The 72,089-nt window shown below is 36.3% G+C and overlaps 1 non-coding gene across 1 annotated transcript; it reads right to left on the reverse strand.

Annotated features, from left to right (window-relative positions):
* Positions 1-26,796: 26,796 nt before the first annotated feature.
* On the reverse strand, positions 26,797-26,907 carry LOC142538140 (small nucleolar RNA R71). The gene has a single exon (XR_012818679.1). It is a non-coding gene; the product is annotated as a small nucleolar RNA R71 (small nucleolar RNA).
* Between the last annotated feature and the right edge of the window lie 45,182 nt (positions 26,908-72,089).

Raw genomic sequence — 72,089 nt, forward strand, 5'->3', positions numbered from 1 at the left:
ACTTGGCTCTTGAATGGTTGACCCTCTACAAGCTTTCCTTGATCTTGGACTCCTTCCTTCAAATTAGGTCCACCACCAACAATCTAAATCCACCTTACACTTGCACTAGAAAATGTAAGGTATTTTTCTTTGAGAAGGGTGTGCTATACTCAACAATGGAAGAAGCAAAGTGAAGGAGAATTTTTTATCAAAATTTCGGCCATGAGCATGTGTAGGAGAGAAAGAGAAAATTTTCTTGGTTGTGTAAAAAATAAAGTGTAAAATTGCATGTGCATGCCATGCCATTAACACAAAAGTTGTCTCCAACCTTTCACCTTCCAAGCAAGCAATTTGTTTGAACTTGTAACTATTACAAGGTCCATGGACTTTTATTTAAATATCTCAAACACATTTGAGACTATTTAAATTTTACTTGAATTTACTCAAGCCCACTATTTGAATAATGATTTCTAATTGGGCTTTACAAGGCCCAATGTTATTTAATTAGTTCAACGCTTGAATTAATTTAATTATTTGGACTCTACTAGGCCCAATAGTGTTTAATTAATTCAACACTTGAATTAATTTAATTTAGTCCATAATAATGTTTATGAAAATCACAATTTTCAAATTCATATTTATTTGGTCAACTTTTAATTTAGGAACAAATCCTCAAATTAAAAGTCACAATCCCCTTATAGAAGTCATACTTCTAATTTTCGTTGTTCTTATAAACTCCTTTATAAGCCGTTCAACACATTGAACTAATTTTACTTCTCAACGGGATCTAGAAAGTTAGCACTTGTATGACCCTCAATGGTTCATTGATACAACTAGCAGTGGGTTCACATCTCTATGTGATTCGGGACTAAACATGTCCTTACATGAGCATACCTCAATTGCTCCATTCTTAATTGTCAACTCCTTGATAATAAGAACATCGGAACTCAACCAATCATGTTAAACGCCTAGCAGCATCGCTTACATGATTCCCTAGGTATCAAATGATAGTGCCTGCAAGAACCATTCAATTATTGTTAGCGTACAGTACGGTCCCTTCATCTCATATATCCCGACCTATTCGACAACTATTGGTATATCAAGAGCTGTCAAAGAATCGATAATATGTATCATGCCGTAGTTGCATCGATGGTGACCACCATACTCTGATCAGAGATTTCATACTACACACAATAGGATATCCATACCCGAAGGTAAGCGGTGAATCCCCGACTACAATGCATCGACTCCTACATGTTTCGACAAAACACTCAACCTTGCCACCTGATGACCCCATATGAGTTGGTAAACAAGTCAAAGTGCAATGCTAGCATATAGAGTCTAATGTTGTCCCGAGTCATAAGGACTAATGGTGTACAACAATAAACTAGGACGTTTCCACTCGATAAATGAGAACCACTTGGAAAGTCCTTTATGGAGGGTTGTTCAGTGCACTCTACAAGGAGCACCTATATGCATCCTCGGACACCACAATGTCCCCTACCAATAAAACATGGTACTCACATCGCAAATACTAGTCTCAAACTCGACTGGCCTTTATCCTTCTTAGCGGCGGCTGAACCGACTAAGAACTGTTTAGAATATACAGTTTTCCAAATATGAGTTTCAAGATACTCATCATATGAGCATCTCATATTATTTCTACTATTTGTATATTCAAGAACTTTATCTATGCTAATAGCATGGGTATACAGATAAAGATGTGTCAAAACAATAATTTAAAAAATTTTTAAAATAAAGATTGTTTATACATAGAGTTTCAACGTGAACCCTAGGCCAACACTTGGCTCAACGGGCACCTACTCTAACAAACTCCCACTTGCACTAGAGCAAACTACCCAAATGCTTCAAACCCATTGATTCGCGATGCTTCTTGAATAATGGTCCAGGTAAAGGCTTAGTTAGCGGATCAGCAGCATTATCTGCGGAGCCGACTTTGTCAATCGACACTTCTCTTCTTCCCACAATCTCTCGGAAGATGCGGTACTTTTTCAATACATGTTTGGATTTTTTATGAGACCGTGGCTCCTTTTCTTGAGCTATAGCTCCCGTGTTGTCACAAAACACCGGGACATGAGCAACTCCATTAGGAATGATGCCCAACTCTTGGACAAAATTTCTTATCCAAACAGCCTCCTTTGTTGCAGCTGATGCAGTAATCTCAGTGGTGGAATCCGCAGTACTGTCTTGCTTGGAACTCTTCCTAGAGACAGCAGCACCATTGAGCATGAATACGAACCTAGAGGCTGACTTCGAGTTATCGATATCGCTTTGGAAGCAAGAGTCGGTATAGCCTTCCAATTTCAGTTCTCCACCCCCATAGACAAAGAACAGCTTATTGGTCCTTCTCAAATACTTGAGAATGTATTTCACAGCTTTCCAGTGTGGCACGGTTCGATTGATATCTACTCACTACACTTAGTACAAAAGTCACATCAGGATGTGTAGATATCATCTCATACATGATGCTACCAATTGCAGATGCATAAAGAATGCGTTTCTTTCGCCGCTATCTCTGCATCAGTCTTGGGAGACATAGACTTGGATAGGGATACACCATGACACATTGGTAGATGTCCTCTCTTGGACTCATCTATCGAGAACCGCTTAACGATGGTATCAATGTATGTGGACTGGGTGAGACCAAGCAATCTTCTCGATCTATCTCTATAGATTTGTATTCCAAATACAAAAGATAATTCACCCAAGTCCTGCATCAAGAACTTACTCTCTAACCATATTTTAGTTGATTGCAACATCCCTACATCATTCCCAATGATTAGAATGTCATCAACATAAAGCAACAGGAATGTCACAGTACTCCCACGGACCTTCTTATACACACAAGGTTCCTCAGGATTTTTAGTAAAACCAAACTCTTTGATTGTACTGTCAAATCTGAGGTTCCAACTCCTAGATCCCTGCTTTAGACCATAAATAGATCTTTGAAGTTTGCATACCATATACTCACTGATAGGATCGGTTAATAGGTAGAAAAGTGTTTAGAAGGGAATGTTGAATAAACACTCACGATTTTTATAACCTTTTCGAATGAAGTATCAGTTTTGAGATAAACTGAAACTTAGGAATGTTGTCAGTCGATGACAATCAGTTTAACGGAATATAGTTGCGGAAATAAACTGACTGAAAGATAGAATAAATGACTGAAGTAATAACACGAAGATTTATGGATGTTCAGAGATTGGATAACTCCTACGTCACCAATTCTATCACAAGGATAGGATATGCACTAAAAGACTTTGATCAATACAAAACTTGTACAGACCCACTTCAGTTTGGACTTAACACTGCCAAAACTGAAACTCTTAGTTTAACAACAATTTTCACAGTTCATCGACTGGACTTAGCACAACTGATCTAGCTTAGTTAAAATAAATAATACTATGATTTGTGCTTAGCAAGCTCGAAAAGTAGCCTCAAATGCTACGAATAATTCTGATAAGTGCTAGCTTTTAAATATCAAAATTAGAGTAATAAATTCAGCAGGGTAGCAACAAGCTTGAGAGAATAGATGAATCATATCAGCAAAAGTTGTTTCTCAACTGCTCTTCTCGCCTATTTATAGGCTTCCTTCCAACGGTAACATTAAATATAATTTGAATCTGTATATCCGTTGATTGCCACGTCAATATACTTCTGACATTCGTACGCTGTAGACTCTGAAATTCGGCGTTCCACTACGAGTAACAGTCTGCTTTGTACTATTGTTGATTTAATGTCCTTTTCAACTGATGACGTGTTCAGCTGAAGGATCAGCTGATAAGCACTCGCTGGTAAGCTCATGACTGAATATATTAACTGATCAGTTTCCAGCTGATCAGTCAGTTGTCTTCCAAAGTTCAGTTCTGCTCAACTGATCAGTCAGTTCAGTTGGCTTCAGTTGGCTTCGATAATCTGTGCATTATTCTTCAGTTATGCAACTGTCAGTTCGTAATCAGTTAGTTAGTTTGTTAAACCACCGAAATTAAGTTTTCAACAATTTCCCCCTTTTTGGTGTTTGACAAAACTTGTAAGATATGAACTGATCAACTGAACTAAGGATAAAATTCGATTTTATTGTAGATAAAATAACTCTCTGATGTACAGATTAGTACAAAGAATAAAGAATCAGGAACTAATCTAAGTACAAATTCGTACAAAGAATAAAGAGTCTTCAGATCTTTAACCATTAACTAAAGTCAGTCAGTTGATCTTTATATCTTCTTTTTCCCTTTGTCTTCTTCTGTCTCTCGAATAATTTTCCCCTTTTTGTCAAGAACATCATTTCTTTGTTAATATACAAACATCTGCTGCTATATCTGATACGGCATTCATCACAATATTCTGCAGCATATCAATTTTTTAGTGACTTTACTCTCCAGAAAGTCAAAACGTCTGCCGACTAAAGCTTGAGTTTGGAAGTGGGATTCCGTCGACAGTCTGCCTTTCTTTATTTCTTCCATCTTGAGTTATAGAGAAGTCACACTTCGATTGAGTAGATTCAATATGTTCGTAGTAAACTCATTGGTCGAGTTGAGCTTCAAAGTGTGTGCAAGCTGAGTAGACTGTATTGTAGAAATAGCATTCATCATACTGACTAGGTTCGACTGAACGGTTTGAAGTTCTTCAAATAGGGCATCAGTGGCTGAAATTCTAGAAGACATGGCTCCAAAATTTTCAGGAATCTGTTCCTTTTCTGTTTGAGTAAATACAACCATCGTACCGTCAGTTGGTTCTGATTCATGCGCAGCTATTTCTGAAATATCTTCAGTTGGAGGGTCCTGGGAGGAGACGAGACAGTTAGAAGAGCAGAAGTATTAGAAGGTTCTTCGATCGGTTCAACAACTGGATCTTCAGTTGGTTGGTGAACAGGCTCTTCAGTTGAAACTGCTTCAGTTGTAACTGCATTCAGCTGAGCCTCTTTATTTTGTTCGAAAAATGCTTGTTCAGTCATAACAACTGACTGAACTAGCTCTTCAATCTCTTCAAAAATAGCCTTCACGGCTGATTCTTCAAAATTGACAGCTTGAACAGCTGGTTCTTCAGTCATAACCACATCTTCGACTGATCTTGAATTGTCCAGCTAAATATCTGAGGTTACTGATTTGATGACCTCATCGAGATTGGCCATAGATAATTCAACTTCAGAATATGGCGTTGGATCAGAAGCTGATGATTGATGTGCTGAAGATGAAGATTGTTGAGCAACTGATGTGGAGGGTTCAGTTTCCTGTAGATTAGCTTCAGCAGCTGAACTTTTGGATGGATCTTGAACTGACTGTTCAGCCGGCTCTTCTGCACTTGATAAATCTTGTGAAGCTGCGGGAATGATCAGTTCCTGATCCATTTCCCAATTTTTGATTTGCATCTGCAAAAAGAGAAGATCCGAGTCCAGTTGATTATGAACAGCTGTATCATTGAATGCTGTTGGACTTGTAGGATCAAAATTATGTCGCAACTCAGCAACTGTCTTTTGAAGCTTCTTGGCTCTCAACTGATCGAAGAAATAACTCTTGCGTTCCAGAGTCTGAAAGATTGTGGAAGCTTTAACTACTCTCAGAACAATAGCCTCCAGATCAATATACTTCTTCAGTTTAGACTTCGACTGAAGCTGTTTAGCAAAGACCTCAGTTCTGAATCTCACCCACGCATCATAGGTCTTGAGTTTGTTTGCTGCAAATTCATTGATCTCTTGCCAGATGAGAACAATGTGCGTTTGAATCGCATTAGTTGGTCTGGGTTCTTCTTGCATCTTCCCTTTGCCCTTGGAGTCAGTTAGGACATGGGGAATGCTCAACCCTGTTGTTGTTGCGTCGATCTTCTCTCTAATCACTATTCCCTTATGTCTAGGAGGAGGTAGGGAAGAGTACCCAGAAATAGTAATCAATGGAGCCTTAACTCCTGCAAGCTTCTTCTTGTCACCAGATTCGGTGACTTTATTCTTTGGTAGGATTGCAGATAGAGGCAACTGGTCCTCAGTTGAGGGTTCAGTTGGGACTGCTTTCAGTGGTATTGCCTTGATAGGCTGTTGGGCTCCTGAATGCAACAATCTTTCAGTTCGGATGGTCCCAACTGCAGCAACTTGCTTGGTCCTCAAGGTCCTTGGCTTTTTGACGATCTTGGGAGATGGAGTCCTCTCAGAATCAGTTTCACTGAAAATCAGTTTGCGCTTGATTGTCTTCTTCTGAGTCTCCTTACGAGCCTTTTTGACTGACTTGGGTTCTCTTTCTATCCCAATCTCCTTTTTTACTTCAATAAACTTCTCAGGAGTCATGTCCAGTTTTTACTTGGGAGGCTGGACATTCTTGGAATTGAAAATCTTCAGTTTTGATGATTTCTCAGAATCATCAGTTATCACTCCTTTCAATTTCAGCACATGGCTGAGCTGTACAGCAAAACCTTTTGACTGCTTGGAAGAATGAAATATGTTTCTCAGGATGTTGAATATGATGTTTTTCCAGTTCATCTTCTGGCCAGCCATGATAGCACTCATGGCCTGAAACTTTTCCAAAGTCAGTGCAGCAAAGGATCCAGCATTTGCCAAAAGTCCCTTCGCTACAATATCAGCCAGCAGTTGTACCTCTGGCTTCAGTTCCTTCTTTGGATTGGAAACCTTGATTTTCTGACCATCAGCAGAAAGGGTAGATTGCATCCTTTCAATATCGGATGCCTTCACTTCAGATAAATTGACTAGCCACTCAGAAGGCATTTGGAAAAGATTGCAGAAGAACTCTTCATCGATGATCATCAACTGACCATTTACAGAAGTCGCTATACTGCCGTCTTGTGTAACACAGCCACTGGTGTAGATCTCCTGAATTTCTTTGTTGTAAATTTCTTGAGAAGATAATCCCAAGAATGGTTTCAATCCAGCTACTTCCAGTTTCAGAAAGACATTTTTGACTTCTTCGTCTTTCACAGTGAAGATAGAATCAAAATCAATCACCATAGCGTTCATCATATGAGCAGGAATTTGATTGGCCATTTGAGTAGCTTGAAATCTACAAAACAAATTTGCTTGAATAGAATTTTGCTCTGGATGATTGAATGTGCGCATAAAAGAAAAACTGAAATGAATCGGGGTATTGTACATAGGTAAGTGACTGTTCAAATTATTGGACACGTGTCAGTTCAGGAAGTTTTGAATTAAAAACGTGTGTACGTGTGGTAAAAACGTGTGTAAAGTATTAATGGATTACGTGGGTCCACGTTTCAAAATACTATTCATTGAAAGACAACATTTAATGCTTCGACAAACAGTCACATCATTTAATATAGAATATTATTCGATTTATCAGTTAACATAAAGGAGAAGATCAGTTAGATCAGCAACTGAATGACCAGTTGAGAACTTAGTTAGTTCAGTTGAGGACCAACTGACTATTGTCTTCTCAGTTAAATTTTCAAATCGACATTCCCCCTTAATAAATGCATGTAATTAAAAGTAAAGGTAATAGAAACTCACTCTGTATGAGTCAAAAGGCGGTATAGTTGACTTGAGTCTCTTCTTCTTCTTCAATATTAAATGAGACCTGTCTATAAGTAAGATGAAAACAATGTTAGATAATAACAATTCCATAGGTCGAGTGTGTCTGGTTCGTCCAGTGAGTCTGGTTCAATCATTTCAGATGCTTGCAGCAGCAATCATCACATTTTGACACAAAGGGCATGAGAACTGGAAGAGGTGAAGAAAGATATCGAAGAGTTTGTTTGGTTGAAGGTGATGTCTTCTTGGATTAAAGTTCACGAACTTCTATCTATTCGGAGACACGATCCAGTTCCTTCTGCTCATCAAAGAGCTGTAGCCAGAAATTATTTCAGGCGTTTTAATATCCGACACGTTTCTCAGCTTGTCAATGATATAGTTTTGTGGCATGTGATGCTGTGGAAAGAATGGCATCAGCTTGAGAAGGTCTCTAATTTTGAATTTGTCAGAGAATTCCATAGCCAAGAACTTGTAAATTGGTTAAATGATTGGCAAGAAGCTATAGGGAGGCAACTGAGTAATGTTGTATGGATTCGATTTCAAGCTTAATAAAATCCTGTTTTGCATCATTATTGTCTCTTTACTTTCTTCAAGAACTCCACTTACATGAGTTGATAAATAATTAACCAACTGAATACAATAATTGATTAATTAATAACTGATATCAGTTAACATATAGTTAAAGAAATGAACATATGAACTGATGAGTGAGTTAACTGAAATCACGTGAAAATCATTTAAATAATAAATGACAGACTGAATAAACAACAACTGACAAAACGACAATAAAACGGATTAAGATAAATCAATTAAACCAAGTATATTGTGAAAGTGAGAAAACTTAGTCTCAACCAATGGTTTGGTGAAGATGTCAGCGGCTTGTTGTTCAGTTGACACATATTCCAATCTGATGGCTTTCTTCAGAGCATGATCTCTGATGAAGTGATGTCTGACATCAATGTGCTTGGTCCTTGAGTGAAGAACTGGATTATAAGTTATTGTAATCGTGCTCGTATTGTCACAAAATATGGGAGATTCTTTGGCATCAACTCCATAATCTTTCAGTTGTTGCTGAATCCAGAGCAGTTGGGCACAACAGCTTCCAGCAGCAAGGTATTCTGCTTCAGTTGTGGAAGTGGCTATGGATGTTTGCTTCTTGCTGAACCAAGAGATCAGTCTGTCTCCTAGAAACTGACATGATCCACTGGTGCTTTTTTGATATAGCTTACATCCTGCATAATCTACATCTGAATATCCAACTAAATTGAAAGAAGAGTCTTTAGCGCACCATAATTCCACATTTTTAGTGCCTTTTAAATATTTTAAAATTCTTTTGGCAACTATAAAATGCGATTGCTTAGGATTTTCTTAGAATCTAGCATACATGCAAACAACAAACACAATATCAGGACGACTAGCAGTTAGGTACAATAATGAACCTATTAAACCTCTGTAAAGTGACGTCTCAACTGATATTCCCCCTTGATCATTGTCCAGTTTAAATGATGAGCTCATGGAAGTGCTTGCAGCTGAATATGTTTTAATGCCAAATTTCTTGAGCAATTCCTTCGTGTATTTAGTCTGATTGATAAAGATACCAGTTTCCAGTTGTTTCACTTGCAGACCAAGGAAAAATGTCAGTTCACCCATCATGCTCATCTCAAATTTGCCTTGCATTAGCTTAGCAAATTTCTCACATAATTTGGGGTTAGTTGACCCAAATATGATATCATAAACATAAATTTGCACAAGTAAAATATGGTCATTTTTAGAAAATTTGAACAAGGTCTTGTTGTCAGCTGATCCAACAATAAAGTAATGATGAGTTAAGAATTTTTAGAGTGTCTCATACCAAGCTCTTGGAGCTTGTTTAAGACCATATAAAGCTTTGTTTAAGTGATAGACATGATCAGGAAAAGAGTGATTGATAAAACCTGGAGGTTGTTCAACATACACTCTTCTCGCAACTGACCATTCAGAAATGCGCTTTTTACATTCATTTGATAAACCTTGAAGTTCTTGAATGATGCATAGGCAAGGAACATTCTGATTGCTTCAAGTCTTGTAACTGGTGCATACGTTTCATCATAGTCAATTCCTTCTTCCTGCCTATATCCTTGTGCTACCAATCTTGCTTTGTTGCGTGCAACTGAACCATCTTCGTTCAGTTTATTTCTGAATACCCATTTTGTACCTATAATTGTTTTACAAACTGGTCTTGGAAATAAGTCCCAGACATTGTTATGTGTAAACTGATTTAGCTCCTCCTGCATTGCAGTTAACCAGTTCGGATCAGCAAGAGCCTCATCAGGTTTTTTTTTCCAGTTGTGAGACAAAAGTAGAATGAATAAACAAATTAAGCATTTGATTTCTTGTTCCTATCGGGTCAGATGGATTACCTATCACCAATTCTGGTGGATGTGATTTCTTCCATCTGAGCTCATTATGTGTTGCTTCCATATCAGCAACTGCTTCTGTTAGCAACTGAATGTTTTCAGTTTCAATTGGAGCTATTTCAGTTGGTAAAATTCTTCAACATTTAAAGAATTTTTAATAAAAATTCTATATGCTTTGATTAGTGAAGAATATCCAAGAAATATTCCCTCTGCAGATTTAGCATCAAAGGCTTTTAAATTATTTTTACCATTATCAAGAATATAACATCTGCAGCCAAATATTTTGGAATAAGAGACCACACTTTTTCTTCCATGCCAGATCTCGTATGGTGTTTTCATATGATTCTTATTAATCATTGATCTGTTCTGAGTGTAACACGCAGTGTTTACTGCTTCAGCCCAAAACCTTTGAGAGATACCAGAATCAGCAAGCATTGTTCTAGCAGCTTCTTTGAGGGTCCGATTTCTTCTCTCAGCTACACCATTTTGCTGAGGTGTTCTACCTGGTGAGAGCTCATGATTCATTCCAGTATTTTCTAGATTAGTTGAAAGATTTTTATTGATGAATTCAGTCCCTCTATCAGACTTTATTCGATCAATCCCAACTGATTTTTCATTTAAAAGTCTTTTGAAGAGCTTAATCAGTTGTGCAGCAGTATGGTCTTTTGCATTTGAGAAAAATTACCCAAGTAAATCTTGAAAAGTCATCCACAAATACTAGAGTGTATTTCATTCCCCCTAAGCTAATGACTGATATTGGACCAAAACGATCCATGTGCAAAAGTTCTAAGCATCGCGAAGATGATTTACAACCTCGGTTTTTGAATGAAGATCTTACTTGTTTTCCAAACTGACATGCTGAACAGATTCTATCTTTTGAAAAATCTATTTTGGGAAAACCAGTTACATGATCATGGTTACTCAGATGGGCAATAGGTTTAAAGTTTAAGTGGTTTAATCTCTTATGCCACAACCAGTTTTTAGAATATTTGGAAGCAATAAAACAAACATGTCCAAAAGGTTGTTCAGTCCAACTAACTTTGTAAGTATTACCACAACGATTTTCAGTTAGTATGACCTCATCAGTTGAGTCTTTAACTGAACATGTGTGTTTGTCAAACTGAACTCAGAAATTATTGTCGCATAACTGACTGATGTTAATCAAGTTATACTTCAAATTCTCAACAAGTAAAACATCTTTAATTGTAAAGTTACCATGGATAAACTTACCCTTACCCACAGTTTTACCTTTGGAGTTGTCTCCAAAACTGATGTTTGATCCACTATACTTGATCGGTTGAGATAGCAAATTTGCATCTCCTGTCATATGTCGCGAACAACTGTCTAGATATCAAGTTGATTCTTTTGTTGTACCTGTTATCTGCAATCACACACAGTATATAATCTTGGTACCCATATTTATTTGGGTCCTAATCTGATTAGTCCTTTAGTAACCCAGACTTGAATCAGTCTAACTGATTTCCCAGTTGATGTGTTCCAAATGGTTTTTCTCGAATTTTTAGCAGTATGTGTGTGATGTGAGGATGAAACAGTATGAATTATTTCCTTTTTCAACTGACTGTTCTTTTGATACCGTTTTTGAATTGGCTTACAGTCGTGATAATTGTAATAACCATTCCTTGAGTACTGATATTTGTAACTGAATCGTTTAGGAGACCAGTTTCTTGTATCAGTTGAACTCTCTGAGCTATATCCAATACCATATCGTTTGCCTTTGTTCTTACTTTCAGTCGATTGAACAGTTGGTTTACTTGGTTCTGAATGTTCATTTACCATGGTTGATTTTACAAAGGTAATGTATTTTCCTTTGTTATTATTCAACATTGGCTGAGTATCACTTGCAGTGTTTTCAACATGACTGTTAAAACCTAAACCAGTTTTATCAGCAGCTGATTTCTGAGCATTCTGCATTTCAGTTAATGTAACTGAGGACTTGTTCCAAGCTTGAATCAGTTGGGTATTTTTTGAAATCTCAGTTTTTAACTGACATATCAAAGCTTGGTTCTCGATCAATTCGGAATTTTGCTTCGTAATCTCCCATTTTAAATTCAACACTTCAACTGACTTATCAGTTTCAGTTTTATTATCATTGGGATCATTTTGCTCAGCTTTGACCTTCTCAAATGATCGAGCAAGTTTATGATACTCATTTGCCATGTCATGCAATGTGGTAATGAGTTTCTCATTTGCTGAATCCAGTTCAGCATCATCTGCCATCAAGCACTTGACTTCCTCTTCATCATCACTTGAGCTTCTTGGGCTTTCTGATTCTGACTCATCACTGTCAGTGCACACTTTGATTTGCTCTCTTCAGCCAAGAGCACTTCATGCTTCTTTTTGGATGATCTCCTGTCATCCTTAGTCCTTCTCCTGTGCTCATAGGGCTTCTTTGCTTTTTCACTTGATCCTCGACTGTCCTTCTTTAGCTTAGGACAGTCTGCTATGAAATGACCTGATTTTCCACAGTTGTAGCAAACATAAGATTCTTCTTTGGATTGGTTCTTCTGGTATTGCTTTTGGAAGTTTCCTTGATTCTTTCTCATAAACCTTCCAAATTTTTTGACAAACAATGACATGGCATCATTGCTAAGTGATCAACAGATCTGTCAGTTGAACTAGTTGGTTCCTGTCTGACAGCAGTTAAAGCCGTTGTGGTAGCTTGTGTAGAAGGTTCTCCTTATCTGGTATGTAGTTCAAATTCATATGCCTTTAGATCAGCAAATAGATCATGTAGTTCAACTTTGTTAAGATCTTTTGATTCATGCATAGCCATGGTCTTGACGTCCCACTCTTTGGGAAGACCTCTTACCACCTTCAGTGCCACTTCTTTATTTGAGTACACTTTTCCAAGTGCATTCAGTTCATTGATGATGCAGCTGACTCTTTCATCATACTCGTGCATAAACTCTCCTAGTTTCATCTTGATATTACTAAATTTTTGAACAACAACTAATAGCTTGTTCTCCTTGGTTTGTTCATTTCCTTAACACAGCTGAATAAGTTTTTCCCATATCTCTTTGACCGTTTTGCATATTTTGATTTTGCTGAACGTGACTTTGTCTAGTGTTTTTTATAAGATGTCCTTGGCCACATTATCCAAGTTTGCTTTTCTTTTGTCCTCAGTTGTCCATTCATCTCTGGGCTTTTCTATTCGATGAGGTGCCCCGTCAGTGATGGCAACTGCAGTGTTTGCTTTTAGAATCTTCATTGGACCATCAGTGATGACATACCACATGTCATCATCTTGTGAAGCTAAGTGAGCCTGCATTCTTATTTTCCATTCATCAAAGTCTTCTCCAATATCTTGTTGAATGAAGAAATGTTGATCAGTTGTAAGTAAGAATATTCTGAGACAAGATTCAACCGCTCTGAAGAATCTTGCCAGTCGATGACAATCATTTTAACTGAATATAGTTGCGGAAATAAACTGATTGAAAGATAGAATAAATGACTGAATTAATAACACGAAGATTTATGGATGTTCAGAGATTTAATAAATCCTACGTCACCCATTCTATCACAAGGATAGGATATGCACTAAAAGACTTTGATCAATACAAAACTTGTACAGACCCACTTCGGTTTGGACTTAACACTGCCAAAACTGAAACTCTTAGTTCAACAACAATTTTCACAGTTCTTCGACTAGACTTTGATCTAGCTTAGATCAAATAAATAATACTATGTTTGTGCTTAGTAAGCTCGAAAAGTAGCCTCAAATGCTACAAATAATACTGATAAGTGCGAGCTTTTAAATCACAAAATGAAAGTAATAAAATCAGCAGGGTAACAGCAAGTTTGAGAGAATAGATGAATCGTATCAGCAAAAGTTGTTTCTCAACTGCTCTTCTCGCCTATTTATAGGCTTCCTTCCAATGGTAACATTAAATATAATTTGAATCTTTATATCCGTTGATTTCCACGTCAATATACTTCTGATATTCGTATGCTGTAGACTCTGAAATGCGGCGTTCCACTACGAGTCACAGTCTACTTTGTACTATTGTCGGTTGAATGTACTTTTCAACTGATGACGTGTTCAGCTCATAAGCACTCGCTAGTAAGCTCATAACTGAATATATTAACTGATCAGTTTCCAGCTGATGAGTCAGTTGTCTTCCAAAGTCCAGTTCTGCTCAACCAATCAGCCAGTTCAGTTGTCAATGAATCACATCCATGGTTAGGCTCATCATGGCCCTCTTCAAGAAGCAGACCATACCTCATAGGTGGTCTCGAGACTTTCTCGGATATTCTAGGATCTTGTATCTCATCTCTTGCCTCTTCGGGTGTGGGTTCTACAATTGTGGGTGTTTCACGAACCTCTTCGAGTAATTATCTCCCTTTTTCTATCCAATAGAAATTTCTTTTTCAAAAAGGTTGCATTCCTAGAAACAAACACATTTGTTTATTGGGGATAATAGAAATAATATTCAACTGAATTCCTTGGATATCCCACAAAGTAACATAAAATGGATCGACTATCCAATTTATCTTCCACTGCCTGCTTCACATAAGTAGAGCATCCCCATATTCTAAGATAAGAATATTTTGGAGGCTTACCCATCCATATCTCATATGTTGTCTTATCAACTGCCTTTGAATGGACATTGTTCAACAACTGAAACGTCTGCTTATTCATTTTCTTAAAAAGTACTAGAAATTTTTTTTTAAAACCTCACATAGCATCGGCCGAATTGCGTACACAAGCATAAAATATTTTTGACATCATTTTAAAATAAATCAACCAACTAACATTTGACAAATATAGTCCATATTATAACCTCTCAAAAACCACTCATAAATAAAACGTCGTAAAAATATCTTTAACATAACTCAAAATCATAAATCATAACTAGTGCGGAAAACTAGCGTCGGTCCTCGGGTTATGTGCACCTTCAGTCCAGTCAAGTCAACCATCAAGACCTCCATTATCATATTCATAATCACCTGCATCATTCATACCTAGTGAGTCTAAAGACTCAACACGTCATATCCTTGATAACAAGTAATACGTAATACAGTTAACATATAACAGTGAAAAATACTTGTACTTAAAATATCATTTTCATGAAGATGCATAAACATAAACATTTTGGTAAAAATTTTCATGATGCATAAAACTTTTAAATAAAAACATTTTCATAATCTTATGCATAAACATTTTCATATAAACATAAACATATTCATATTCATGTCCTCATATTCATATTCATATTCATGTTCGTGTTTGTTGAATTCAGATAGTTGATTGTGACTTTCATATACGTGTTGGGCGATGAATCCATCTACATGTAACCACAGTACTGGGCGGCGGGGACACCAGCGACACTGTCACCCGTCAACTGGGCCTTGGCCTTACGTATTAACATATCATCATATACATATACATATCCGTATCGAAGGAAATGCGATCGTCGGGCTCCCACTGGGACCATAACCCTCACGATATCTCCAACATATCATCGTGTTAGTCACAATCCTTTCACATCCTTCAACATGTTATCATCACTTAATAAAAATCATGCATATAACATTTTTCTTTTTAAACCAAGCATGCAACATGTCTTTTAATTTCCATATTAAATCATAAAACTTCCTTAGACATTTAAAAATCATAATTTAACCATGAACATTTCATAAACATTTAAAAATAATCATAATATCATAAAAACAACATTTAGGGCACTGCCATGACATTTACTAATTTTTGGTGTAAAAAGACTGTTTTACCCCTGGACTTGAAAATTTACGTTTTTGACTTTTTTTCTTGATTTCTTGACTCTAAAATGTCACAAATAATTATTTAAGCTTACGTGAATTTTCTCATATTTTTATTTGGCTTAAATCGAAGATTTTATATTTATTATTTAAATATAACAAATTAATGCGTTTTATTCCCGAATTAAACCAAACCTTAATATAAAATTCTCAAATTAAAAACTTAGACTTATAATAATTATTTAAGCTTAAACCTAATTTTCCATAATTTTATAAAGCTTAACTAGACGTTTCAATTAACTCGTTAATTAGCGTTTCGTGCGGCGATTAAATCTCGAATAAATCTAAAACTCGTTATTTTGATCCCAAATTTCTAACATAACATTTGTAAGATTTATTCTACCCTTCAAAGTCATGAGCCACCCCCGTGGACCCATTGATCAATTTTTCCTTCTTAAATTTTCGTTTTTGACCCTTAATCGAACGCACCGAGCCATCTCCTAATTTACTCGAGCTACGCCCGAGCCACCTTGAGCCAAAACCTAGCCAACCCATCTAGGAATCCTACTGACCAAGCCCAGCCCAAAGAACATGAGCCTAACCCGCTCAAAAACTTGCTGAAAGTCGACCCAAAATCTGTATGTGTGTGTGCGTGAGACTCCTTGTGCTTCTAGGACTCCTATCCAACTTAGGACACCTCCAGCCAAGCCACCACCGAGCCCACGTGACCCTGACCATCCCTGGACCACGCCAAGCCCCTACCAAGCATAGCCCAGCCAATTAAACTCATGCATGAACCACCCGAAGTGAACAGAAGCTGCACATAAGGTTGCCACTCACGCTACAAGACTCCTAGCCACCCTAGGACTCCTCTAGCGTCTTAACCAGCGATCACCTCGGTCCTTCACCAACCCTGGACCATGCCCAGACCCAGCCTAAGCCTAGCCCAGCCCCTGAACCCAAGCAACGAACCCCTTGAAACAAGAACAAGCTGCGCGCCTTCATCCCATACGTTGCTGCTATCACCTTGCGTGGAGGCTTCTACCCAGCCACCACCTAGCCCAGCCATTCCTACCCCTCTCTGGACCGTCCTTGGCCACCGTCCAGACCACCTAACCCATCCCTCTCTCAAGCTTCCCTCTGCAAGCTCTCGGCCAAACAGGAACAAGCTACGGAAAGAGTCCTATCAACCGAGGACTCTCCTCCAGCCCTGCTACCCGAGTTCTAGCCCTGCTAGGGCCTCTCCTAGGACCTAACCGTGTCTCATACGCACCCTACTCAAGACCTGGACGAGCTCCAAGTGACCATGCATGGCAACAAAGCCTCAAGACCGGTTACAAGCCAACACACCTACGGTTCTTGTTCTGAAATAAACCCACGGTTGTCCAGCTTGTTTCCCTTAAATTTTGTCATGTTTTTACTACAGTTTATTCATATAACAACCCATAAACCTTACCTAATCATGGCAGCCCCTTCACACATGCTTAACATAATTTTGAATCAAAATTCATGAATTTATTACATGTATGTGCAATATTCCAAAAATAATCATAATAAATTCATGCTTTTCATGCACACGGTATTTAAAATGATAATACGATGTGATAGATGAGAAAAAGAGATGTATGGCGTGCCTTTGCGTTTTAAACGCACGATAAAAAAATGTTGACGACGAAGAACGGAGTGAAACCTTTGGCTTGATTTTCTTTGCAACTTATGAATTTTCCTTGATGAATATTAGGTGTGTTCCGTGTAGAATTTGCTGGAGAGAGTTTGTAATTGTAGGGGAAGGTGGGGCATGTGTTTTAGGGATTATTGGGTGGGTTATGGGGTTTAATTGTATAATATATAGTTTAATTAAACACTAATCAAGCCTTGGCCCAATAAGAGATTAATTAGGTCCATTAGTACTTAATTAAAATATTAAAAATAATTTAATTTAAATAAGTTTGTGAATTTATTAGCCGGGTTGCCAAAAAGCTCGTATTTTAGTTGAAAAACCAACACCGATAAAACTTACGTCCCGGCGTATAAAATCACCTCAAAATCCTTTATTTTTAAAAATAATAAAAAACATCGACCATATATTAAATAATTATTTAATAAAAATATTTTTCTGCCCTCGGTCTCTGTTCCTCGATCGTCACTTGAATATTCCTAAAAATACAATTTTTATGCAACAATGTAGAAAAATATATTTTAAACATGTAAATATGCACAACATAATTAATTCATGCAATTAAAACATTTAATTAAAATACAGGAGACTTTAATAATTCAAATGCATGTGGTTCGCGTGGACCTTTAAATTTTCGAGGCGTTACAATTTTCCCCCCTTAAATTGAATTTCGTCCTCGAAATTCGCTTATCCTAAATAACCCAAAGTTTAGACTTAGTTCTAGTATCCCAAAAATCCACGCATCCACTGCGCTACTCTGATAATACTTAAATTCTAGAAGGTCCTTACGTCTCCTTGATCCCAATTATATTTTTCCTTTTAAATCCTTATTTGCGACTCGCAACTTAAAAAGACCCATAATGACTTAGTGTTGTTACTATTATAACCTCGAATTTCAACTTTTCTTAAAATTCCCAATATAAAAATATGGCTGACCATACTTATCGTATATTACTTTTCTTATTTTATACCCAAAATATTCATCAACTTATCATATTTAAACCTTAAAATCCCCAACGCATCCGCTAACGCTTAGATTTTTCAAGCTTAGTATTTGATTCATCCTTAAAAACCCTTGATTAACATTCCTTATAACACTATATCCAAGATATCCCAAGTTTCCAAATATTCTTAAAAAGTCTAAATCCTCAAAATTCTTCTCATTTAACCCATTCAATTATCGCTTACTGCTAAACTAGTCCCCAAGTTCCTTAGAAATTGCAAAATAAATTCTTAATTTCCTCAAAAATTATCTTAATTGGTTCTTGATTTCAAAAATCCTACGATTAACCCATAAGTTCTTGGCATTCTTAATTTCCTGCTACGAGTTTCCCATAACATAATTTCAAAAATTTTAAGCTTATTTTCCCAAAATCAATTTCTAAAACAAATCTTACCTTTCATCAAAACTTAAAATCCCAATTTATACATTTTCTTGCTCTCAAGTCGTTGCAAATCCTTAAATCATTATTCCTTACGTCTAATTCCCAAAAATTAATTCGACTAGTGACCTTGAATCATAAATATTTTCTTTAAAAATATATGTGTCCCATAAAGCATTCATAATATTCACAATTAACCTATAGCCCAAAAAGTAAAACGTCAATACTAAAATCCAAAAATCAACAAAGTCCAATTCCACCACAAAACCAACATGCGTTAAAATCAAATAATTTCTTATTTCATATCATATCATGTATAAAAATTCCAGAGCATATAAAACATTTATCATCATAAAGCTATTAAACATGTGACGTAAACATATAAGCCATGTACTTATGCAAGTAACATAATAAAATCATATAAAGCATGTAAACTTACAAATTGAGGCTTGACGACTGATCTTTCCGGCGCTGATGGTGGCACAACCCTTTACAGAACCATTGCTCTGATACCAACTGAAACGTCTGCTTATTCGTTTTCTTAAAAAGCACTAGAAATTTTTTTTTTAAAACCTCACATAGCATCGGCCGAATTGCATACACAAGCATAAAATATTTTTGACATCATTTTAAAATAAATCAACCAACTAACATTTGAAAAATATAGTACATACTATAACCTCTCAAAAACCACTCATAAATAAAACGTCGTAAAAATATCTTTAACATAACTCAAAATCATAAATCATAACTAGTGCGGAAAACTAGCGTCGGTCCTCGGGTTATGTGCACCTTCAGTCCAGTCAAGTCTACCATCAAGACCTCCATTATCATATTCATAATCACCTGCATCAATCACACCTAGTGAGTCTAAAGACTCAACACGTCATATCATTGAGAACAAGTAATACGTAATACAGTTAACATATAACAGTGAAAAATACTTGTACTTAAAATATCATTTTCATGAAGATGCATAAATATTAACATTTTCGTAAAAATTTTCATGATGCATAAAACTTTTAAATAAAAATATTTTCATAATCTTATCATAAACATTTTCATATAAACATAAACATATTCATATTCATATCAACATATTCATGTCCTCATATTCATATTCATATTCGTGTTCGTGTTTGTTGAATTCAGATAGTTGATTGTGACTTTCATATACGTGTTGGGCGATGGATCCATCTACATGTAACCACAGTACTGGGCGGCGGGGACACCAGCGACACTCTCACCCGTCAACTGGGCATTGGCCTTACGTATTAACATATCATCATATACATATAAATATCCGTATCGAAGGAAATGCGATCGTCGGGCTCCCACTGGGACCATAACCCTCACGATATCTCCAACATATCATCGTGTTAGTCACAATCCTTTCACATCCTTCAACATGTTATCATCACTTAATACAAATCATGCATATAACATTTTTCTTTTTAAACCAAGCATGCAACATGTCTTTTAATTTCCATATTAAATCATAAAACTTTCTTAGACATTTAAAAATCATAATTTAACCATGAACATTTCATAAACATTTAAAAATAATCATAATATCATAAAAACAGCATTTAGGGCACTGCCATGACATTTACTAATTTTTGGTGTAAAAAGACTGTTTTACCCCTGGACTTGACAATTTACGTTTTTGACTTTTTTTCTTGATATCTTGACTCTTAAATGTCCCAAATAATTATTTAAGCTTGCATGAATTTTATCATATTTTTATTTGGCTTAAATCGATGATTTTTAATTTATTATTTAAATATGACATATTAATGCGCTTTATTCTCGAATTAAACCAAACCTTAATATAAAATTTTCAAATTAAAAACTTAGACTTATAGTAATTATTTAAGCTTAAACCAAATTTTTCATAATTTTATAAAGCATAAAACTAGGCGTTTAAATTAACTAGTTAATTAGCGTTTTGTGCGGCGATTAAATCCCGAATAAATTCAAAACTCGTTATTTTGATCCCAAATTTCTAACATAAAATTTTTAAGATTTATTCTACCCTTCCAAGACATGAGCCACCCCCGTGGACCCATTGATCAATTTTTCCTTCTTAAATTTTCGTTTTTGACCCTTAATCGAACGCACCGAGCCATCTCCTAATTTACTCGAGCCACGCCCGAGCCACCTTCAGCCAAAACCTAGCCAACCCATCTAGGGATCCTACTAACCAAGCCCAGCCCAAAGAACATGACCCTAACCCGCTCAAAAACTTGCTGAAAGTCGACCCAGAATCTGTATGTGTGTGCGTGAGACTCCATGTGCTTCTAGGACTCCTAGCCAACTTAGGACACCTCCAGCCGAGCCACCACCAAGCCCACCTGACTCTAACCATCCGTGGACCATGCCCAGCTCCTACCAAGCATAGCCCATCCAATTAAACTCACGCATGAACCACCCGAAGTGAACAGAAGCTGCACATAAGGTTGCCACTCATTCTACAAGACTCCTAGCCACCCTAGGACTCCTCTAGCCTCTTAACCAGCGATCACCTCGGTCCCTCACCGACCCTGGACCATGCCCAGACCCAGCCTAAGCCTAGCCCAGCCCCTGAACCCAAGCAACGAACCCCTTGAAACAAGAACAAGTTGCGCGCCTTCCTCCCATACGTTGCTGCTATCACCTTGCGTGGAGGCTTCTACCCAGCCACCACCTAGCCCAGCCATTCCTACCCCTCTCTAGACCATCCTTGGCCACCGTCCAGACCACCTAGCCCAGCCCTCTCTCAAGCTTCCCTCTGCAAGCTCTCGGCCAAACAGGAACAAGCTACGGGAAGAGTCCTATCAACCGAGGACTCTCCTCCAGCCCTGCTGCCCGAGTCCTAGCCCAGCTATGGCCCCTCCTAGGACCTAACTGTTTCTCATACGCACCCTACTTAAGACCTGGACGAGCCCCAAGTGACCATGCATGGCAACCAAGCCTCAAGACCGCTTACAAGCCAACACACCTACAGTTCTTGTTCTGAAATAAACCCACGGTTGTCCAGTTTTTTTCCCTTAAATTTTGTCCTGTTTTTACTACAATTTATTCATATAACAACCCAGAAACCTTAACTAAACATGGCAGCCCCTTCACACATGCTTAACATAATTTTGGATCAAAATTCATGAATTTATTACATGTATGTGCAATATTCCCAAAATAATCATAAGAAATTCATGCTTTTCATGCACACGATATTTAAAACGATAATACGATGTGATAGATGAGAAAAGGAGATATATGGCGTGCCTTTGCATTTTAAATGCACGATAAAAAAACGTTGACGACGAAGAACGGAGTGAAACCTTTGGCTTGATTTTCTTTGCAACTTATGAATTTTCCTTGATGAATATTAGGTGTGTATCGTGTAGAATTTGCTGGAGAGAGTTTGTAATTGTAGGGGAAGGTGGGGCGTGTGTTTTAGGGATTATTGGGTGGGTTATGGGGTTTAATTGTATAATATATAGTTTAATTAAACACTAATCAAGCCTTGGCCCATTAAGAGATTAATTAGGCCCATTAGTACTTAATTAAAATATTAAAAATAATTTAATTTAAATAAGTTTGTGAATTTATTAGTCGGGTTGCCAAAAAGCTCGTATTTTAGTTGAAAAACCAACACCGATAAAACTTACGTTTCGGCGTATAAAATCACCTCAAAACCCTTTATTTTCAAAAATAATAAAAAGCATCGACCATATTTTAAATAATTAAAAATAATTATTTAATAAAAAAAATTTTCAGCCATCGGTCCCCGTTCCTTGATCGTCACTTGAATATTCATAAAAATCAATTTTTATGCAACAATGTAGAAAAATATATTTTAAACATGTAAATATGCACAACATAATTAATTCATGCAATTAAAACATTTAATTAAAATACAGGAGAATTTAATAATTCAAATGCATGTGGTTCGCGTGGACCTTTAAATTTTCAGGGCGTTACAACAACAGTGACGCTATCTCAAGCGCATATCCCTAAAAGGATGGCGGGAACTCCGTGAACCTCATCATAGACCAAACCATGTCCATAAAAGTCCGGTTACGACACTCTGAAACACCATTCAACTGTGGTGTAGCAGGCGGAGTCACTGCGAGAAAATCACATTCTCCCTAAGATACTCTTGGAACTCGGCACTCAAGTACTCACCACCTCCATCCGATCGAAGTGACTTGATGCTTCGTCCCAACTGTTTCTCTACTTCACTTCTGAATTCTTTGAACCTTTCAAAGGCTTCAGATTTGTATTTCATCAAATACATATATCCATACCTCGAAAAGTCATCGGTAAAGGTGATGAAGTAGGCATGTCCATGCTTAGTGGTGATGCTAAGCGGACCGCACACATCGGTGTGGATCAAATCCAATAACCCTTTGGCTCGCTCCACATGGCCCTTAAAGGGAATTTTGGTCATCTTTCCTTTTAGAGAGGATTCACAATTTTGGAGAGAATTAATATCAGACATATCAAACATGCCAACTCTTACTAGCTTGTTCATCCTTCTTAGGGAAATATGTCCTAATCGAGCATGCCATAATTGTGCCGAATTTAGAGTATCTTGTTTTTGCCTGTTTGTTGTTGTTATTGCTTGGACATTTTTTAGGGGAATATCTTTCAATTTTAAGTTATAGATCGTTTTCAAGTTCTCCAGTATCAATTAAACATTCATTCTTGTAAATGTTGCAAAAACCTTTGCTAAATAAACAAGAATATCCATCTTGATCAATCATAGAAATGGAAACAATGTTTTTCACCAACTCAGGTATAAACAAAACATCTCTCCAAATTAACTTAAAATCATTGTTCAACAATAAGTAAACATCTCCTACGGCCTTGGCAGCAACTCTTGCTCCATTGCTCATCCTCAAGAAGGTCTCACCTTCCTTAAGTCTTCTACTTCTTCTCATCACCTGTAAATCTTTATAGAGATGTGAGCCACAGCCGGTATCTAATAACCAAGAAGTAGAGTTAATTGAAATGTTTACTTCAATGTAGAACATACCATTTCCAGAACCTTTCTGGGTAAGATATTCTCTGCAGTTACGGCTCCAATGTCCAGGCTTCTTGCAGTGATGACATACATCAACAGTCTTGTCAGCCGTCACTGGTATGGCTGCCACAGCGGGACTCGGAGATTGCCTTTTCAAGGGCACGTTCTTCTTGGGATGTTGGAAAGAACTATTCTTTCCCTTCCCATGTGGACCAATCTTCGTACCAGATGAAGAACCCACATAAAGAGTCGACTTCTCATCATTCATAGAATCCTGCATATAATACTTGGCCTTCAAGTCATGGTCACACCATTCCTTGTAAGTCTGCAATTCCTCGGGAGTGCAGTCAGTCAGAGCCTCAACAGGGGGCGATTCAGTCTGTGTATATGCTATCCTTTCCGAGTTCAAGACGATTTTTAGGTTTCTTAGCCAATTGAGGTAATTAGGTCCGGTTAATATGTGTTTGTCGAGTATTGCAGATAATGGGTTGCGAATCGAAGACATTGTCAAATTTGTACTTAAAAGTAAAACAGATAAATGTTAATGACTATTTTAAAATATTTAGTAAGATATAAAGTATATACTTTTACTTTATAAATCTTCGGTCCGACTGTTTTGACATCTTTCACTACCCTCTAGTGAAAACGGGAAACTCCTTTCCTCAGTAGGTACGTAAGGTCCAATTTGCAAATTATGATCCCGAATAATATCAGCCAATCATAATTCCTAAAAGGTAGTTTTCAATTGCATCTGCATGCAACCCTCTACGTAAAATTTTGTCTCACGTTTGATTAGGACCCAATAATATGACGTCGTTCATCTTTACATGTCAAGCCTTACTGATGAAACTTAAAATTAATAATTTATTATATGTTAAAATCTGTATTTTAAAATTTAAGTTTCATTAAAATTATAAAATTATGTTATTTTAGTATTGTTTGTTTATATTTAATTGTCTTACTAAATATGTTTTATTTTCAGGTTTTCTACGTGTTGGTAAAATAATGATAACTCAAGCTAGAAAATTCAAATGGAGGTAACTCAAACATGTTTGGAATCCTTGAGAAATTATCTACAACTTTGCAGAAGACATGATTGCCTAAAAAGTTCATTAAGATAATCAAATTGTGCAAATATCAGAAGGAGGACAAATTTACTTTTACTATGACCAGCATATAGTAAAAAAATCATAACTATTTCAATATTTAACCAAATGAGGTGAACCAAGTGGCCAAATTCATCTACAGACAATTCCCCACATGTTTACCGTTTTGAGCAGAGTCAAATTCGTTGATTAAAGTCGTGGAACAAAGCATTGAAAGAAGGAACATGGAATTGAACTTGGAGGAGACAAAGAATACTATTGCAACTACATGGCATTAATAAAACTTTTGACCCTTTCTCTCATTTGGCCTATAAATAGAGGCCTTGTGCTAGCTTGAGAATCATTCTATCTCATTGTAAAATATAATGTGAGTGTGTATCAAAGTTCTAAGTTCCAATATATTTTCTTTCATGTTCTCAACTATGAGTGATATTTTAGTATTGATCAAAAGTAAGCTTATGGCAAGCTAAATCTATTATGTCAAGGTGAAGAGGATGCATTCTTGGTGAAGTAAGATTGTTTATATTTTGTATATTCTTTCTTTATTTCTTTTCATTTAGCTAACTTATTTTTGTTGTAGGTATAAAAATGAATTATTTGTTGTTATCAATTTACATCAAATGCTTGATACCATTAAAGTGGTTATCTTGATTTGTTGTTTAATTTTTATAAAATAAATATTTCATCACTTATTATTATATATATATAGATATATATAAATATATATTTATAGAATAATATCATAATATTTCATTTAGACGATAGTGTGGCTCTGCCGGTTGTTCTAAATGAAATATTATGATTTAATACTAACATCTAACAATCTAACATTTACTTTATCGCAACTAACTTTTATTTTTTGCATCTAACTTTTACTTTCTCGCAACTAACTTTTACTTTCTCGCAACTAACTTTTACTTTTCCGCAACTAACATTTACTTTATCGCAACTAACTTATTAAATCAATATATTTCATTTAAGCAATAGCGTGGCCCTGCCGGTTGTTCTAAATGAAATATAATGATTTAATTTAACATTTACTTTATGCAATTATTTATTTATATAGTTATAATTATAATCATAGGTACTATATATAAAATATCGGTTAATTCGGTATTTTCTATAGTGGGAACTATATTACATTATGTGTGTGTTTAATTTTCTTGGAACCATTATTTATGGTGGTTTCTTTTGTTTTACTTTTAGTTAAACAATATTACATAAACATAGAATAAATCCTCAAGCCTTGACAAAATTTATAATTTGTAAACTTCATTATTGCATTTGGTAATCTATAAATAAATAAATTTAAACTCAAAATAACCTCTCTGAGGATCGATCTCGTACTTACGAAATATATTACTTGCAGACAACCTACACTTGGGTGAATTATTATTTAAGTAGTAGCAAGTTTTTGGCGCCGTTGCCGGGAGGTATAAATTAAGTTTATATTTGTTAATTATGTTTTATTTATAAGTATTTTGTTGTTTTTTTTTTTTGTATGAGTATTTGGAGTCGAAAAAAAATTGGTAGACTTATTCGAGTATCTGAAAATAATTTAAACATGGATGATAATTCAAATAATCAAGATAATGATAATAATAATAATAATAATAATAATAATAATAATAATCAAGAACATGATCAATTAAGAACACTTAGGTACAATATGAACCCTATTAGAACTCGTGCCCCATCTTGTTTAGTTTTTCCTCCTGATGCATCTAATTTCAACTTCAAACCTCAAATTATTCAACTTTTACCAAATTTTCATGGCTTAGATTCTGAAAATCCATATTTGCATCTAAGAGAATTTGAGAAAGTTTGTAACACTTATAATGATCAAAATTGTAGCATGGATATAGTTCGATTATAGCTTTTCCCTTTTTCTTTAAAAGATAAAGCTAAAACATGGCTACAAAATTTAAGATCAAGTTCACTAAGATCATGGGAAGAAATGCAACAACAATTTCTCAAAAAGTTTTTCCCTTCCCATAGAACAAACTCTTTTAAAAGACAAATTACAACTTTTTCTCAAAAACAAGGAGAAACGTTTTATCAATGTTGGGATAGATATAATGAATTACTTAATACATGCCCACATCATGGTTTTGAAACATGGAGAATAGTTTCTCACTTTTATGAAGGTCTAATACCTAAAGATAGGCAAATGATAGAATTCATGTGTAATGGAACTTTTGAAGATAAAAACCCAAATGAAGCTATGGAATATTTGGATTCATTAGCAGAAAATGCTCAAATTTGGGATAATATAGGCACAATAGAACCACCAACAACTAAAAAAAATAATTCAACAAATGTGGGTGGTATCTATAATCTTAAAGATGATATAGATATTCAAGCTAAACTTGCATCTTTAGCGAGAAAAATTGAGTCATTAGAAATGAAAAAGAGTGGTCAATTAAAAAGTATTCAAGAAATTGTTTGTCATATATGTGATACACATGATCATGCTACAAAAGATCGTCCAACATTACCTTCATTTAAAGAATGTCTCCATGAACAAGCAAATTATGTTAACAATTATAAAAAACCAATACTAGATCCTTTTTCACCATCATATAATCTTGGATGGAAAAATCATCCTCATTTTAGTTGGAGGAATGATAATAATGCACAACCGTCACAACAATATTTTCAAAATAACCAAAATCATCAAGGTTATATTCCTTATGTTACACCTCCAAGAAAAAACTTTGAAGATGTAATCCATGCATTTATCCAAAAGCAAGAGTCTATCAATATTCAAAATTGTCAATCTATGAGTGATTTGAAAGAAACTCTTGCAAAATTTGCATCTGCACTTAATATTCATGAAAAAGGAAAATTTCCATCTCAACCTCAACCTAATCCTTAAAATCAAAATCAAGAATTAAAAAATGAAAAAATTGATCAAATAAAATCTGTTATTACCCTTAGAAGTGGTAAAATAGTTAATGATCCATATAGTAATGAAAACAAGGATCATTTAAAATCAAAGAGTAAGGATGATAATCCTGATACTTTTGAGAATGATGATACCTTAAATTTTAAGAATAATATGGTGAATGATAAATCATCTGAAATAGTAAATAAGTCAAATAAACATCCACCATTTCCTCATGCATTAACAAATCATAAAAAACAAAAAAGTGATTCTGATATCTATGAAGTTTTTAAACAAGTGAAGATAATATTCCATTATTAGATGCTATTAAACAAGTGCCTTCTTATGCAAAATTTTTAAAAGACTTATGTACTGTAAAGAGAAAATTGCATGTGAAGAAAAAAGCATTTTTGGCTGAACAAGTAAGTTCTATTCTTCAAAATAATTCTAGTTTAAAATATAAAGATCCTGGTTGTCCAACAATTTCATGTATTATTGGAGAAAATAAAATTAAAAAGCTTTGTTGGATTTGGGAGCAAGTGTGAATTTACTTCCTTATTCAGTTTATGAAAAACTTAATTTAGGAGAATTAAAACCCACTTCTGTTACTCTCTTACTCGCGGATAGGTCAATCAAAATACCTAGAGGTATTGTAGAAGATGTGTTGGTTCAAGTTGATAAATTCATATATCCTGTAGATTTTATTGTTTTGGATACACAACCAATAGAAGTACATAATGAAATTCCAGTAATATTGGGACGACCATTTCTAGCAACTTCAAATGCTTTAATTAATTGTCGAAATGGAATAATGAAATTGTCTTTTGGAAATATGACTCTAGAACTTAATGTGTTCAATTTATGTAAACAACCAAGTATTAATGAAAATGAATATGATAATGAAATTGAAACAATTGTGGAAGAAAATATACAAGAAGAAAACTTAAATCAAAATCTGAAGTTTTTTCAAAAGAAAGTTTTGAGTCTAAAATTAATTTTAAAAAAGATAATAATACAAAACTTGAATTAAAATTTTTACCATTAGAATTGAAATATGTATTTCTTGGTGAAAATAAAACATTTTCTGTTGTAATTTCTTCCACTCTTTTGCCAAATCAAGAAGAAGATTTGATTAAATTACTTAAAAAATATAAAAATGCAATTGGATGGACTTTGAAAGATATAAAAGGTATGAATTCTTTAATTTGTACACATAAAATTCACTTGAAAGAAAATGCTAAAACATATCAACAACCACAAAGAAGGTTAAATCCACATATGAAGGAAGTTGTTAAGAATGAAGTATTAAAACTATTAGACGCTGGAATTATCTATCCAATTTCAGATAGTAAATGGGTAAGTCCAACACAAGTAGTACCTAAAAAGTCAGGCATCACTGTTATAAAAAATGAAAAGGGAGAGTTATTATAAGCTAGGATTCCATCTAGTTGGCGTATGTGTATTGATTATAGAAAATTAAATGATGCAACTAGAAAAGATCATTTCCCACTACCATTTTTAGATCAAATTCTAGAAAAAGTAGTAGAAAATTCTTATTACTGTTTTCTTGATGGGTATTTGGGGTATTATCAAATACCTATATCATTAGAAGATCAAGAAAAAACTACTTTTACTTGTCCTTTCGGAACTTTTGCATTTAAAAGAATGTCATTTGGTTTATGTAATGCTCCGGCTACTTTTCAAAGATGCATGTTAAGTATTTTCAGTGATATGATTGAAGAATATGTAGAAGTTACTGTTTTTGGAAACTCATTTGAAAATTGTCTTAAAAATCTAGAAGAAGTATTAAAAAGATGTGAAGAAAAAAATCTTGTTTTAAATTAGGAAAAATGTCATTATATGGTTAAATCTGGGATTGTTTTAGGACATGTGATATCTGAAAAAGGAATTGAAGTTGATAAAGCCAAAGTTGATGTTATTGCTAATTTAATATCACCAAAATTGGTCAAAGAAGTTCGATCATTCTTGGGTCATGCAGGAGTTTATAGAAGGTTTATAAAAAATTTCAGCATAATATCTAAACCAATTTCAAATCTTTTAACAAAAGATACACAATTTGAATGGACTCAGAAATGTGAAAATGCTTTTAATAAAATTATTAATCTTTTAGTTACATCACCTATTTTACAACCTCCAGATTGGTCTTTACCATTTGAATTAATGTGTGATGCAAATGATTATGCTATAGGAGCTGTGTTAGGACAAAGAAAAGAAGGAAAACCTTATGCAATCTATTATTCTAGTAGAACCTTAAATAGTGCCCAAATAAATTATTCAACTACTGAAAAAGAATTACTTTCAGTAGTATTTGCATTAGATAAGTTTCGATCTTATTTAATTGGTTCTACTACTATTGTTTACACCGATCATTCTGCCATAAAATATTTATCAAATAAACAAGATGCTAAGCCAAGATTAATACGGTGAATTTTATTGTTACAAGAATTTGATATTATAATTAAAGATAAAAAAGGAAAAGAAAATGTTGTAGCCGATCATTTATCTAGAATAATGACTAAATCATCTCATAATGAAATACCAAAAAATGAAAATTTTTCAGATGATCAGTTGTTTTATGCTACTATTATGCCCTGGTTTGCTAACATTGTAAATTTTCTTGTGACAAATAAAATGCATTCTCATTGGAATTCACAGGATAAGAATAAATTCTTGATAGAAGATAAAAAAATTTATTGGGATGATCCTTACTTATTTAAGTATTGTCCTGACCAAATTTTTCGACGATGCATACCCGACAATGAAGTAAGTAATGTTATTAAATTTTGTCATTCTGAAGCATGCGGAGGTCATTTTTCATCCAATAAAATAGCTACAAAAATCTTACAATGTGGATTTTATTGGCCGTCTTTATTCAAAGATACACATTTATTTTGCAAATCTTGTGAAAACTGTCAGAAGATGAGATCAATTTCAAAACGAAACATGATGCCTTTAAATCCAATCATAATTATTGAAATATTTGATAGTTGGGGGATAGATTTTATGGGTCAATTTTCATTATCTTTTGGATATACGTACATTTTAGTCGCTGTTGATTATGTTTCAAAATGGATTGAAGCAATTGCATGTAGAACTAATGATCATAAAGTTGTTATAAAATTTTTAAAAGAAAATATTTTTAGCCGATTTGGAATACCTAGAGCAATAATTAGTGATGGGGGAAGTCATTTTATAAATAAATCATTTTCTTCTTTGTTAAGAAAATATGGCATTACACATAAAGTTTCTACCCCATATCATCCTCAAAGTAATGGTCAAGTTGAACTTGCAAATAGAGAAATAAAACAAATTTTAGAAAAAACAGTTAATCCAAATCGAAAAGATTGGTCTTTAAGATTAACTGATGCATTATGGGTATATAGAACTGCATTTAAAACATCATTAGGGATGTCACCATATAGGTTAGTTTTTGGTAAGCATTGTCATTTACCGGTTGAACTTGAACATAAAGCTTATTGGGCAATTAAAGCATTTAATATTAATTTAGATGATGCATCTAAATTAAGAAAATTGCAAATAAATGAACTTGAAGAATTAAGAAATGATGCATATGAAAATGTTAGAGTAGGTGCCCTCGAGCCAAGTGTTGGCCGAGTGTTCACAATGAAACTCTATGTATAAGCAATCTTTATTTTAGTAATATTTGATATTATTATTATGGCACATCTTTATCTGTATACCCATGCTAGTTGCATAGATAAAGCCCTTGAATATACAAATGGTAGAAAGAATATGAGATGCTCATATGATGAGTATCATGAAACTCATATTTGTAATACTGTATATTCTAAACGGTTCCTAGTCGATTCAGCCGCCACTAAGAAGGATATAGGCCGCTCGAGTTCGAGACTAGTATCTGCGATGTGAGTACCATGTTTCATTGGTAGGGGACATTGTGATGTCCGAACATGCAGATAGTTGCTCCTTGTTGAGTGCACTGAACAACCCTCCATAAAAGGACTTTCCAAGTGGTTCTCACTTATCGAGTGGAAACGTCCTAGTTTATGGTTGTACACCATTAGTCCTTATGACCCGGGACAACATTGAGACTCTATGTGCTAGAATTACACTTTGACTTGTTTACCGACTCTCATGGGGTCATCAGGTGGCAAGGTTGGGTGTTCTGTCGAAACACATAGGAGTCGATGCATTGTAGTCGGGAATTCACCGCTTCTCTTCGGGTATGGATATCCTATGTGTTATCATGTGTATGTAGGTTGAAATCTCTGGCCAGAGTATGGTGGTAATTATGAAAGGGGTTTCATAGATTACACCATCGATGCAACTACGACATGACACATAGTATCGATTCATTGACAACTTTCGATAAACCAATGGTTGTCGAATCGGTCGGGATATATGAGTTGAAGGGACCGTACTGTACGCTAACCATAATTGAATGGTTTTTGCAGGCACTATCATTTGATACCTAGGGAATCATGTAAGCGATGCTGCTAGGCGTTTAACATGATTGGTTGGGTACTATCAGACTTGAGTTCTGACGTTCTTGTTATCAAGGAGTTGATAAATAAGAATGGAGCAATTGGGGTATGCTCATATAAGGACATGTTTAGTCCGAATCACATGGAGATGTGAACCCACGGCTAGTTGTATCAATGAACCATTGAGGGCCACAGAAGTACTAGCTTTCTAGATCCCGTTGAGAAGTAAAAATAGTTCAATGTGTTGAACGGCTTATAAAGGAGTTTATAAGCGTAAGGAAAAATAGAAGTATGACTTCTATGAGAGAAATGTAAATTTTAATTTATGGAAGTGTTCCTAAATTAAAAGTTGGCCAAGTGAATAATGTATTTGAAAATTGTTATTTTCATAAACATTATTATGGACTAAATTAAATTAATTCAAGTGTTGAATTAATTAAACACTAGTGGACCTAGTAGAGTCCAAATAATTAAATTAATTCAAGTGTTGAATTAATTAAATTATATTGAGTCTTGTAGAGCTCAAGTTAAATTAATTATTTAACTAGTGGGACTTGGGTAAGTAAATTCAAGTAATGTTTAATTAGTCTCAAATATGTTTGAGATGATTAAATTTAGTCCATGGTTTTTTAATTTGTTAAAAACCATATAATATGCATGCATGGGAGGTGAAAGGTTGGAGACTACTTTTTTGAGTTTTCAAGGCATGGCATGCAAAAAGTGATTTCTACTTTTTCCACTACCAAGACAAGTCTCCCCTCCCCTCATTTTGCATACACTATGGCCGAATTCTTCACTTCCTTTTCTCTCCAAGTTTTTCTCTCATTTTCTTCTTCAAGTGTTGAGGAATGAATAATTCTTCTCTTTGAAAAATCTTCATATTTTTTAGTGCAAAATATGAAGGGATCTACCTAGTTGGTGGTGGGCCTAATTTTGAAGAAAGGAGTCCAAGGAGAGCTTGTAGATTTCTTCATGCCATTCAAGAGCTTTGTTGTTTAACAACAAAGTTGGAGCCATACATCAATCCTTGTGAATGATAGGTATTTCTCTCAAACACCCTATGTATGACATATATGTGTTTGTTTTGTATTTGCTACACAAGAATATGAGGTGGCCGAAAATTTCCCTAAAAATTCGATTTTTTAAACTTCCGTTGCGCTTCCGGTCACCGTAATCGATCCCCTTTCAGAAAATTCAAAGATTTATAAAGATAAAACTAAAGCCTTTCATGATAAAAATATTATGAGAAAGTCATTTGAAATTGGACAAAAAATTTTGCTTTATAATTCTCGTTTGCATTTATTTCCAGGTAAACTAAGATCGAGGTGGTCAGGACCATTTATAGTCAAATTTGTTTATCCTCATGGTGCTGTTGATATTGAAAATCCTAAAAATAATGACGTGTTTAAAGTTAATGGGCAAAGACTTAAGCCTTTTATAGAAAATGAAATTCTTAATAATGAGTTTATGCCTTTATATGATCTACAATAGTTGTTTGATATTTTCATTTTGTTTTGCAGATTCTAGTTCATTTTCCGGTTAAGTGGCGGATAACGGTACTCCGTGACTGTTTAAGTCGGTTTCTTCAGTTTTTCCAAAATAATTGAAATATATATAATAATAATAATATGGATGCGTGTATTATGAATCTTCGTAAATATTTTGCTTGTTTACCTGATAATGCGTTGAAAAAAATTTATAAAGCTAGATGTGAGCGGCTAAGGTTGATGATGTCATATGGCATACCGAATGATGTCCGTTTGATAATTGAAGCAAAAGTCCGATTGGTTAGGGAAGCAAGTGAATTAATAATAAGACATATGCCAGAATTTGGTAAAAGCACATATGTCAAAAAGCGAAGAGCTAAACGTATAGGTGGATGTCATAAATGTGCAAGGTGGACTTGTAAGAGAAAATGCAAAAATGTTGGAATGACATCAATGAATAGAGAAGATAAAATTTTATTCATTAAGAATGGTCTGAGTAAAGAGCCTCTGGATAATTTTCTAGAGGTTCTTGATACGCATTCTAGTGGGTACGTGCAAAATGAACTTCTTAAACTATGGTGGCAATTTCAACAGGAGGAATATCAATATGGACGGTGGAATCAGCCTTACAAAGATCCTACTGTAGTAACGCATATCTATTTAGATAAGTAAATATATATACACAATTTCGTCTTGGGAATCTGACATTAAAAGACCATGTTTGCCAATTTATAAGAAAATTGGATGGGAAGCATATCCTCGACTCATAGAAGGCGTTGAAGCCGTTACTGAACGTAAAATCAGAGGAAGATGTGAGCCACAATCACAACTACGCTGTATATATTTGTTTTAATTTTGTCATTTTTATTTTCTTTTAATAATAATAATTTCCTATTCAAATATTGACTTTTGGCATGTTACGCTTATAAATTCATATGCTGTGATCTAACAATTACAAAAAAACATATTTCTCAACATGTCAACGTCCACGGTAAGTAAAATCAAAAATATTTGTGTATTTTGTGGATCTAGTGCAGGAAAAGATTCAATTTATGAAGAAGTAGCAGAAAATCTTGGAATAACACTTGCTAAAAAAAAGATTCATTTGGTATTTGGTGTTGGTGAAGTTGGCCTCATGGGAAAAGTTGCAAAAGCTGCGCATGCAGGTGGAAGTGAAGTTTTAGGCATTATTCCGATTACATTAGCCAATCTTACAGGACCAACAATAGGAGAAGAAATGAAAGTGGACAACATGTATGAACGAATTACTCAAATGATTGAACATTCAGATGCTTTCATTGCTTTGCCAGGAGGTTTCGGTACTTTGGAAGAAATATTTCATCTGTTTGTTGGGCACAATTAAATATCCACAATAAGCCAATTGGTTTGTTAAATGTTAACAATTATTATGATAAACTGTTATCATTTCTTGATGATGTTGTGGAACATGGATTTATTTCATTAGCTTCGTGAAGGATGTTAGTTTCTGCTACAAGTGAAGGTGAACTTATTGATTTACTGCAAGGATTTAGTCATGAACCAGATCCATCCTTATCTCAACTTAATTGGCCAACATCCAAAAGTAAGAAAAGAAAATTCATGTGATGCTAAACTTGTGATTCAACGGTATGTTTTAATGTTTTTCTTTAAGGTATGAATAATTTCTTCTTCTTCTCCTCTTAGTTTTTTTATATAAAAATTATAATATATACTTATATACAGTAATAATAATAATAACTTTTAGTTCAATGTCGAGTAAGGTGTCAGTAAAATGCACTTGAGACGCATTAGTTAATAATTATTGGAAAATCACAATACACTAGATTTTAATATTCATTATATTCAAAATACAGACTAAAAGAAAAATTAATTTTTCATATGTACCAATTTATATATATTTTTTGATCAATTAATATAAAATATATATATATATATATATATATAATTGTATGTGTTTTCAAATAAAATAATTTCTAAAATTTTTATGAGAATATAGTTAAAAGATATGGTTTGTATGGTTGTTAACATGTATAATTGAAAGAATTCTTTTGTAAAAGTATAATATATACTCACACATCTTTTGTGAGTGAGTAATGAGAAATGAGAAAACAATTAATAAACTTTTATTGATTATTAAAAAATGGTTAATTACAAGAATATAACTCCCCTAAAAAAATATTTATTGAAAAAAGAAAAAAAAAAGAAGTAAATATATAACGGACTGCAAAATACTTTATTCATTGTAATTTTTTTTTAGATTTGATTGATGTACTATCAATGTGTTCTAAAAACATCAATATTGTGTTAAAAAAAAAAAACAAACAAACAAACTAAAAGACTTGTTTGTGCTAGATAAGTTTCAAAGGTAGTCGGATGTATCCGTTATATAAATGTTTATATATATACATATATATACATATATATATATACACATATATATATACATATATTTATGGTAGAATGTTTGGATAAAAAAATTTATATTATTGTAAAATTTTGCAGTCACGTTATTTAAAAAAAACAAAATAAAAGAAAAAAAAGAAAAAGAAAAAAGGGGGATTTTATTCTTTGTAAATTTTCCTATTTTGTTTTCAATATTAGTTTAATTAATTGTCTGCTTTAATACTTAGCCTTTTTCAATGAGAGTTAATATTCATTCCAACTCCATGAGTGAAAACTAACTATTCCTTAAACATTTTGACCTGAAAGAATATATGGAGTTGAGGCTTTTACAATAATATTCTTGATATTATACATGTTATGGTGGGTGGTGTGAATTATCTTTTTGACTATATTATTATAAAAAATTTAGAAATTTAAAAAAAATTATATATATATATATTGTTACTTTATATATTATGTGAAAATAAGAATAATAATAAAAACACATCTAATTATATATTATTATATTAAACAAAAATATATATATATATATATAAATCGGTATATGATTTTGTTTTTAATGAATATGTTTGTATTTGAATATATAAAAGGAATAAAGAATCTAGGTTGTGATTTTCCGATAAATTTTATTACTAAGGGACTAGTAATAAGATAGTGTGGGGGTGTGATGAAACTTAAAATTAATAATTTATTATATGTTAGAACCTGTATTTTAAAATTTAAGTTTCATTAAAATTATAAAATTATGTTATTTTAGTATTGTTTGTTTATATTTAATTGTCTTACTAAATATGTTTTATTTTAAGGTTTTCTACGTGTTGGTAAAAAAATGATAACTCAAGCTAGAAAATTCAAATGGAGGTGACTCAAACATGTTTGGAATCCTTGAGAAATTATCTACAACTTTTAAGAAGACATGATTGCCTAAAAAGTTCATTAAGATGATCAAATTGTGCAAATATCAGAAGGAGGACAAATTTACTTTTACTATGACTAGCATATAGTAAAAAAATCATAACTATTTCAATATTTAACCAAATGAGGTGAACCAAGTGTCCAAATTCATCTACAGACAATTCCCCACATGTTTGCCGTTTTGAGCAGAGTCAAATTCGGTGACTAAAGTCGTGGAACAAAGCATTGAAAGAAGGGACATGGAATTGAACTTGGAGGAGACAAAGAATACTATTGCAACTACATGGCATTAATAAAAATTTTGACCCTTTCTCTCATTTGGCCTATAAATAGAGGCCTTGTGCTAGCTTGAGAATCATTCTATCTCATTGTAAAATATAATGTGAGTGTGTATCAAAGTTCTAAGTTCCAATATATTTTCTTTCATGTTCTCAACTATGAGTGATATTTTAGTGTTGATCAAAAGTAAGCTTATGGCAAGCTAAATTATTATGTCAAGGTGAAGAGGATGCATTCTTGGTGAAGTAAGATTGTTTATATTTTGTATATTCTTTCTTTATTTCTTTTCATTTAGCTAACTTATTTTTATTGTAGGTATAAAAATGAATTATTTGTTGTTATCAATTTACATCAAATGCTTGATACCATTAAAGTGGTTATCTTGATTTGTTGTTTAATTTTTATACAATAAATATTTCATCACTTATTATTATTATTATTATATATATATATATATATATTTATGTAATAATATCATAATATTTCATTTAGACGATAGCGTGGCTCTGCCGGTTGTTCTAAATGAAATATTATGATTTAATACTAGCATCTAACAATCTAACATTTACTTTATCGCAACTAACTTTTATTTTTCGCATCTAACTTTTACTTTCTCGCAACTAACTTTTACTTTTCCGCAACTAACATTTACTTTATCGCAACTAACTTATTAAATCAATATATTTCATTTAGGCAATAGCGTGGCTCTGCCGGTTGTTCTAAATGAAATATAATGATTTAATTTAACATTTACTTTATGCAATTATTTATTTATATAGTTATAATTATAATCATAGGTACCATATATAAAATATCGGTTAATTCGTTATTTTCTATAGTGGGAACTATATTATATTATGCGTGTGTTTAATTTTCTTGGAACCATTATTTATGTTGGTTTCTTTTGTTTTACTTTTAGTTAAACAATATTACATAAACCAAGAATAAATCCTCAAGCCTTGACAAAATTTATAATTTGTAAACTTCATTCTTGCATTTGGTAATCTATAAATAAATAAATTTAAACTCAAAATAACCTCTCTTAGGATCGATCTCATACTTACGAAATATATTACTTGCAGACAACCTATACTTGAGTGAATTATTATTTAAGTAGTAGCACTTACCCATCGATGTTGAATCTTAATGGACGGTCGTCATGAGTTCCCTCAATAATATGAGCCAAAATCATGGGAGTTCCACGTAGTTCACATCACCATGTCAATGGATGTCACAGCTTTTCGGTGTTCAAGGCCCCCCCAATAATATGAGTCGAGCCCCAAGCACGGGTAGCGTTCATCATGCACCCATTGTCGATGGAAGACATGAAAATTATAAACACATTTATAATTCCCTTTTTCGGGCTTGATATTAATTTTGAATCTTATTCAAAATGAGGGTTTTTAATTTTGTAAGGTCTCATCATTAATTTTGTTTAAAAGCTCGTCATGTTTGATTGTATGTTTGCCGGATTCATGAAACTTTGTTATTATCATAATAATAACGCACATACTCCTTATTTATAACATATCATGCATATATTATAAATAGTAAATAAAACAAGGATGATCAATCGTCCCAAAAACTAATGGTCCGTGTGAGCCAAACACGGGCTTAGGTCCAATCCTAGGGAAATGCATGGAATGCAAATGCAACTTTTACATAAGCCTCCAATATTTACATGTCTTTGATCTTGATAATCATCAAGGCCACCATCTTCCAATTTTGATCTTCCACTATACTAATATTTACAAATAAATATCCATGGCAAATAGGGAAACATCTCATGGGGTGGGAACAGGCCATAAACTAAGCCCAATTATAAATTGATAATTATTACAATCATTCAACATAAAATATCATAGCATACACCTAACAAATTGGGCTTGGGCTTTTGATCATCCTTCATGCATAATATCAAATATCATACACCATCAATTAATTATCACAATAACCAATTGATCCAATATTATATATCTTGATCCAATCACTAACCGCCACGATTATAAACTAAATCAACAAAGTAAACAAACTCTTTTGTCTACTTTATAATTAATTTATTTATAACAGAATTTCTTGTAAATCACAATTTACTATAAATAATTAAAGTCTAACTTCAATTATTTATTTTATGAGAAAATATATACAAATTTGTGGATTTAAACTTAAGGGCCCAATAATTTTGGCCCATTTAAATTCACAAATTGTGTTAGCCATCTAATGGCCCAAGAACTCAAGGTCCATGGCACTTTGATATTCTAAAACACTTTTTGAAATCCTAGTCGTCATCGCCGTCGTCGGATTCCGGCCAACAAAATTTTTTTTATATTTTAAATGGGGGGTTCGGGCAGCCCCTCGGGCTGCCCTTGCTGCCCGAAATGGGCAGCCCTTCGGGCAGCCTGAGTTGCCCGAAATGGGCAGCAACTTGCTGCCCGAAATTCCCCAAAAACGGCCACGATTTTGTTGCGACAAATTATCTCATTCGGTTAGAAATTATTCTCAATATAATATCATATATTTTCTACACAAAATAGTAACCTTAGCTCTGATACCACTTGAAAGGGAATCGGTTACGGTGTCCAGCTGCGCAACGGAAGTTTTGAAAAATTGTTTTTCAACAAGAAAACAAAACCGAGCACAATAAGATGTATAGCAAATAACGAAACAAACATGTCATACATAGAGTGTTTAAAATCTACCTATCAATCACAAGGATTGATTATTATCTTCAACCAAGTTGTAAACAACTTGGCTCTTGAATGGTTGACCCTCTACAAGCTTTCCTTGATCTTGGACTCCTTCCTTCAAATTAGGTCCACCACCAACAAGCTAAATCCACCTTACACTTGCACTAGAAAATATAAGACATTTTTCTTTGAGAAGGGTGTGTTATCCTCAACAATTTAAGAAGAAAAGTGTAGGAGAGAAGGAAAAATTTTTCTTGGTTGTGTAAAAAGTAAAGTGTAAAGTTTAATGTGCATGTCATGCCATTAACTCAAAAGTTGTCTTCAGCCCTTCACCTTTCAAGCATGCAATTTGTTTGGGCTTATAACTATTACAAGGCCTATGGAATTTTATTTAAATATCTCAAACACATTTGAGATCATTTAAATCTTACTTGAATTTACTCAAGCCTACTAGTTGAATAATTATTTATAATTGGGCTCTACAAGACCCAATGTTATTTAATTAATTCAACACTTGAAGTAATTTAATTATTTGGACTCTACTAGGCCCACTAGTGTTTAATTAATTCAACACTTGAATTAATTTAATTTAGTCCATAATAATGTTTATTAAAATCTTAATTTTCAAATACATTATTTATTTGGCCAACTTTTAATTTAGGAACACTTCGTCAAATTAAAAGTCACATTCCCCTTGTAGAATTCATACTTCTAATTTTTCTTATGCTTATAAACTCATTTATAACCGTTCAACACATTGAACTAATTTAACTTCTCAACGGGATCTAGAAAGTTAGCACTTATGTGACCCTCAATGGTTCATTGATACAACTAGCAGTGAGTTCACATCTCTATGTGATTCGGGACTAAACATGTCCTTATATGAGCATACCCCAATTGCTCCATTCTTACTTATCAACTCCTTGATAATAAGAACATCAGAACTCAAGTCTGATAGAACCCAACCAATCATGTTAAACGCCTGGCAGCATCGCTTACATGATTCCCTAGGTATCAAATGATAGTGCCTGAAAGAACCATTCAATTATGGTTAGCGTACAGTACGGTCTCTTCATCTCATATATCCCGACCAATTCGACAACTATTGATATATCGAGAGCTGTCAAAGAATCGATACTATGAGTCATGTCGTAGTTGCATCGATGGTGCAATCTAAGAAACCCTTTTCTTAATTACCACCATACTCTGATAACAGATTTCATACTACATACACATAGGATACCCATACCCGAAAGTAAGCGGTGAATCTCCGACTACAATGCATCGACTCCTATATGTTTCGACAAAACACCCAACCTTACCACCTGATGACCCCATATGAGTCGGTTAACAAGTCAAAGTGCAATGCTGGCATATAGAGTCTCAATGTTGTCCTGGGTCATAAGGACATGGTGTAAAACCATAAACTAGGACGTTTCCACTCGATAAATGAGAACAACTTGAAAAGTCCTTTATGGAGGGTTGTTCAGTGCATTCTACAAGGAGCACCTATCTGCATGCTCAGACATCACAATGTTCCCTACCAATGAAACATGGTACTCACATCGCAGATACTAGTTTCAAACTCGAGCGGCCTTTATCCTTCTTTGCGGCGGCTGAATCGACTAGGAACTGTTTATAATATATAGTATTCCAAATATGAGTTTCATGATACTCATCATATGAGCATCTCATATTCTTTCTACTATTTGTATATTCAAGGACTTTATCTATCCAACTAGCATGGGTATACAGATAAAGATGTGCCAAAACAATAATTTCAAATATTATTAAAATAAATATTGTTTATACATAGAGTTTCAACGTGAATCCTCGGCCAACACTTGGATCGACGGGCACCTACTCTAACATATACGACGTGAATGATGCATAAAAGAAGAAACTTGGCGTTCCTTGATGATTATATGCTCACAAACTAGAAGAAATGCGCGTCGGGGAGGCACCAGAGGAGCGGGGAATGATCTTTTCTTGAAGCTAAGGGGAAAACCGAGACTTGACTACTGAAAAGCTTTGAAAAGCTACTGCAAGGAGGGGGAGGGGACGGCTGCTGAAAATTATGGGATTTTAGGGTTTGTAAAACTAGGTTTAGTTTAATATAATAACACCTTAATGGGCCCTAATAAAAAAATAAGTGATTTAAATGTGTTTTGAGCCCATTAGGTATTAAAACCAATCCATCAAAACCCAAAAACATCCCAGAAAATTATTTTGTTTCGGTATTTTTTAAAATATCTCTCGAGCCCTCAAAAAGTCATCTGAAACGTTAGAATTTACGTACCGAGTAAAAATACCACCCGACGAGTAAAATATCCAACCAAGGCCTATTTTCAAAAATCATACTTAAAAGCACCTCATATTAAATAATTAAAAATATTTTTCCTAAATATTCTCGGTCTCCGTTCCTCATTCGAGCGCAAAATGCATCTAGAAACCCTAATGCGTGGAATTTTAAAAATATCGTGAAATAAATCCTAACCATGCAATAATTATGCACTAAATGCATAAAAATAAATAAACACATAATTTAAATAAAACACTAGATTGCATGCATTCAGGTTACGCAAATTTAAATTTCCTGGACCTTACAATTCTCTCCCCCTAAAAATAAAATTTCGTCTTCAAAATTTAAAACATACCGAATAACTCCGGGTAACGACTCCTCATCTCGGCCTCAGTCTCCCAAGTAGCCTCCTCCTCAGAATGATTCAGCCACTTGAGATTGACCATGTGGATTACCTTGTTCCGGAGCCTCCTCTCCTGTCTGTCCAAAATCTGAGTGGGTCTCTCCTCGAATGACAGGTGCGGTGTCAGTTGAAGTGGCTCATAGTTCAGTACATGCGAAGGATTCGACATGTATTTTCGCAGCATAGAGAAGTGTAACACATTATGAACTACCGTCAAATTCGGCAGCAATGCAACTCTGTATGCGAGTGTCCCAACTCTCTCTAGGATCTTGAATGGACCGATGAATCTAGGGCTAAGCTTGCCCTTCTTCGAAAATCTCATCACGCCGTTCATCGATGCGACTTTCACGAAAATGTGATCACCTACTGCGAACTCAAGATCTCTGCGCTATGATCTGCATAACTTTTCTGGCGACTCTGAGCGGTCCTCATCCTGTCTCGAATCCTGGCCACTAACTTTATCGTCTGCCTGATAATATCCGGACCCAACTCTTCTCTCTCTCCTACCTCATCCCAATACACTGGTGACCTGCACTTCCTCCCGTACAGTACCTCGTATGGAGCCATACCGATCGATGGATGATAACTATTGTTGTAAGAGAACTCCACGAGAAGTAACTTTGGCTCCCAGCTGCTCTGGAAGTCGATCATGCAAGCTCGGAGTATGTCCTCCAAAATCTGAATCACCCTCTCTGACTGTCCATCTGTCTGAGGACGGAAAGCAGTACTAAAATACAACTTAGTACAAAATGCCTGGTGTAGACTCTTCCAGAACGCAGACGTGAACCTCGAATCCCTGCCTGACAATATGGACATTGGAATCCCATGCAGTCTAATTATCTCTCTGATGTACAGCTCTGCGTAATGACTCATGGTGAAAGTCTTCTAGATCGGTAGAAATTTATCTGATTTAGTGAGCCGATCAACTATCACCCAGAAGGCATTATATCCTCTAGTAGACCTCGGAAGCCCTGTCACAAAGTCTGTGATGATGTTCTCCCATTTTCACTCTGGAATAGGGAGTGATCTCATCTTCCTTGCAGCTCTCTGATACTCAGTCTTGACATGCTGACATGTCAAACACTCAGAGACAAATCACAAAATATCTCGCTTCATGTCTGACCACCAATAAAGAGTCTGCAGATCCTTATACATCTTCGTACTCCCAGGACGGATGGAGTACCGGGTGTTATGGGCCTCGCTCAAGATATCTGCTCTAAGGGAATCACTGTCGAGAACCCATTGACGGTCCCTATATCTGACAATGCTGTCCACGGCTGTATACAGTCTCTGGCCCTTAGCCTCGTCCCTCTGTCTCCACTTCTACAACTGCTCGTCAGAAGTCTGCTCTACCCTAATTCTATCTCTCAATGTCGGCTCTATTGTAAGAGTAGCAAGATTTAGGGCATTGGCCATCACATAAACTGCAATCTCAAATCTCTAAATCTCCGCCTGTAGCAGTCTCTGTACCGACAAATAAGCAATCATTGCGTGCTTCCTGCTCAGAGCGTCTGCAACCACATTAGCCCTACCGGATGGTAGCTAATGTTACAGTCATAGTCCTTCACTAGCTCTAGCCATCTCCTCTGTCTCATGTTCAGCTCTTTCTGTGTGAAGAAGTACTTCAGGCTCTTGTGATCAGTGAAAATCCTGCACTTCTCTTCATACAGATAGTGTCTCCAAATATTCAGAGCAAATATCACTGCTGCTAGCTCGAGTTCATGAGTCGGATAATTTTTCTCATGGACTTTCAGCTATCTGGATGCGTAGGCTATAACTCTGTTATGCTGCACCAGAACCACGCCCAACCTGAGCTTCGCAGCATCTGTATATACCACAAACTCACCATGCCTCGATGGCAGAGCTAGAACTGGTGCTTTGTTCAATGCTTGATTCAGTCGGTCAAAGCTCTCCTAACATTGTACTCCCCAAGTAAACCTGGCATTCTTCTTCATCAAGGCGGTCATAGGCACCGCAATAGAAGAGAAGCCCTGAATAAATTTTCTGTAATAACCATCCAATCCTAAGAAGCTACGGATCTCTGTCACGCTCTTAGGCACTGGACAATCTCTGACTGCCTTGGCCTTACTGGGATCGACCTCAATATCGTCCCGAGATATAATGTGGCCAAGAATGCCACTCTGTCAAGACAGAATTCGCACTTACTAAACTTGACATACAATCGTCTGTCCTGTAGAGTCTGCAGTACGGTCCTCAGATGCTGACTGTGCTCTTCTCTGCTCTTCGAATAGATCAGGATATCGTCAATGAAAACTATGACGAACTGATCTAAATAAGGCTGAAACTCGCGATTCATGAGATCCATGAAAATCTCTAGCGCGTTCGTCAAGCCAAAGGGCATCACCATAAACTCATAGTGCCCATAACGCGTTCGGAAGGCTGTCATATGAACATCAGACTCTCTCACCTTCAGCTGATGGTATCCGAACCGGAGGGCTATCTTTGAGAACACTAATGCCCCTTGGAGCTGATCAAACAAATCATCGACCTCGACAGCGGATAATTGTTCTTTATTGTGACCCTCTTCAGCTCTCGGTAGTCAATGCAAAGCCTCATGCTGCCATCCTTCTTTTTAACGAACAGTACCGGCGCGCCCCATAGAGAAAAGCTAGGGCGAATGAATTCCTTATCTAGAAAATCTTGTATCTGATCTTTTAGTTCTTTCATCTTGGTAGGTGCTAGACGGTAGGGTGCCTTAGGGATAGGCACGGTACCTAGCATGAGCTCGATAGAGAAGTCCATCTCTTTTTCTGGTGGGATGCCTGAAACATTGTCAGGGAAAACATTGGAGAAATCCCTGACCACATCCACATCCTCTAGCCTCTGACTGACTGGTTCTGACACTAACACTATGCTGGCCAAAAATGCCTGACAGCCTCTTCTCATAAGCTTCCTCACACACATGCAGGAAATGACGTGCGGCATCTAATGGTGTCTGGCTGCCTCAAAGATAAACGGCTTACCGCTGGGCGATCGGACAGATACTGATATCTGTCAAAAGTCTATGACAGCTCAGTTCAACGAGAGCCAATCCATACCCACAATAATGTCGAACTCCGGCAACGATAGCACTATCAAATCTGCCTGCACCGTATGTTTTTGAAACCGAAGCTCCAATCTCTGTACTATCTGAGAAGTGAACATCTGATCCCCGGATGGAATCGATACTCGGAACCCTGAATCCATTGCCACTGTTATGATTCCTAGTCGCTTGACGAAGGATTGTGATAGAAACGAATGTGTAGCTCCTGAATCTAACAATGCTTGCGTGGCTACAACTGAAATTTATATCCTTCTTGCGACTAAACATACCATCAAATCTGATCGCGTTGAAACTTAATAAATTTCTTACCAGCAATTGTCCCAAAATCCTCGAAAAATTACTGAATCAACCCAAGTATTCCTCAAAATTCAACGAATTAACCCAAATATTCTTCAAAATTTTATTGAACTAACCCTAAAAAATCTCTTAATTAGCAATTTAACCCATAAAGTTTCAAGAATCACACTTTGACCCATAAAAGATTTTTTGAAATTGCAATATTGCCCCATAAAAATTTTTAATTTAGCACCCTGAAGTCGTAATATTCTCGAAACAAAGTATTAAACCCCATTAATTCACAAAATTCTAAAATAGCCCCTTAAGAGTTTGAGTTTAGCAAATAGGTCCTCGAATTATCAGTTGTTACACTCGGGTCCTTAAATTCTCAAATCATGCAATTTAATCCTTAAATACAACTAGGTAGAGCATGCCTCCTAATTCCTTCAATGTTAACAACCCATAAATTAAATCTCAAAATAAACATATAACCCAAGTAATCAAGAGATAAATTAAAATCTTAAACATAAGGGTTACCAGTAATCAGCGTCGAATCTGGCTCTGCCTCGGATTTCTCGGCAAGCATCACATATGCTCGGCCAATAGTGAGAACCTTGTTCCTTTGGCAGTCTGCTGCCTTATGGCCCTCTTGTCTGCAAATGAAGAATTTAAAAGTTCCCCACATTCACTTGCTGAAATGGAACATGTTACACTGTCTGCAAGGCTGTCCGTCCTTTGGCTGAGGCGCCCCTGGCGCCTGAGGAGGTCTCTACTGCTGGGGCCTCCTAACCTTTCCCTGGGGCTTCTGTTGCCCCTGCTGCCTCGGTGGCCATGTAAACTGCTTTTTTTGTGGCTGGGAACTGAACTGAGTATGCTGTCTCTTCCGCTGCATCTTAAAATCAATGTCTCGCAGCGCCAAACCCATTCATAATTGATCACAAGACATTTAGCATACTTCAAAAACAAAATATTTTCTCGTTTTGCACGTCGAACATACTTACATGGTGTTGAAGGATTCGTTGGATCTCGCTTGGGGTCACTGCTGCACATACTAACATGAGTTCAAGCACTTAACTTCCATAACTTAAACGTAAAAGTCATGCTCACACCCAAAAATGAAAAATTTCCTTATGACGTTCTAAATCTCTCGGGACTCGACCTCGTTTAATCATCGTACTAAATCATGACACAAAATCCCAAAACAATCTCTACATATATATATATACATATTTTTCAATTTTCTTTTAAACATGGGAGACACGGTCCTCGTGTAAGAATCCGGGTCTGGGTAGACGCTGGAAATTCACACTTCGAAAAAAACAAGGGCACGGACCCCGTGTCAGGGTCCGGCTCTAGGCCCGTGTAGGCTCTAGAATTGTAAACCAACGGAATTCACTACACTTGCGGCTTAATCCTCCTAACTCAATCATATGGTCCATGAACCAACACCTTGAGACCCATCCTAGGACACTATAGCAATGATTCAAACTTCCATGACGCCTCAAAACAATGATGCAAATCATATAACGCAACTCAAATCGTGAACACGACATTTTGACACAAAAATGTTTCCTACGACTTCTAATGCAACCAAGTGCCTATCGACACGAAACAAAGCACCAAAAATCATCCCAACATCATACTCACAATACTTAAACGCATCAGTGATCACTCAAAGGTTCCCAACGAAGCCTACAACAAATAAACTTTAAGAATTTATCAAGAACACATTTTCAGAAAAATTACATTTTGAGCAGTCCCACGAAAACGATCATAACTCACTCGTTTCTTGTCCAAAAATTACGAATTTACTGTCAAATCTAAGGTATTCAAAAGTACTACGTTTTATATATTGAAGGTTTTTTCAGAAAATCGAACGAAAAGTCGCAGTATTTAAAATGACAGCAAATTTTGAGTTTTAAGATCTAAAATCGTTTCAAAATTGATCACTACAAGAAAAATACTAAACAACAACGCACCTAACAGTTTTAGTGAAAACTGTTGACCGTTGTTTTTTATGGGTCAAAGACAATGGTTTTTAGGGTCAATGACAATGGTTCTATAAAACTATTGTCTTTGAGTGTTTTTTAGGATAAAAAACAACGGTTTATAGAACCATTGTCTATTAGCGTGTTTTTTGGACAATCGACAACGGTTTTAGAAAACAGTTTTTGATTTTAACAATGTATTTAGCAAAAACCGTCGCTAATTTAAAAATAGCGATGGTTTTGGTTAAAACTGTCGCTAACTTTAGCGACGGTACATAATTTTTCGCTATATATAGCGACGATTTTAAGTAAAATCGTAGCATGTTTTAAGAGAAACCGTCGCTAAATATAGCGACGGTTATAAGCAAAACCGTCGGAAATTTATAAAATGCGACGGTTTTTGTTAAACCGTCGCTTAACCAAAAACCGTCTCAAATTGACTATAAATATCCGCACATTTTGTCCATTTTAACACACACGACTTCACAACACTTAAAATTTTTCTCTCTTACACGATTTTACCACTTCACAACACTTAAAATTTTTTCTTTCACGATTTTAGTTTCGATTTAGGGTAACTTATTTTGCTTCAATTTTTTGATAAATATTTATTGTTAGTTAAGATCATGAATATTGTTAGCCTATTCAAATTGTAAGTTTTTTTAAATTTATTAAATTATTAAAATAATTTTTTTTATTTTACTGAAAATATTAGTGATGGAAATCATGAATTAACGTGGCTAAAATTAGCGACGAAAATAATGAATCAACCGTCGGTAATTTTAGCGACGATTTATTAAATTGTCGCTAATTAGTGACGGTTTTACATAATCCGTCGCTAACGGTTTTACATAAATCCGTCCCTAATTTAATTTTCGACGGTTTTCTACAACAACAGATAAAGACCGTTGACTTTGAGCGCACCCTTTAATCACAAGGACTTTAACAACAGTTTTAAAAGACCTACGACAACGGTGAAAAACCGTGGTCGTGGGCCTTTTTTTGTAGTTGATCCAACCACTTTTTGCTCAAACTTTGTACAACATACATAAATTTTTACACATAATAAACATAAAAACATATACTATGACGAGATCGATGCAAAAATGAAAGAATATACATGCCTTTTGCTTTTTAAAGTTACCGAAACGACGCAACGAAGCAGGAAAGATGCGAGGGTTGATCCGGGATGATTTGTGGCTCGTTTTTCTTCAAGAAAACTGTAATGCCTGAAGTAATATCACAATTTGTTGATTTAGTAATATGAGATTACTAAATAATTAATGATTTTTAAAGAATGAAATATGACATATTTTTGTCATATGAAGTCCAAATGATTTGAAATTTGGATATAACGTAGAAAACTCAAAGATATAGAAGTTTCATGTTTTGAGTTTTGAAAAATTTGATCATTTGACTGATTCAAAGAAATATACCGGTGTTAAAATGTTAAATATTATATATTATATTATATTATTTTATTAATATAATATAATATAATATAATATTTTATTTTTTTAAAAAAAAACATTGGATCGGTGGAATTCATAACTGTTCCAAATAAAGGAACAGAGATTGCAACGAAGCCAGAGAAATAATAACAGAGGGTTTTTAGATTTTCTTTTCGATCCTGTGATTTATCGGTTTATCTAATCGACTAATCGACTTCAGTTTTGGGATCGTTGACACGAGGTCTTCGATTTGAGGTATAAATTTTATATTTTCGGTGATGTTTGAAATTCGTCGATTTCTGGAATAAATCCGATAAATTGTTAGATCATACTGAAATTGAAGATTGTTGACTAGTGTATGATTTTAACGAAGTAGAGAAGATTATAGTTGTGTTATTTTGAATTATTCTCAATTTATTATAATTAGGGATTTTTAATCGTTGGATTGAGATTGGAGAGTTGTTTGTCAGTTGTTATGAATTCTGATTATATATTCGGATTCTACGAAGTATAGGCTACACGTTGATATAAAGTTTTCGTAATTTGACGGATGTTGTAAAATAGCCTATTATTTGAAGTTAATTAATTAGGGTGTATTTGATGGTAGTATTGTGAATTAAATACACCAGAATATTAAATTGTTGAACGATAAGAATTTATAATCGAGTTTTATATTTTGTTGAATTAATTGTTGTTGGGCTATTTGATGCTATATATTGAGGTTGTTATGATTGTGTTGATACGGTGACAATGATCTGATAATTGTTGTTGAATTATTTAGATACATCACAAGCCTCGGGATCAAAGAAATAGCCAGATTTTATATATACTCGATTATCAGGTACGTGTTGACGTACGAGCATATGTTGTTATTGTTTAGTATTGATGAATACTATTGTGTTGAACGACGATAAATCACTGGATTTGGGTGATTTGGTATTATATTTGTTGTTTATTATTGTTGATGTTGTTGGTTATCGTTGTTGGGAGACGTCTCGTTGATGTTGTTCGTTCAACGATATTGCTGTCGCCAGTGTTGGGGTGCGACGTATCGTTGATGTTGTTATTCGTTCGACGATATTGCTGTCGCCGGTGTTGGGGTGCGACGTATTGTCGATGTTGTTGTTCATTCGACGATATTGCTGTCACCGGTGTTGGGGTGCGACGTATCGTCGATGTTGTTGCATTGTGATGTTGTTGAGGTTGTTGTTGGCTGATTGTCCAGAAACGGCAAAGGAGGTATTTCTATTATGATTTCAGTTATATTTTATGTTGTTAATATAACTTTTATGTATTACGATGATGATTGTTGTATATGCTCACCCTTTGAGGGCTGTTTCTGTTGGGCAGGTTACAGGATTATGCGTGAGACATGATAGTGGTGAAGGACTAGGCGTGTCTAGTCAAACAGTCTTGTAGATGATAGTAGATAGAGACAGTATAGCTTATTGTCTTATTTGAGTTGTACGTGTTTATTTATTATACTGTTTCTGCTACACTGACGTAGATAGTGTGGTGATGCACTATTTTGTCGTATATGCATTATATTATTACGTCGTCGAAAAGAAAAAATTTTATGCATATGACGTCACATGTTGCATGATTACGTGGCGAGGTTTGGGGCGCCACATTTGGTGGTATCAAAGCATATGTTAGATGTCTGGGATGGTTAGGATTTGGGTTTGTGATGAAGGAGTTGGATGACGATATTATCTGCGTGTGTCTGTGCATTTGACTTGTTATTGATGATTTCTCGGTATGATTGATTGTTCTTTAGTTGCGTGAGCTTTCGTTGAAGCGAGGTCTTCGATTTGAGGTATAAATTTTATATTTTCGGTGATGTTTGAAATTCGTCGATTTCTGGAATAAATCCGATAAATTGTTAGATCATACTGAAATTGAAGATTGTTGACTAGTGTATGATTTTAACGAAGTAGAGAAGATTATAGTGGTGTTATTTTGAATTATTCTAAATTTATTATAATTAGGGATTTTTAATCGTTGGATTGAGATTGGAGAGTTGTTTGTCAGTTGTTATTAATTCTGATTATATATTCGAAGTCTACGAAGTATAGGCTACACGTTGATATAAAGTTTTCGTAATTTGACGGATGTTGTAAAATAGCCTATTATTTGAAGTTAATTAATTAGGGTGTATTTGATGGTAGTATTGTGAATTAAATACACCAGAATATTAAATTGTTGAACGATAAGAATTTATAATCGAGTTTTATATTTTGTTGAATTAATTTTTGTTGGGCTATTTGATGCTATATATTGAGGTTGTTATAATTGTGTTGATACGGTGACAATGATCTGATAATTGTTGTTGAATTTTTTAGATACATCACAAGCCTCGGGATCAAAGAAATAGCCAGATTTTATATATACTCGATTATCAGGTACGTGTTGACGTACGAGCATATGTTGTTATTGTTTAGTATTGATGAATACTATTGTGTTGAACGACGATAAATCACTGGATTTGGGTGATTTGGTATTATATTTGTTGTTTATTATTGTTGATGTTGTTGGTTATCGTTGTTGGGAGACGTCTCGTGGATGTTGTCACGTTGATGTTGTTCGTTCAACGATATTGCTGTCGCCGGTGTTGGGGTGCGACGTATCGTGGATGTTGTTATTCGTTCGACGATATTGCTGTCGCCGGTGTTGGGGTGCGACGTATCGTCGATGTTGTTGTTCGTTCGACGATATTGCTGTCGCCGGTGTTGGGGTGCGACGTATCGTCGATGTTGTTGCATTGTGATGTTGTTGAGGTTGTTGTTGGCTGATTGTCCAGAAACGGCAAAGGGGGTATTTCTATTATGATTTCAATTATATTTTATGTTGTTAATATAACTGTTATGTATTACGGTGATGATTGTTGTATATGCTCACCCTTTGAGGGCTGTTTCTGTTGGGCAGGTTACAGGATTATGCGTGAGACATGATAGTGGTGAAGGACTAGGCGTGTCTAGTCAAATAGTCTTGTAGATGATAGTAGATAGAGACAGTATAGCTTGTTGTCTTATTTGAGTTGTACGTGTGTATTTATTATACTGTTTCTGCTACACTGACGTAGATAGTGTGGTGATGCACTATTTTGTCGTATATGCATTATATTATTACGTCGTCGAAAAGAAAAAATTTTATGCTTATGACGTCACATGTTGCATGATTACGTGGCGAGGTTTGGGGGGCCACATTTGGTGGTATCAGAGCATATGTTAGATGTCTGGGATGGTTAGGATTTGGGTTTGTGATGAGGGAGTTGGATGACGATATTATCTGCGTGTGTCTGTGCATTTGACTTGTTATTGATGATTTCTCGATATGATTGATTGTTCTTTAGTTGCGTGTGCTTTCGTGCGAAAGGTGTGATGATAATTACTGGATTGTAATTGTTAAATGATAAAATTAACAATTAGATTTCCAGTGATGGCAGCTAGAGAACAGGTACATCCACATGAGGAAACAGAAGAGGTTGACAGTGGGTTTGGACAGATGAATCCATTGCCACCTCCTCCTATGGGACAGACACCTGCAGATCAGCCTTTATTGCCTGGTGAGTTGACTTTGGCACAGTTCAACAGTTATCTTCCGCCGAGATTTGATAGTTCTGAGACTGGTGAGCGAGCTGAGGAGTGGATTGAGAGGATAGAACAGATATTTGTGACCGCTCCATGTGCTAGGTCTGCTTGGTTACGATTGGCTACATTTCAGCTTTCGAGGAATGTATTATTATGGTGGCAGACGACTGAGGGCGGATTGAGAGCACAGGGCCGTACTGTTGATTGGGATGTGTTCCGATCTCGTTTTCTTGATAAATATTTTTGTATAGCAGCCAGACAAAAGAAAGAGAAAGAATTTGAGGATTTGAGACAGGGTAGTATGTCTGTTGCTGAGTATGAGACTCGATATTCTGCATTGCTGAAATATGTGCCACATATTGCTACGAATGTTCATGCTAAGATGAGGCATTTCTTGAAAGGGTTGAAGTTAGAGTTATTTGATTGTGTGCAATCGAACAACCCAGTATCATTTGATGATGCAGTGACGAGAGCTGAGATGGCTGAGTTGGTTATGCAGGAGTATGGGGCTCAGGGACGATTATCAGAGCCGACTAGGGAGTCATTGCGACCGCAGGGACATTCTTTTAAATATCAGAAGGGTTTATCTTCTTCATCCTCATCTGGGAAGCGCCGATTTGGTTCGCGACGTGTTGAGAGTCGTGGGGGCAATTCTCAGTCTGTTCAGGGGCAGAGAGAGGAGTCCAGAGCAGTAAGATGTTTTCGTTGTGGGGGACCTCATCTGATCAGACAGTGTACACAGACCGAGATCACCTGTTTTGAGTGTGGCGGTGTGGGCCATATAGCCAGACAGTGTCCTAGTCGTGAGGGATAGCGAGAGCCCAGGAGTGATAGAGGTAGATCCTCAGGGAGAGGAGGACGACAGCCTAAGCAGTTTACACCGCGACCTTCTGGAGGACAGCCACGTATGCAGGGAGCTGGTCCGCCTCAGGCACAGGTGTATGCTTTGACCCGAGAGCAGGCAGAGAAGGCACGAGAGGAGATGATAGCGGGTAAGTGTTATTTATGTTCTTATCATGCTTATATTCTTATTGATAATGGTGCCTCGCATACATTTATATCGAAGATGTTTGTGGTTGAGCATCATATGCGCTCGTCTCCATTGTCTATGCCTCTTTCTGTTTCGACACCTTCTGGAGTTGATATATCAATTGTATCTATGATCTCAGATGGTATTATTTCTTATGAGGGCTATGAGCTGAGATCTGATATGATAATTCTAGAGATGACTGATTTTGATTGTATTGTGGGAATTAATGTGCTGAGGAGATATTGTGCGACTGTTGATTGTTATCAGCGAGTAGTATATTTTTATACAGATGAGAAGGAGCGTTGGACATTTTATGGGAAGAAGTTCTCGTCCCCGTGTTCCGTTGGTATCTGCCATCCGGATGTCTCGGTTATTGGAGCATGGGCATGAGGATTATCTTATTTATGCTGTAGATGTGATAGAAAAGAAGAAGGAGGTGGGAATAGAGGAGATACCTATAGTTGCTGAGTTTGCCGATGTATTTCCTGATGAGATTCCAGGCTTCCCACCAGCCCGTGAGGTAGAGTTTGGGATCGAGTTGATGCCAGATACTTCTCCTATTTCTCGTACTCCTTACAGAATGGCACCAGCAGAGTTGAGAGAGTTGAAAACCCAGTTGCAGAACTTGTTGGACAAGGGATACATTCGCCCTAGTGTATCGCCTTGGGGTGCACCAGTCTTATTTGTGAGAAAGAAAGATGGAACGATGCGGCTTTGTATCGATTATCGACAGCTGAATAAGGTAACGATTAAGAATAAATATCCCCTCCCTCGTATTGATGATTTGTTTGATCAGTTACAGGGAACCTCAGTATATTCGAAGATTGATTTGAGGTCAGGATATCATCAGATACGAGTTAGAGAAGAGGATATTCAGAAGACAACATTCAGGACCAGATATGGGCATTACGAGTTTTTAGTTATGCCGTTTGGGTTAACGAATGCTCCAGCTGTGTTCATGAGTTTGATGAATAGGGTATTTCAGCCTTATCTCGATCGATTTGTTATTGTGTTTATTGATGATATATTGATATATTCCAGGAGTGAGGCTGAGCATGCAGGGCACTTGCGTTCAGTGTTACAGGTGTTGCGAGATAGACAGTTGTATGCCAAACTCAGTAAGTGTGAGTTTTGGTTGGATCGAGTGGTCTTCTTGGGTCATGTTATATCGAGAGATGGGATTTTTGTTGATCCAACGAAGGTCGAAGCCGTGTTACAGTGGTCTGCACCTACATCTGTACCTGAGATTCGTAGTTTCTTGGGTTTAGCAGGTTATTATCGTCGATTTATCGAGGGATTTTCAAAGATTGCTAGGCCTTTGACACAGTTGACTCAGAAAGGTGTGCGATTTCAGTGGTCTGAAGCATGTGAGAGGAGTTTTCAAGAGTTGAAGCACCGACTGACGACTGCACCGGTGTTATCAATTCCTACAGAAAATGAGAGTTTTGTTGTTTATACTGATGCATCATTACATGGTTTGGGATGTGTTTTGATGCAGGATCGACATGATGTGGCATATGCCTCGAGACAGCTGAAACCACACGAAACAAGGTACCCTGTGCATGACTTGGAGTTGGCAACCATTATCTTTGTCTTGAAGATATGACGACATTATTTATATGGTACCTCGTTTACGATTTATACTGATCATAAGAGCTTGAGATTTTTGTTTACCCAGACAGAGTTGAATATGAGACAGAGAAGATGGTTAGATTTGCTGAAGGATTATGATTGTGAGATTGAATATCATCCTGGTCGAGCCAATCTTACAGCTGATGCATTGAGCCGTAAAGTGAGTTGTACTGCAGAGGATGTGAGTCGTTTATCAGCTATGATGATGTCTTGTTGTTCCTTGGGATATGATTTTGATATCTCGACGACTCCTATCCAGGTATCTACCTTATTAGCTGAACCTGATATATATGGTTGTATTCGTGATGCACAGATAACAGACATGAGAGTTCAGCGATGGAGGGAGTTAGTTTCTCAGAAACAAGATACTCGTTTTAGAGTGGCGGCTGATGGCAGTTTGAGGATGAATGATAGATGGGTAGTTCCTGATATATCTGAGTTGCGCCAGGGCCTGTTGCGGCGTGCACATTGTAGTCGATATTCTATCCACCCTGGTGGCAAGAAGATGTAAAAGGATCTACGCTCTTAGTTTTGGTGGAAGGGAATGAAACGTGATATGATTGATTTTGTACGTCGATGTCTTAATTGTCAACAGATCAAAGCTGAGAGGAGAAGGCCGGGAGGTGAATTGAGGAGTTTAGAAGTGCCGATTTGGAAATGGGAGCACATATCGATGGATTTTGTGACTCATTTGCCAAGAAGCACTGGAACTATTGATGCTATTTGGGTGATTGTTGATCGATTGACGAAAGTTGCACATTTTATACCCTATAGCATGAGTAGTACGTACTTGACGATGGCACAGTTGTATATACGAGAGATTGTACGGTTGCAAGGGATTCAGTGTCTATTATTTCTGATAGAGATCCTCGATTTACTTCTCATTTTTGGGAAGGATTGCAGACTGCGATGGGGACAGAGTTGAGATTGAGTACGGCTTATCATCCCCAGACAGATGGTCAGACTGAGCGTACTATTCAGACGCTGGAGGATATGTTGCGTGCTTATGTTATGGATTTTAAATCTGTTTGGCAGTCATCTATTCCATTGGTAGAGTTTGCGTATAACAATAGTTATCAGAGTAGTATTCAGATGGCTCCATTTGAGGCTTGTACGGGAGACGTTGTAGATCTCCGTTATACTGGGATGATGTTGATCGAGCTGCAGTTACCGGTCCTGATATGATTCATGAGATGGAACAGAAAGTAAAGTTGATACAGCAACGATTGAAAGCAGCTCAAGATAGACAGGCCGCCTATGCCAATAAAAGACGAAGACCTTTAGAGTTTCAGCAAGGCGATCGAGTATTTTTGAAAGTTTCTCCTTTTCGTGGCACAGTGCGATTTGGCATGAAAGGAAAGTTGGCACCGAGGTATGTTGGCCCGTATGAGATATTGCAGCGGATAGGCACTTTGGCTTACCGATTGGCTCTACCTCCATCTTTATCTGGTATTCATGATGTGTTTCATGTATCGATGTTGCGGAAGTATGAGCCGGATCCTTCACATGTGTTAGATATTTCTGAGGTTCAGTTAGATCCTGACATGTCTTATGTTGAGAGACCAGTTTGTATTTTGGATCGATCTGAACGGAAGCTTCGTAGTAAGCTTATACCGATGGTGAAGGTTCAGTGGGAACATAGAGGTGTCGAAGAGGCCACTTGGGAGACAGAGCAGCATATGAGGGAGCTCTACCCCTACTTATTCTGATGGTATGACGTAACTTTTATTTATGCATGTTATTACTGTTATTGATTAATTTCGGGGTCGAAATTTATTTAAGCGGGGTAGAAATGTAATGCCTGAAGTAATATCACAAGTTGTTGATTTAGTAATATGAGATTACTAAATAATTAATGATTTTAAAGAATGAAATATGACATATTTTGGTCATATGAAGTCCAAATGATTTGAAATTTGGATATAACGTAGAAAACTCAAAGATATAGAAGTTTCATGTTTTGAGTTTTGAAAAATTTGATCATTTGACTGGTCCAAAGAAATATACCGGTGTTAAAATGTTAAATATTATATATTATATTATATTTATTATTTTATTAATATAATATTATTTTATTAATATAATATAATATAATATAATATTTTATTTTTTAAAAAAAAAAACATTGGATCGGTGGAATTCATAACTGTCCAAATAAAGGAACAGAGATAGCAACGAAGCCAGAGAAATAATAACAGAGGGTTTTGAGATTTTCTTTTCGATCTTGTGATTTATCGGTTTATCTAATCGACTAATCGACTTCAGTTTTGGGATCATTGACACGAGGTCTTCGATTTGAGGTATAAATTTTATATTTTCGGTGATGTTTGAAATTCGTCGATTTCTGGAATAAATCCGATAAATTGTTAGATCATACTGAAATTGAAGATTGTTGACTAGTGTATGAATTTAACGAAGTAGAGAAGATTATAGTTGTGTTATTTTGAATTATTCTCAATTTATTATAATTAGGGATTTTTAATCGTTGGATTGAGATTGGAGAGTTGTTTGTCAGTTGTTATTAATTCTGATTATATATTCGGATTCTACGAAGTATAGGCTACACGTTGATATAAAGTTTTCGTAATTTGACGGATGTTGTAAAATAGCCTATTATTTGAAGTTAATTAATTAGGGTGTATTTGATGGTAGTATTGTGAATTAAATACACCAGAATATTAAATTGTTGAACGATAAGAATTTATAATCGAGTTTTATATTTTGTTGAATTAATTGTTGTTGGGCTATTTGATGCTATATATTGAGGTTGTTATGATTGTGTTGATACGGTGACAATGATCTGATAATTGTTGTTGAATTATTTAGATACATCACAAGCCTCGGGATCAAAGAAATAGCCAGATTTTATATATACTCGATTATCAGGTACGTGTTGACGTACGAGCATATGTTGTTATTGTTTAGTATTGATGAATACTATTGTGTTGAACGACGATAAATCACTGGATTTGGGTGATTTGGTATTATATTTGTTGTTTATTATTGTTGATGTTGTTGGTTATCGTTGTTGGGAGACGTCTCGTTGATGTTGTTCGTTCAACGATATTGCTGTCGCCGGTGTTGGGGTGCGACGTATCGTTGATGTTGTTATTCGTTCGACGATATTGCTGTCGCCGGTGTTGGGGTGCGACGTATCGTCAATGTTTTTGTTCGTTCGACGATATTGCTGTCGCCGGTGTTGGGGTGCGACGTATCGTCGATGTTGCATTGTGATGTTGTTGAGGTTGTTGTTGGCTGATTGTCCAGAAACGCAAAGGGGGTATTTCTATTATGATTTCAGTTATATTTTATGTTGTTAATATAGCTGTTATGTATTACGATGATGATTGTTGTATATGCTCACCCTTTGAGGGCTGTTTCTGTCGGGTAGGTTACAGGATTATGCGTGAGACATGATAGTGGTGAAGGACTAGGCGTGTCTAGTCAAACAGTCTTGTAGATGATAGTAGATAGAGACAGTATAGCTTATTGTCTTATTTGAGTTATATGTGTGTATTTATTATACTGTTTCTGCTACACTGACGTAGATAGTGTGGTGATTGCACTATTTTATTATATATGCATTATATTATTACGTCTTCGAAAAGAAAAAATTTTATGCATATGACGTCACATGTTGCATGATTACGTGGCGAGGTTTGGGGCGCCACAAAAACAGAACGAAACTTGCTGAAAAAATCCAAGGGGAAGGGGCGGCTGCTGTTTCTCCAAGAACCCGAACCTTTCTTTTAAAAAAATGAAATGAAGAGGGGAATGAAATGTTTGTGTGTGTTGTCGTGTATGTGTGTGTGTGTGAGTTTTTAATAAATTGCTTAATTGCACAATTAAAAATGATAATTATAATACTAATTAAAAATGTTAATTCTCACTAATAAACAAAATCCCTTAATTTAAAATAAAATGAACAATATCTAACTTTAAATGTTTTAAAATTCTAAAATCACTAAATAAATAAGTTAGGCTTTGAAATGCTTAAAACTAAATAAATCATTTAAAATGCCCAATCTTAATTTAAAATAAAATATCACATTTTAAAATCGTCAAACTCGTCGCCGATCTCTTTTTCCTCGATCCCACATCGAGTAATCACCTGAAACATGAAACTCAAGAAATATTTTAACGTGCATCACATAAACATAAATAATTTAAAATAATTCATTTAATTAAATCATGCACCTCTAAAATCAATTTAAATTAAATAAAAAATTTAAATAAATGTATGAGTTTTATGTGTACTAAATTTGGGCTCTAGAGTTCCTCCCCCACTTAAATAAATTTCGTCATCGAAATTAAGTCTTACCAAACAACTCCGGGTACTAGTTCCTCATATCTGTATCGGTCTCCCAAGTGGCTCTCTCCACTGATTGATTCAGCCAACGGACTTTGACCAACTTGGTCACTTTGTTCCGAAGTCTCCGCTCCTGTCTGTCTAGGATTTGGACAGATCTTTCCTCATATGACAGATCTGGAGCCAACTGCAATGGCTCAAAGCTCAAAATATGCGAAGGATTGGCTAGGTACTTCCTCAGCATCGAGACGTGGAACACATTGTGTACATCGGCTAGATTTGACGGTAAAGCTACACGATAAGCAAGTGTCCCAACTCTGTCAAGAATCTCGAACGGTCCAATAAATCTCGAACTAAGCTTGCCTCTCTTCCCAAACCTCATAACACCCTTCATAGGTGATATCTTCACGAAAACGTGATCACCTACGGCAAACTCGAGATCCCTTCTCCTTTTATCAGCATAACTCTTCTGGCGGCTCTGGGCGGTCTTCATCCTGTCTCGGATCTTGACCACCACGCCTGGCAGTCTGCTGAACAATCTCTGGACCAAGTTCTGATATCTCACCGACTTCATCCCAATGAATCGACGATCTGCACTTCCTCCCATACAGCGCCTCGTAGGGAGCCATACCTATACACGATTGGAAGCTGTTGTTGTAGGTAAATTACACTAGAGGTAACTTCGATTCCCAATTCCCATGGAAACCGATCACGCAAGCTCTCAACAAATCCTCCAAAATCTGAATCACTCGCTCAGATTGACCATCTTTCTGAGCGTGAAATGCTGTACTGAATAGCAACTTCGTCCCCATGGCTGCATGTAAGTTGTTCCAGAAGGACGATGTGAATCTCGGGACCCTGTCGGACACAATGGAAATCGGAATCCCGTACAATCGAACTATCTCCCTGATATAGAGCTCTGCATACTGAGTCATGGAGAAAGTCGTCTTCACTGGCAAGAAGTGTGCTGTCTTAGTAAGTCGATCCACTATGACCCAAATGACATTGGATCCCCTGACTGACCTCGGCAACCCAACAACAATGTCCATGGTGATATTCTTCCATTTCCACTCGAGGATAGGGAGCGGCTTAAGCATTTCTGCTGGCTTCTGATGCACTGCTTTCACTTTCTGACAAGTGAGGCATTCAGACACAAATCGACGGATGTCTCATTTCATACCTGGCCACCAATACAAAATTTGCAAATCCTTGTACATCTTGGTACCTCCTGGGTGGATGGAATACGAAGATGTATGTGACTCTGTCAGAATATCCTCTCTGATCAAATCAACATTAGCCACCCATATCCTTTTTCTGTATTTCACTATACCATCAAACACAGTGTAGAGTACACTGCCATTGGTTACATCCTTCAGTCTCAATTTCTGTAACTGCTCGCCTAAAGACTGACCTCTATGGATCCAGTCTAGCAAGGAAGACTGGACTGTCAGATTAGACAGCTTAGGAGCTCTGCCCCTGAGATAAACCTCTAAAACAAACCTCTGAATCTCTGACTGAAGAGGTCTCTGTACTGACAACTGTGCTACGACTGCTACTTTCCTGCTCAAGGCATCTGCCACAACATTAGCTTCCTCGGATGGTAGCTAATTTCGCAATCGTAGTCTTTCACTAATTCCGACCATCCTCTTTGTCTCATATTTAACTCTTTATGTGTGAAGAAATACTTGAGACTCTTGTGATCATTAAATATTTGGCATTTCTCGCCGTACAAATAATGTCTCCATATCTTCAACGCAAAGACAACGGCAGCTAACTCGAGATCATGTGTCGTGTAGTTCTTCTCATGCACCTTCAACTGCCTGGAGGCATAAGTTATAACTCGGTCATGCTGCATCAAAACTACGCCCAAACCGAGCTTAGAAGCATCGGTGTAAAGCACAAAATTGCCTTGCCCTGCTGGCATGGCTAACATTGGCGCTGTGATAAGAGCTTGCTTTAAGGTAGCAAAGCTCTTCTGGCACTCTCCATTCCAAATAAATTTAGCATTCTTCTTAGTCAATGAAGTGAGAGGCACTGCAATCGAAGAAAATCCCTGAATAAATTTCCTGTAGTAGCCTGCAAGGCCTAGAAAACTGCGGATCTCTGAAGCATTCTTCGGTTCAACCCATTCCTTAACAGCTGCCACTTTAGCTGGATCCACCTCAATGCCACTACTAGATATTATATGACCCAAAAAGGCTACATTCTCCAACCAGAATTCACACTTACTGAATTTTGCAAACATCTTGTGACTCTCCAAGACCTGCAAAACTGTACCCAATTGTTGACCGTGCTCCTCGTGGCTCTTCGAGTAGATAAGAATGTCGTCAATGAACACTATGACGAACTGATATAGGTAGGGCTAAAATACTCGATTCATCAAGTCCATAAACATTGCTGGAGCATTCTTCAGTCCAAACGGCATAACTAAGAACTCGTAATGCCCATATCTGGTTCTGAATGCCGTCTTATGAACATCTGCATCCTTTACCTTCAGCTAATGATACCCTGATCAAAGATCTATCTTAGAGAACACTGTAGCTCCCTGAAACTGATCAAACAAGTCATTGATCCTTGGAAGTGGGTATTTTTTCTTGAACGTCACCTTGTTCAACTCTCGGTAATCGATACACAACCTCATGCTCCCATCTTTCTTCTTCACAAAGATCACTGGTGCGCCCCATGGTGAGAAACTAGGGCGGCTGAATTCCTTGTCTAGGATCTTCTGAATCTGCTGCTTGAGCTCTAACATCTCAGCTAAAGCTAAACGGTACGGTGCCTTTGAGATTGACACAGTGCCTGGCACAAGTTTGATGGCAAACTCCACTTCTCTCTCTGGTGGAAGGCCTGTGACGTCCTTTAGAAAGACGTTTGGAAAATCTCTGACTACTGGTATATCAGATATCGATGGAGTGGGTGCATCATGCGCTGAAACAATGCTGGCCAAGAAAGCCTGACAACCATTATGGATAAGTCTTTGTGCCTGCATGCAAGAGATAATGCGAGGGAAACTCCTCCATCTATCTGGCTCAAAGAGAAACTGCTCCATGCCCAACGGTCTTACCAACACTGAACTTTTCTGAAAGTCAATAAGAACTCTGTTCTTCGTCAGCCAGTCCATTCCCAAGATGATATCAAATCCTGGTATCGGCAACACGATCAGATCGACATACACTAGGTGACATTGCAGTTTGAGATCGATGTCTTTGACCACGCTAGTAGCTTAAAATTCTTCCCCTGATGGGAGTGTCACTGAATAGCTCACATCGAGACCAATAGACTTGACGTCCAGATGATTAGCGAACGTCTCCGAAATAAAAGAGTGAGTGGCCCCTGAATCTATCAAGGCCTTCGTGGCTACTCTCTTTAAGAAAATATTTCCAGTCAACAGGGTCATGTCTGGGTTCGCCTCCTCTGCCTGCATGGCTAACACCCTACCCTGAGTCGGCTGCCTCCTTTGTCTGTAGTCCTTCAACATATGATCGCTGGCTCCGCATTTGAAGCATTTGCCTTATCCCCATAAACATTGTCCCAGATGCTGGCGGTGGCATTTTGGGCATACCGGGTACTCACCAAGCTTCTGTGTGGCCTTTTACTACGGGATAGGACCCTTTCCTTTCCGCGGTCCTTGAAATGGCCTTTTCCCCTGCTGTCCTTGGAAATGCCTCTTCAACTGGGGTCGCTGTTGTTGCTGCTGCTGAGGTGCCTGGTAGGGCCTCTTGCCATGTCAGTCGACCTCTATGTATCTCTAGTCCTGCTCTGCCGCCAAGGCTCTAGATACGGCAACGACATAGGTAGTCAGACCAGCAACCCTCACATCACGGCTCAAGATCGACCGCAAACCGTCCATAAAATGCCTCAACTTCTCCCGGGCATCGTTTGCAATTAGGGGGACAAAGTGACAACCCATCTCGAACTTCCTCACAAACTCTGCAACACTGCTGTCTCCCTGTCGTGGCATCATGAACTCCCTAGTCAATCTGGAACGTACTTCCTCAGTGAAGTACTTGGAGTAGAAAACTTCCTTGAATCCATCCCAAGAATGGGTGATAGGATCGGTTAATAGGTAGAAAAGTGTTTAGAAGGGGGGTTGAATAAACATTCACGATTTTTATAACCTCAGTTTTAAGTTAAATTGAAACTTAGGAATCTTGTCAATCGATGACAATCAGTTTAACTGAATATAGTTGCGGAAATAAAATGACTGAAAGATAGAATAAATGACTGAAGTAATAACACGAAGATTTATGGATGTTCAGAGATTGAATAACTCCTACGTCACCCCTTCTATCACAAGGATAGGATATGCACTAAAAGACTTTGATCAATACAAAACTTGTAAAGACCCACTTCAGTTTGGACTTAACACTGCCAAAACTGAAACTCTTAGTTTAACAACAATTTTCACAGTTCTTCGACTGGACTTAGCACAACTGATCTAGCTTAGATCAAACAAATAATACTATGATTTGTGCTTAGTAAGCTCGAAAAGTAGCCTCAAATGCTACGAATAATTCTGATAAGTGTGAGATTTTAAATCTCAAATGAGAGTAATAAATTCAGCAAGGTAACATCAAGCTTGAGAGAATGGATGAATCGTATCAGCAAAAGTCGTTTCCCAACTGCTCTTCTCGCCTATTTATAGGCTTCCTTCCAACGGTAACATTAAATATAATTTGAATCTTTATATCCGTTGATTGCCACGTCAATATACTTTTGACATTCGTACGCTGTAGACTCTAAAATACGGCGTTCCACTACGAGTCACAGTCTGCTTTGTACTATTGTCGGTTGAATGTCTTTTTCCATTGATGACGTGTTCAGCTGAAGGATCAGATGATAAGCATTCGCTGATAAGCTCATAACTGAATATATTAACTGATCAGTTTCCACCTGATCAGTCAGTTGTCTTCCAAAGTCCAGTTCTACTCAACTGATCAGTCAATTCAGTTGGCTTCAGTTGCCTTCGATAATCTACGCATTATTCTTCAGTTAGGCAACTGTCAATTTGTGATCAGTTAGTTAGTTTGTCAAACCACCGAAATTAAGTTCCCAACAATTTCTCCCTTTTTTGTGTTTGACAAAACTTGTAAGATATGAACTGATCAACTGAACCAAGGATAAACTTCGATTTTATTATAGATAAAATAACTCTCTAATGTATAGATTCGTACAAAGAATAAAGAATCAGGAACTAATCTAAGTACATATTCATATAAAGAATAAAGAATAAAGAACCTTCAGATCTTCAACCATTAATTGAAGTCAGTCAGTTGATCTTTATATCTTCTTTTTCCCTTTGTCTTCTTCTGTCTCTAGAATAATTTCCCCCTCTTTGTTAATATACGATCATCTGCTGCAATATCTGATACGGCATTCATCACAGTATTCTGCAGCATATCAATTTTTTTAGTGACTTTACTTTCCAGAACATCAAAACGTCTGCCAAATAAAGCTTGAGTTTGGAAGTGAGATTCATTCGACAGTCTGTCTTTCTTTATTTCTTCCATCTGGAGGTATAGAGAGGTCACACTTTGATTGAGTAGATTTAATCTGTTTGTAGTAAACTCATTGGTCGAGTTGAGCTTCAAAGTGTGTGCGAGCTGAGTAGACTGTATTGCAGACATAACATTCATCATACAGACTAGGTTCGACTGAACGATTTGAAGTTCTTCAAATAGGGCATCTGTGGCTGAAATTCTAGGAGACATGGCTCCAAAAGTTTCAGGAATCTGTTCCCTTTCTGTTTGAGTAAATACAACCATCGCACCGTCAGTTGGTTCTGTTTCATGCGCAGCTATTTCTGAAATATCTTCAGTTGGAGGGTCCTGGGGAGGAGACAAGACAGTTAGAAGAGCAGAAGTATTAGAAGGTTCTTCGGTCGGTTCAACAACTGGATCTTTAGTTGGTTGGTGAACAGGCTCTTCAGCTGACACTGCTTCAGTTGCAACTGCGTTCAGCTGAGCCTCTTTATTTTGTTCGAAAACTGCTTGTTCAGTCATAACAATTGACTGAACTAGCTCTTCAATCTCTTCAAAAATAGCCTTCACGGCTGATTCTTCAAAATTGACAACTTGAACAGCTGATTCTTCAGTCATTACCACATCTTCGACTGATCTTGAATTGTCCAGCTGAATATCTGAGGTTACTGATTTGATGACCCCATCGAGATTGGACAGAGATAATTCAGCTTCAGAATATGGCATTGGATCAGCTGCTGATGATTGAGGTGCTGAAGATGCCTGTAGAGTAGCTTCAGCAGCTGAACCTTTGGATTGATCTTGAACTGACTGTTCAGCTGGCTCTTCTGCACTTGATAAATTTTGTGAAGCCCTGGAATGATCAGTTCTTGATCCATTTCTCATTTTTTGATTTGCATCTGCAAACAGAGAAGATCCGAGTCCAGTTGATTATGAACAGCTTTATCGTTGAATGTTGTTGGACTTTTAGGATCAAAATTCTGTCGCAACTCAGCAACTGTCTTTTGAAGCTTCTTGTCTCTCAACTGATCGAAGAAATAACTCTTGCGTTCCAGAGCCTGAACGGTTGTGGAGGCTTTAACTACTCTCAGAACAACAGCCTCCAGATCAATATACTTCTTCAGTTTAGACTTCGACTGAAGCTGTTTAGCAAAGACCTCAGTTCTAAATCTCACCCACTCATCGTAGGTCTTTAGTTTGTTCGCTGCAAATTCATTGATCTCTTGCCAGATGAGATCAATGTGCGTTTGAATCGCATTAGTTGGTCTGGGTTCTTCTTGCATCTCTCCTTTGCCCTTGGAGTCAGTTAGGACATGGGGAATGCTCAACCTTGTTGTTGTTGCGTCGATCTTCTCTCTGATCACTATTCACTTAGGTCTGGTAGGAGGTAGGGAAGAGTACCCAGAAATAGTGATCAACGGAGCCTTAACTCCAGCAAGCTTCTTCTTGTCACCAGATTCGGTGACTTTCTTCTTTGGTAGGATTGCAGATAGAGGCAACTGGTCCTCAGTTGAGGGTTCAGTTGGGACTGCTTTCAGTGGTATTGCCTTGATAGGATGTTGGGCTCTTAACTGCAACAATCTTTCAGTTGGGATGGTCCCAACTACAGCAATCGGCTTGGTCTTCAAGGTCCTTGGCTTTTTGACGATCTTGGGAGATGGATTCCTCTCATAATTAGTTTCACTGACAATCAGTTTGTACTTAATTGTCTTCTTTTGAGTCTCTTTACGATCCTTTTTGACTGACTTGGGAGCTCCTTCCATCCCAATCTCCTTCTTTACTTCAATAAACTTCTCAGGAGTCATGTCCAATTTCTTCTTGGGAGGCTGGACATTCTTGGCATTGAAAATCTTCAGTTTTGATGATTTCTCAGAATCATCAGTTATCACTCCTTTCACTTTCAGCACATGGCTAAGCTGTACAACAAAACCTTTTGACTGCTTGGAAGATTGGAACATGTTTCTCAGGATGTTGAATATGATGTTTCTCCAGTTCATCTTTCGGTCAGCCATGATAGCAGTCATGGCCTCAATCTTTTCCAAAGTCAGAGCAGCAAAGGATCCAGCCTTTGCCAAAAGTCCCTTCGCTACAATATCAAGCAGCAGTTATACCTCTGGCTTCAGTTCCTTCTTTGGATCAGAAACCTTTATTTTCCGACCATCAGCATAAAGGGTAGATTGCATCCCTTCAATATCGAATGCCTTCACTTCAGATAAATTGACTAGCCACTCAGAAGGCAGTTGGAAAAGATTGCAGAAGAACTCTCCGTCGATGATCATCAACTGACCATTTACAGAAGTCGCTATACTGACGTCTTGTGTAACATAGCCACTGGTGTAAATCTCCTGAATTTCTTTGATGTAAATTTCTTGAGAAGATAATCCCAAGAATGGTTTCAATCCAGCTGCTTCCAGTTTCAGAAAGACATTTTTGACTTCTTCGTCTTTCACAGTGAAAATAGAGTCAAAATCAATCGCCATAGCGTTCATCATATGAGCAGGAATTTGATTGGCTATTTGAGTAGCTTGAAATCTGCGAAACAAATTTGCTTGAATAGAATTTTTCTCTGGATGCTTGAATGTGCGTGTAAAAGAAAAACTGAAATGAAGTGAGATTTTGTACATATGTAAGTGACTGTTCAAATTATTGGACACGTGTCAGTCCAAGAAGTTCTGAATTAAAAACGTGTGTACGTGTGGTAAAAACGTGTGTAAAGTATTAATGGATTACGTGGGTCCATGTTTCAAAATACTATTCATTGAAAGACAGCATTTAATGCTTTGACAAACAGTCACATCATTTAATATAGAATATTATTCGATTTATCAATTAACATAAAGGAGAAGATCAGTTAGCTCAGTTGAGGACCAACTGACTATTGTCTTCTCAGTTAACTTCTCAAATCGACATTCCCCCTTAATAAATGCATGTAATTAAAAGTAAATGTAAGAGAAACTCAATCTGTATGAGTCAAAAGGCGGTTCAGTTAACTTGAGTCTCTTCATCTTCTTCAATATTAAATGAGACATGTCTATAAGTAAGATGAAAACAATGTTAGATAATAACAATTCGATATGTCGAGTGTGTCTGGTTTGTGCAGTGAATCTGGTTCAATCATTTCAGATGCTTGCAGCAGCAATCATCACATTTTGACACAAAGGGCACGAGAACTGGAAGAGGTGAAGAAAGATGTCGAAGAGTTCGTTTGGTTGAAGGTGATGTCTTCTTGGATTAAAGTTTACGAACTTCAGTCTATTCAGAGACACGGTCCAGTTCCTTCTACTCATCAAAGTGCTGTAGCCAAAAAGTATTTCAGGCCCTTTAACGTCCAACTCGTTTCTCAGCTTGTCACTGATATAGTTCTTTGGCATGTGATGCTGTGGAAAGAATGGCATCAGCTTGAGAAGGTCTCTAATTTTGAATTTGTCAGAGAATTCCATAGACAAGAACTTGTAAATTGGTTAAATGATTGGCAAGAAGCTATAGGGAGGCAACTGAGTAATGTTGTATGGATTCGATTTCAAGCTTAATAAAATCCTGTTTTGCATCATTGTTGTCTCTTTACTTTCTGCAAGAACTGCACTTACATCAGTTAATAAATAATTAACCAGCTGAACAGAATAACTGATTAATTAATAACTGACATCAGTTGACATATAGTTCAAGAACTGAACATATGAACTGATGAGTGAGTTAACTGAAATCAGTTGAAAATCATTTAAATAATAAATGACAGACTGAATAAACAACAACTGACAAAACGACAATAAAAATGATTAAGATAAATCAATTAAACCAAGTATATTGCGAAAGTGAGAAAACTTAGTCTCAGCCAATGGTTTGGTGAAGATGTCAGCAGCTTCTAGTTCAGTTGACACATATTCAAGTCTGATGGCTTTCTTCAGAGCATGATCTCTGATGAAGTGATGTCTGACATCAATATGCTTGGTCCTTGAGTGAAGAACATGATTATAAGTTATTGCAATCGTGCTCGTATTGTCACAAAATATTGGAGATTCTTTGGCATCAACTCCATAATCTTTCAGTTGTTGCTGAATCCAGAGCAGTTGGGCACAGCAGCTTCCAGCAGCAAGGTATTCTGCTTCAGTTGTGGAAGTGGCTATGGATGTTTGCTTCTTGCTGAACCAAGAGATCAGTCTGTCTCCTAGAAACTGAAATAATCCACTGGTACTTTTTTGATCTAGATTACATACTGCATAATCTGCTTCTGAATATCCAATTAAATTGAAAGAAGAGTCTTTAGCGTACCATAATCCCACATTTTGAGTGCCTTTTAAATATTTTAAAATTCTTTTGGCAATTGTAAAATGCGATTGCTAGGATTTTCTTGGAATCTAGCACATATGCAAACAGCAAACACAAAATCAGGACGACTAGCAGTTAGGTACAATAATGAACCTATTAAACCTCTGTAAAGTGACGTCTCAACTGATATTCCCCCTTGATCATTATCCAGTTTAACTGATGAGCTCATGGGAGTGCTTGCAGCTGAACATGTTTCCATGCCAAATTTCTTGAGCAATTCCTTCGTGTATTTAGTCTCACTGATAAAGATACCAGTTTCCAGTTGTTTTACTTGCAGACCGAGGAAAAATGTCAGTTCTCCCATCATGCTCATCTCAAATTTGTCTTGCATTAGCTTAGCAAATTTCTCACATAATTTGGGGTTAGTTGACCAAAATATGATATCATCAACATAAATTTGCACAAGTAAAATATGGTCATTTTTAAGAAAATTTGAACAAGGTCTTGTCAACTGATCCAATAGTAAAGTCATGATCAGTTAAGAATTTTGAGAGTGTCTCATACCAAGCTCTTGGAGCTTGTTTAAGACCATAAAAAGCTTTGTTTAAGTGGTAGATATGATCAGGAAAAGAGTGATTGATAAAACCTGGAGGTTGTTCAACATACACTTCTTCTTGCAACTGACCATTCAGAAATGTACTTTTTACATCCATTTGATAAACCTTGAAGTTCTTGAATGATGCATAGGCAAGGAACATTCTGATTGCTTCCAGTCTTGCAACTGTTGCATACGTTTCATTATAGTCAATTCCTTCTTCTTGCCTATATCCATGTGCTACCAATTTTTCTTTGTTGCGTGCAACTGAACCATCTTCGTTCAGTTTATATCTGAATACCCATTTTTCACCTATAATTGTTTTACAAACTGGTCTTGGAACTAAGTCCCAGACATTGTTATGGGCAAACTGATTTAGCTCCTCTTGCATTGCAGTTAAATAGTTAGGATCAGCAAGAGCCTCATCAGTTTTCTTTGGTTCCAGTTGTAAGACAAAAGCAGAATGAATAAACAAATTAAGCATTTGATTTCTTGTTTTTACCGGGTCAGATGGATTACTTATCACCAATTCTGGTGGATGTGATTTCTTCCATCTGAGCTCATTATGTGTTGCGTCCATATCAGCAACTGCTTCTGTTGGCAACTGAATGTTTTTAGTTTCAGTTGAAGCTGTTTAAGTTGATAACTGAATATTATCTGTTTGCTCCACTAACTGATTATCAGGAGCAGGTTCCTGTTCAACTGTTTGATCTAAAATTTTTGGTTCAGGTGTCTGAAGGATATTTCTATTGATATGATTTTCTTCTTCATTTTCATCCTCCTAACTGATCTCTGTAAATCGATCAACTAGCTCAACTGGATCAATTGACTTATTAGTTAGTACAGTTTCATCAAAAACAACATGGATAGATTCTTCAACATTTAAAGAATTTTTATTAAAAACTCTATATGCTTTGCTAATTGAAGAATATCCAAGAAACATTCCCTCTACAGATTTATCATCAAAGGCTTTTAAATTATTTTTACCATTATCAAGAATAAAACATCTGCAGCCAAATATTTTGTAATAAGAGACCACACTTTTTCTTCCATGCCAAATCTCATATGGTGTTTTCACATGATTCTTATTAATCATTGATCTGTTCTGAGTGTAACACGCAGTGTTTACTCCTTCAGCCCAAAACCTTTGAGAGATACCAGAATCAGCAAGAATTTTTCTAGCAGCTTCTTTGAGGGTCCGATTTCTTCTCTCAGCTACACCATTTTGCTGAGGTGTTCTAGTTGCTGAGAGCTTATGCTTGATTCCTAGTATTTTCTAGAAAAGTTGAAAGATTTTGATTGATGAGTTCAGTCCCTCTGTCAGACCTTATTCGATCAATCCCAACTGATTTTTCATTTAAAAGTCTTTTGAAGAGCTTAATCAGTTGTGCAGCAATTTGGTCTTTTGATTTGAGAAAAATTACACAAGTAAATCTTGAAAAGTCATCCACAACTACTAGGGTGTATTTCATTTCCCCTAAACTCATGACTGGTAATGGACCAAAAAGATCCATGTGCAACGTTCTAAGCATCGGGAAGATGATTTACAACCTCGGTTTTTGAATGAAGATCTTACTTGTTTTCCAAACTGACATGCTGAACAGATTCTATCTTTTAAAAAATATATTTTGGGCAAACCAGTTACAAGATCATGGTTCCTCAGATAGACAATAGATTTAAAGTTTAAGTGGTTTAATCTCTTATGCTACAACCAGTTTTTAGAAGATTTGGAAGCAATAAAACAAACTGGTGCAAAAGGTAGTTCA

The sequence above is a fragment of the Primulina tabacum genome, chromosome 2 (assembly GCF_025594145.1).
Source record: "Primulina tabacum isolate GXHZ01 chromosome 2, ASM2559414v2, whole genome shotgun sequence".
NCBI lineage: Eukaryota > Viridiplantae > Streptophyta > Magnoliopsida > Lamiales > Gesneriaceae > Primulina > Primulina tabacum.